At 39.2% G+C, this 72,089-nt stretch overlaps 2 protein-coding genes and 1 pseudogene across 4 annotated transcripts; all 3 read left to right on the top strand.

The window, feature by feature from the left end:
- Window positions 1-13,737: 13,737 nt before the first annotated feature.
- Window positions 13,738-17,800, top strand: LOC143533211 (serine/threonine-protein kinase PCRK1-like). 2 transcript variants are annotated; one of them, XM_077028064.1, is made up of 5 exons: window positions 13,738-13,818; window positions 15,280-15,630; window positions 15,862-16,116; window positions 16,202-16,324; window positions 17,190-17,800. In XM_077028064.1, the coding sequence occupies exons 2-5, from the start codon at window positions 15,289-15,291 to the stop codon at window positions 17,550-17,552; spliced, it is 1,083 nt and encodes a 360-aa protein (XP_076884179.1). In that variant the 5' UTR covers window positions 13,738-13,818; window positions 15,280-15,288; the 3' UTR covers window positions 17,553-17,800. The 2 variants fall into 2 exon arrangements, with proteins under 2 accessions (XP_076884179.1, XP_076884178.1); XM_077028063.1 differs by lacking the exon at window positions 13,738-13,818 and having other exon boundaries at window positions 14,918-15,630.
- Window positions 17,801-22,268: 4,468 nt separating this feature from the next.
- Window positions 22,269-49,266, top strand: LOC143533209 (serine/threonine-protein kinase PCRK1-like; annotated as a pseudogene). The gene is made up of 4 exons (XR_013135312.1): window positions 22,269-22,677; window positions 44,813-45,073; window positions 45,147-45,269; window positions 48,722-49,266. The product of XR_013135312.1 is annotated as a serine/threonine-protein kinase PCRK1-like (transcript).
- Window positions 49,267-65,799: 16,533 nt separating this feature from the next.
- On the top strand, window positions 65,800-67,851 carry LOC143533208 (29 kDa ribonucleoprotein A, chloroplastic-like). Its single transcript, XM_077028061.1, has 4 exons — window positions 65,800-66,225; window positions 67,121-67,222; window positions 67,308-67,613; window positions 67,697-67,851. The coding sequence occupies exons 1-4, from the start codon at window positions 65,872-65,874 to the stop codon at window positions 67,760-67,762; spliced, it is 828 nt and encodes a 275-aa protein (XP_076884176.1). The 5' UTR covers window positions 65,800-65,871; the 3' UTR covers window positions 67,763-67,851.
- Window positions 67,852-72,089: the final 4,238 nt, after the last annotated feature.

Raw genomic sequence — 72,089 nt, 5'->3', positions numbered from 1 at the left:
ATCTGTCACTAATAAAGTTCTGTAACATTACAAGGAAATTCACTATTAGCGGCAACAACTATAGTCGTAAAAGACTCTTAAATTTGCCGCTAATACATATCACAGCCAATAGGTCGTTGTTATTATCCCTAATCGTCGCTAATGTGTAATGTCTCACCACTAATGCCTCTGCCCTAGAGTTTGCCTGAGATGGAAACCCAGATTTCTTACGTAACAAAACACGATTAATTTGCAGGAGAGTTTATTATTAATCTAATTGAACTTGAAAGAAACAAAACATGATTAATTTCTCATTAGAATTGGTCTTATATTACATGATTTCTACAAATACGAGTGGATGTAGCTTAAACAAACACTACATATTTTTACATAAAATTAAATGAGAAAGAAACGAGCGGCCAGAGCTTTCACTGGAGTCCTTTAATCGTCACAACAGTGGTTATAGCTAGATGTAACATCCCGAAATTTCTAAGAATATTATAATTAAATTAATTAATATCAGTGGGAAAGTTTACTCGGGTTAGTCGGGAAATAATTAATAGAGTAGAAGCTAGTATGGGGCGGGCTAGTGTTGGGTAATGGATATGGGTTATGGACTTGGGAAGGAAGGAAGACACCATGGGCTTAAGCCCATGATCCATAATTATATAAACCTTAATCCCCATTTTTCATTCATTTCACACATATTCCATACACCACCAAAACACACACTTAGCTCTCTCTCATACTACTCTCTCTCTCTCTCTAGCCGAAATCAAGAGGAAGAAAAAGGATAATCGGTTTCCGACCCGAGGTAATGATAGTTTAATATTGTACGAGCCTAAAACGTTAGTTATAGTCGCGTAACGACGAGCCGACACCGTTAAACCGTTTAAATCACAAGATCCGGGTGGAATCGGGTATAAACCGGACCTAAGATGAGTTTAGGGATCACCCTAGCTCAAATCTGGATCAAACGGGATGAAAAATGATGAAAACGGTGGAAGAACGAGTGAGATCTCGTTTTTTCGGCGAAAACGCGGTTTTCCGGCGATGACGGCGCCAGAAAATATAACGGTGTCAGGGAATGTTCCCTAACCTAACCCTAGTTCGCTAAGGAAACTTAGAGAACTAGAGGGTGATTCGTTAGCTAGTTCGCTAAGGAAACTTAGAGAATCAGAGGGTGATTCTTTAGCTAGTTCGTTATGGGAGCTTAGCGAATCAGAGGGTGATTCGTTAGCTAGTTCGTTATGGGAGCTTAGCGACTCAGAGGGTGATTCGTTAGCTAGTTCGTTATGGGAGCTTAGCGAATCAGAGGGTGATTCGTTAGCTAGTTCGTTATGGGAGCTTAGCGAATCAGAGGGTGATTCGTTACCCAATTCGTTAAGGGCAAGGTAACGAACTAGGAGTTTAATATAAAGACAGAATGGTCCCTGGACTTAGAAAAGAATTATATAATTACATAACAGCCCTTGGAGTTTGGCAGTTTATGAAAGATACCTTTAAAGGTTAATGAGTAACGATTAACTAACCAGGTAATGATTTAATGAAGTAAAACAGCTTAGACGTGTAAGACTAATTAAGTAGCAATGAGATGATTAGAGCGGTACTTAATACTGTAATTATTAAACAGTTAGACGCGCACAGCTCAAGTAGGAGTAACCGTTAGCAGAAGAAGTAACCGAGTTCAGGTGAGTTTCTAGCCCCATTCCTTGTTATGTTTTCGGGGCTGTGTGCATACTCGATGTGTTGTTAATACATTTATCCTAAGTGATAAGTGTATACCATATGTGATATATGTGATAGATATGAATGATTGCTTGTGGGTACGCGAACGATCTTCGGATATTGCGCGTACTGTCAGATTAAAAATAAAGGTACGAATATTATATATCGAAGATGTATGAACATTACAAATGAACACTTGTCGGGGCGTGAACGATCTTCGGATATTGCACGTATCGACAAGGGGTATGGTTGCTAAATGAACAATGTAAAGAACGCCTAGAGTGTTCTTATGCTATAATGTAATTATCGTATGTGTGAAGTATGTGTATACAGGTACACTAATGGTATGTGAGTCCTATGTTCGACATAGTAAGTTAGGATGGCGAATCCCTCTAACTTCTGTTGGACATAGACTTGGCATGTGATGGCGTAGTTAAGGACTGCGGGCCTTATAAGTGATGTAGATGATAGATGTAAACGTAGATAGGGACGGTGGGCCTTATACGTGTTATAGGAGATAGACGCCAACGTAGATAAGGACTGCGGACCTTATACGTAATGTAGATAGGCGTCAGCACAGGAAAGGACTGTGGACCTTATACGTGCTATGTTTGTGTTGTGGTAGCATAGAGGAAGACTGCGGACTTCGTACGTGTTATGGTTATAGGTGATAGACGCCAACGTAGATAAGGACTGCAGACCTTATACGTATTGTAGATAGGCGTCAGCACAGGAAAGGACTGTGGACCTTATACGTGCTATATTTGTGTTAGCATAAGGAAGGACTGTGGACTTCGTACGTGCTATGGTTTAGGTTGCAACATAGGGAAGGACTGAGGACCTTGTACGTGTTGTCATTATAGGATGGTACAGGGAGGGACTACGGACCTTGCACGTACCATGATCGGTGAGCATAGGTAAGGACTGCGGACCTTTTACGTGTTCACGACCTTGAGTACAGGTATAGACGGTGGACTATGAACGTACTCTCGGTAGACTGAGGATTGTGATTGTAGATATGTATGGTAGTAAGTATGTATGTAGAACAGAAGGGTACCTAGTTAAGTATGAGTATGTATCTTCGGATACGTAAGTATGTATGATATGTGTATGTAATGTATGATTACCTGATTAACTAGAACTCACTCAGCGTAGCTGACTTTTAGTATGCACGCAGGTGATCAGACTGAAGAGTTAGCATGAGGATGGCACGTGGCATGGACTGAACGACTGGCATCTGAAGATGAAAGAAATGATGTTTTAAAAGTAATGTTTTAAGTTGGTTTTAAGGAAAAGATTAAATGTTTTGTAATAAACGGTTAAGTTTTATATTCCGCGAAAGTTTTAATTACTCTGATTTGTAAGAACTGTGTTTATGAGTAAATCCGACGCTAAAGTAGGGCTACCGGTAACGGGGCCTTACACTAGAGCTTTCACCGTTACGATGGTGGCAGATGATATGGTGGTAGGATGTTGGTCGGAGGAGCGATCCAAGAAGATGGGATATGTGTGTTTGAGAAGGATTAAGGAAGATGTAAAGTATTGCACGTTGTCACACTAATACCCCGATTTCTTGTAGTGTTGAAGGTTCTCATAAATACAAATTAAGATGATAAAGTTTTTTTTTTTTTTTTTTTTTTGAAAAACTGAATTTTAATAGTCCAAACAATTAACAAGCGACCAAAATAGCAATCCATGCTAACTAAGGTGGTCCTAGCTTTTAATTTTGTTATCAATAATAATTTCAGTCTAATAGATAGTTAAACTTCATTTATTTATGACGTGACCATATATTTTGAGCAATAATTCAGATTTTTATAATTTTGTTGGATCTAGTAAAAAATAAGTGGGTGCAAGTTTAGAACCCAAAACCTATAATACAAGTTAAGAGATGCTTGTTCAGCCAATAAGTCATGGCCCTAAACTTGATTATCATTTTCAGTTTAAAACTTTTTACCACAAGTTATGAGTGTTTATGTTATTTAGAGCATGTCTGATATTAAGTTTGAAAATGACTATTTAACCTTTTTTTTTTTTAAAAACCAATAAGTTAAAAAACCCGAAAACATCTAGATAGAAGAGAAATATGAGAAATTTCTTTTGATACGTTACGGTTTACAAAAATAAAAAAATATATATATTATTTTTATATTATTTTTTAATTAAACCCCTCATAAATTTAGTTAATAATAGAAATGTCTACAATAGTTTAAAAGATTGATCAATCATGATACCTGACTCAGGTTGAGTTTTTCTTTGTTTCTCGTAAATCATCTCATTATATAAATTAAAAGAAATAATAAACTCAAATTTTTTTGGTTGTGGGTGAAAACATAATAAAGTATTCGATATCATATAAGGAAAATGATTAAACCTTGCCATGTGGTGCATCCCCTCAAGCCAAGGGTATTGATCATATGATTCCCTACCCCAATTTGCTATCTGCCCACTATGCATTATTATTATTATTATTATTATTATTATTAATTTAATAAATAAAACTATAAAAGTAACTATTTCTTTATTCAAAAATCTCAAATTTGATGACGTTATCATTTTTCAAAGGGTTGTATGTTATTGATCTTGACTTGATTCACTTCAACTCGTTAACACCCTACCTAAAAGACATATAACCAACAATCATGAAATATTGAAATTCATCCCTTAAATAAAATAATAATAAAAAAGTGATGCAAGATACACACATTATAGAGACACGTCATTGACTGTGGGTCATATTACAAATAAAGAAAATTAAAAAGCAATGCTATATATTTGTTATATATTTTTAATAAAGTGTATAATAATATAAAATATGTTATTGATTATTGTATTTGCATATAATATGGCTTATGGTTTAAAAGAAAGAAACAATGATTTGTTTGTTAATTGAATGAAGGTGGTTGGGGCGCTCAAAACGCCACTCTTTCGAATGTCAATCTTCTGACACAACAGTACAATTATAGTTATGGTACCACGGTTAATGCAGGGTGTACAAGTGAAAAGAAATAAAGCTCAAAGTAATCTATGAGATGAGATTGGTTGGTTGATTAGGTTCAGTGTTTAAAGACGCAAACGAATACATTGCAACAGTAGTACGTCTATTTTATAATATCAGATTGTTTGTCTTTACTTTAATATTTTCTTCATTATTTTTTCAATTAAATTAAAATTTCATGCAACTTCAAATACAAACAAAAAGGGTTGTAATATCTATCTATTATAATATTATAATCCTACCAATTTTCACACTTGTCAATACCATAACTTTTCTTACATTTTTTCAATAAATTTTCATATATGATCTCTAGTTTTTAAGTCATTTCAATATATGACATTAAAATTATAAGTTTATTTCAACTAAATTTATTACTACATATAATAAGTATTCTTCATATAGATTGACAAACGACGATTAGTGAAATTTTGAAATTTTAATTAAAGTATTTATTATGGGTTATATTCAAAATAATAAACAATAAACATTCGATTCATAACGTGTGGAATGAGAACAATCAACTTAATAGCCTTTAATACCTAAAAATACATATGATTTTAAAACTAAAAGTGGCTACATCAAGAGTTATAAGCAAACATATATGTAATTTTATTAAGAGTTACAAGCAAACATGAACTAAATATTTTGATTTTTGATAAACAATGTATAGCTGCTAATACAATCACAAATGTAGTGTAAAATGAAGTTTTTACCTATTTGTAACATATTTGTGTAATCTTAGTTATGTAATTTTTGTAATTTTAATTTAGTTGTAATTGTATTAACAATATATGATCAATTTGCTAACTGTATTTCACTTAATTATCAAAGTTTACTATTTTTAACAATTACTCGTGTAATACACGGGCCTCAAACTAGTATATAATGAACTAGAAGGGTGTTCGCGCGATGCAGCGGGTGTTTGAACATAGACTCTGGAAATCACGTAACAATTATGAGAGTTTATGGTTCGGTTTGAAACCTTACGACCGTTTAAATCGGTCATCGGTTACGTTAACAATTGGTTTTTTCTTAACTTTCGGTTTCATTTATCTACAGTTTAGTTACTATTTTCGATGACAAATTATCGTTACTAATAGTTTGGCTCACATGTTTAACATAAACCATCATAACCGGCATTGAACACGTACTCATACGTAACATGTTGATTTTTTTTAATTGAAAAAAACTCCAGCAATATCATACTCAAATTAAAGAGAATAAAATGTTCGTATTTATAGTGCAACTTTTTTTTAAAATATTAACGTATGCAAAAGTTATGTCGATTTAAAAATCATGGGTGGAAGTTGGTTTAAAATTAAAATAATTAGAAATAAATGGGGGACAAAATTGTAAGCATTCATACATTTAATAAAAGTTAGGGGTAAAAAAATTATAAATATATTAGATGAATTGAAAGTTCACGTGTACAATTTATGCTTGGAAGTCTATTTTGGCCTTCTTTGTTATGTTTTGTAGTTGTACAATGTGTTGATTATATTGTAAATTACTTAAAACTAAAACGTCTTAATATGTCCATCCCTCATACATTATATATAGTATATAGATAAACACATACAAGAAATTTCATTAGGTTAGATGTTCGTTTGTTCGATAAAAATTTAATGGACAAACATTAACAAGGCTTTATTCGATTCGATTTGATTCATTTACAACCCTAGCCATGGCCCTTCATCAATCCCCCTCGCACATGGTTGTATTCGGGGGCACCAAGCACATGTCACCAGAACTACCTACACCAAGTCATCATGAAACGATTTATTCTTGCCATTCGTATTCTTTTAGGTTATACAAGTATGCCAACATCTAACATACTAGTTAGTGTCAGATCCACGATGTTTGTCCCCACTCTTCTCTATAAAATTGTATCCAACATTGTTACTAGATAAAACCTAATGGAATAAACACCTATGAATTAGAAAAGGAATACATTTTTTACACGTTTAGAAGTATCATCTTATCAAAAGCATCATTAAGAAATTTAGTAACGAGTATGAAGTAATTTATTAAATAAAATTGTATTAACTTTTATAATAGTAATACAGTAGCCCGTGAATGTCACACATGTAGTAAAGTTAAAATACAAAGGACAACAAAAGTAAAATGATGAAAAAGAATATAATCCATTAATCTTAGAGCATTCTTATTCTATTTCATGTCCTTAAATCCAAAATTACATTAAAATACACTACATTTTCTCTCTCATTTTTAATTAAATAATATTTTTTTATATCTTTATTATTACCATTTCTCTTTCATTTACTCACAACCACTTTAAAAATATATTAAAAAATTATAGGGGGTGAATAGTAGTTTTTCAAATATATAGAAAGCTCACTACATTTTCTAAAATATAAAAACTCTTCACTCGTAACACTCTAAGTCACTCTCTAAATTATAAAAACATCTCTCACACTATATAAGGGTTGGACGAGAATGCTCTTATATTTGAATGGTAGAGATTAACTTAAGAGGAAAAATTAATGGGGAAGACATAAAGGTAATAACCCACTTTTGTTGACTTTCTTTATCCACATGCAATGCGCATGTCCATCTCCCATCATTTAAACTTTTTCATACAACATTTAAAAAAAACCATAATAACAAACGTTTTTTATATTTAATATGAGTATCATATTGTTATATAAAAATAAAACAAAAATTAGTGGGTTTTTATATATTGTGTTTTTGGTTGTTCATTTATTTTTTAGTTAAGTTTTTCTATGCATTGTGTTATAAATTGGTCATTGTGTTTTTCAATTGGTACTCATATTAAATATAACAATTAAAACAAAGATTACATCATTGTGTATTTTTCGTATCATTGTGTAATATGTTCATTGTCTTTTGTTCGAGATTGACATGTAGCATTCACTTAATTTGAGAAAAAGAATATTACGTTAATTGTGTATTGCGTTCATGCCATTATGTAATATGTAGTTTCCATTGTGTTTTACGTTTTAGGTCATTGTGTTATAGGTATTCACCATTATGTTTTACGTTTCATGTCATTGTGTTATATGTATTCATCATTTTGTTTTACATTTTTGGTTATTATTTAATATGTATTCATTATTGTTTGTATGTATTAGATAATTTGTTGTTATTTTATCATTATATTTACATATTATTGGAACAGATTGTTGGGCCATCAAGAAGGCACAAGTGCGGAAGATGGAGGTGGCAGAAATGAGAATGCTACGTTGGATGTGTGGGTACACAAGGTTAAACCGAATAAGAAACGTCGTGTTTCAGAAGAGATTAGGGGTGGCGAACATAGCAGACAAGATAAGAGAGTGGAGATTGAGATGGTTTGGACATGTGAAGAGAAGACAAACGACGAATCTTGTTAGATCCATAGAAAACATTACTATAGAGGGGAGAAGGGGTAGAGGAAGACCTAAATTGACTTGGGATGAGAGGATTAAGCATGATTTGATAGACCTAAACCTCTCCGAGGACATGGTTGAGGATAGGAATACTTGGAGAAGTAGAATTAAAGTTAAGGACTTTTAGGGAGAAATGAATAACTTAGGGCTTCTTTTTACCTTATTTTAGTCACACACCATAATAATATTTTCTCTTCATAAATAGTATTAATATTATTATTACTGTTGAACTCTGATCTCCTTTGTATTGCTTCATACATATGTACTTTAGAGCTCAGGGTCTCTCTGGAAGCCACCTCTTTATCCATGTGGATAGAGGTACGGTGTGCCTACATCCCACCCTCCCCAGACCCTACTTATAGCTATGCTATTTGTGGAATTTTACTGGGTATGATTGATTGATTTACATATTATTATTACACAACGATGTTAGTAATTTAAAAAAATAACACAATGATGATTTGAAAGACACAATACCAAAAAAAACAACAATGACGAAAAAGACACAATGACAAACAAAATGACACAATGACGTAAATTTGTTTTAATTTTTATATAACATAGTCATACTCATTGTAAAGATAAAAAAACGTTTGTTATTATGGTATTTTTTTATAAAAATATCACATGAAAAAGTTATAGACGTTTAAAAATGATAGGGTAACTGACATGTGACTTGTATGTGGAAAAAGAAAACATATATTATTACTCTTATACATTTTTTTCATTAGTCACCACTTGATACGTGCCAATTATTTATGCCTTCTCATACCCACATTTTTGTTGGCCTTTGTAGAATAACTCAACCATGTCACTTAAATATGATACTTATAAACCCAATACTTTCTTTATTAGTATTAAGATGTCAATCTAAAGCTTAAAGTTAAGTGTCATTTTCATACATGACGTTTGGCCAACTACACAAATTTTGTAAATTTGAACATTTTTTGTAACTGAACACTTGATGTTTTAAAAATCATGTGATTTTCGTACTTTTCGCTAACCTAAACTTAAGTGTTATTTTCATACTTGAGGTTTGATCAACTACGTAACTTTAGAACATTTTTATGCAATTGAACAATTGACATCTCAAGAATCATGCAATTTTCGTACTTGTTGCTAACATTTTGTTTTTGTTGTTAAGAGAGGGTAAACCAGTCATTTTTTTCTCATTTCTTTTAAACTCATTAGACCTGTTTATCGACACTCAAATTAAAACAAACTCAAAATTTGGTTCTTCGATTGATTACATGTATGACCCTTCTCATATCTTTTACCTAGCCCATCGCTAAACTTTTCACCATGATAAACTTCTAATGTAAACATATTGGGGGGGGGGGGGGGGGCGGGTTGTCATTCGCTAAAATTTGAAACTAAAAAACATATGAGTTATGAGTTTGCAAAAGTAACATTTTATATGGAACAAATAGGTGATTAAAGTGCAAAACTGACTAACCATATTCCACCGTATGATCGAACTCGGACCATTTCTTTTTAAAAACTCAAATTCAAGCCTTACGCTTGAAGAATTAAATAACCTAAATTTTGAATTTGATGAGAGTCGACTGAGTTTGAGGAATTAATTTTGTGTTAGGATTTAGTTAACATGATAAACTGATATTAAGGGGTTAAAAGAAATGATAAATTACAAAAAAAAACAACAATAATAAAATAAAATGCAAAATGACCGTTTTACCCTTTACTTATCAACATAAATAGACAGAGTTAGCAGAAAAGTACGAACATGACATAATTTTTGAAAAGTCATGTGTTCAATTGCAAAAACTTTAAAAAAATATATTGAAGTTGTATGGTTGGTCAAAACTTTGGTATGAAAATGACACTTAGCTCTAAGTTTTTTTTCTAAACCTAGAATCATCTTTAATATAATATGAGATATTTGCATTGTGTCCCTCTAGTTTGGGGCGGGAGCGACTTGCGCCCCTTCCACAAAAAAAAATTGATTTGCTTGTGTCCTTGTGGTTTTTGGGCAGGGTCATTATGAGTCCCTCTGAAAAATCATTTCTCGCTAACCCTCATGCCATTCAAATAGTTTCCCATTTTCCCAATCTGGACATGTGAACGCTTTAACAATCGTGGCCCGTCTGGATAAATATCACATGCAAGATAATATCAATGTGCGTACTATGCATCATTCACTATAATGGTTTACTCGGGTGCAACTCTGTCTACAACATTATTAAAAATGGGCGAATGCTTAACAACGTTGACGTCATTGTTGGACCTGGCGACACCAAAGAAGGCATGCCAAAGCCAAAGATCATACAATGCCACGACTTCGAGCATAATGGATGGGCCCGGATAGTCACTTCGATAATGCTAGCCTCGCCAAAGGGTTGTACAACTTGACCATGGGTAATGTATGCAATCGATGCTACCAAGCATCATAAGAAAGCCATATACTTCTTCATGCACCTTATATAACTGTTGAATGTCGATTGTCAAACATATACTTGTTAATTGGTCGGACCGGATGGATTGGTTGGGCCGCATTCGAACGGATGACATCACAATTTAAGATTTACAACTATGTTTTCCCGGTATAGGCAAACAAAAATTGTTTCTAGTACTATACTATATGTTATCCCACCATAAATTGTTTTGTAAAAAAGCCTAAAAAATTAGAAGGAAAAGTGGATAACTCTGATGTTGACCTATTGTCACTTGCAGCCACAGAACACATAATATCAACCAATGCCCTTCTCAGGAAATGCCCAACATCCCTTGAAGATTCCTAATACTTGGACATCGTATTACTATTTTTCAGACCTCCCATTCGATATCAAATCTTAAAGATAACCGACCAGAAACTGTAACCTGACATAATGGTCATCCGGATACCAAGCAAGATAGGCCGTTTCAGCCAAAAATGAGATTATAACGAGACATGCCTGAAAATAATGACTTTTAGTCTCGGGACAACATATGGTTAACCATGTTGTGAGGCCCATTATCCTTTATTTCCTTGAATAGTCAAAGTCAGAAATACAAAGCAATGGGTGAGGACATCATGAGCATGATGTATAGTGATTGGTTATGATGTTTTTAGGGAGAAGACCTGGGATTGTGGTTCATTTTCAAATGTACGTAGTGGTTTTAACTTGAAAGTGAAAAACGTCTTGCCACGTAGGCAAGGGGGCTAGTAACTTAAAAACGCGTAATGTTTAACTAAAAACACAATTAATATTTAATATTTAGTATTTTCTTATACATATATAAAAATGTGTGTGCAAAAATGTGATCGGTTGGATTGAAGATGTGGCCCCAACTCTTGAGACCCTTGTCGGGTGAGTGTAGTGGGGCGACAAAATGGTGGTTTTGTGCTACAACACCGTTACATAGGGGCGGAATGTGTAAGGGCGAGAGGTTCTTGTCGCCCCTATGCATGTTTGTTATATTATTATTATTATATTTGTGTGTGTGTATGTGATATATATACATGTATATATATGGGGCTACAACACCATTACACCACTAAAACAAAAACCCACCATTTGCTGACTGAGCGTCACACGACTCAAATCGCCTCATTTTGTAGCCTCTACTACATATGTCCTTATCTAGTTAGTGTTCGAAGGGGGCTGGCGCCATTGTTTGTACTTTGTAGTGGTTTGGCGCCTTGGCGGGGGAATGGATGGCAAGAGATGGTGAGGTGGCTTGGGGGCATCACCACACTACAACCAATTAATGTTACAATTATGTTTATTTGTGTTATTAACTTAATGTTGATTTGTATGTTGTGTTAATTTATTGAAAGTTAAAGATTTAAAAGGAGTTATTAGAAACTTGGATGGTAGTGGCGACAAACAAACCCGAACCTAGCTGGTAAATATGCAATTTGAAATATTCGAGATAAGTCTTATATATGAAAATTAATTTTAAAAATTTATGTGGTATGGAAGAGTTTGGTACTATGTGATAGCAACCCGATTATCTAAACTATACATGCATATATACCCAAAACATAGTAGTAAACATTTTCTTTCCTTTTCTTTTAGTTGTCCCTCAGTAACAGAGCAATCTACTAATCTATTTTTATCCCTCAGTAACAGAGCAATCTACTAATCTATTTTTATAATTTTTATATATTTCTACTTACCTCGTATAATAAAGTTATATAAATACTGGAATACTAAGAAATGTAGTTGGGAATACCAAAGAATATACTTTAACTCCCCCTCAAGCTAAATTATCATATAGGGACATCAAAGAGTCGAATTTATTATCTAACACTCCTCAAGCTAAACTTCTTAGAACAAAACAATTAATACAACTATAATACAGGCTTCCACATTGACACATTGATCATTTTTAAACTTTTTTTTTTTGGAAAGGCTAAAATGTTACCATGAGTGACCAATAGTCCAATAGAGCTTAGCCCAAGAATGTTATGGTTATTTATCAACATTAAAATAGCCCAAATATTGTATACTTCGATTATAATTTTTCCCAAGCCCGTGAGAAACATATTGGCCCATCTGTAATTGAATATTTGAATTGGGATGAAATATAAAAAACTCTATAAATATGGTCGTTAAATGATTTGCGAGATGATATCATACCAGGACGAAACCGCCGGGGGGGGGGGGGGGTCTCAATATATAATGAACCAAACCAATACCAATCAAATTCTCACCGCGACAACTGGATTATTGAGCTAGTTTTGATGATTTTACATAGTCAACGTAAAGCCTAAGAAAGCTATTCATAGCCCGCACACAACATCCCATGTTTCCGATTCAGTCCACGACAATTTTTTGATTAACTAAGGTTTAGGAAAATGGTAAACTAAATCATTTAAAAACATACAGTTTAGTGTTTCAGTATAAGGAGTTAAGACATTTCCTAAATCATTAGTTTGCAACTTTGCATCGAGGTTCTAAAACTGATCAACATGATTAATTATTGGGAAAACACCGGCTCATGATGCAACTTAAAACCCAACTTAACATATCTCTTTGCATCTGAAAGAAAAATACTAGTACCGACACAAAATATTGTCCAGACAGTATCGAAACAACAAAAAAATCAATTACATTTGACTTATTCATTATTGATTTTTTTATTGAAATGTAGATATATACTTTGGAACGGTATATTCAAAATTATACATTACATTATTAGAATAGAGAAAAGAATAACTAGTGTCACTTAATTTAAAAAAAAAAACATTAGATTTGAAGTAGCTTTTACAACAATTATGTTTATGCTTCGATTACCTGTATATCACTATTTTACTCATAACTTGATTTCAAAAATAAATTATATCAAAACGCAGATAAAAACGTCATATTACAACAGTATATTCAGAACTTCGTAAAATGTAGCCCTTTGAAACTTTATTATAAAAATAAAATAATTAACAATTTCTTTTCAAAACACTAAATATAAAAAAATATATTAATTCTACAGTTTACACTATTAATTACACGCATTTTACTAGATCCCAAACCCGTGTTCCAAATTGGACACACCCACACACACCAAAGAAGGAGACAAGAACCTCCCTAAAAACACATGTTAAAACAACAAGAGTTGCACAATTCATAATAATAATAATAACAATAATTATAATATTTTACATTTTCGTTTACTTCTTCTTCTTCTGGCAAAGAACCTGTCTCTTCCCTTGTTGGTATTGTGGCAGGTGCTCTGAAGACCATCTTTATTCTGGGCTCAAAGGTGCGTTTTTTTTTCCATCTTTGAGCTTCAATTAATAAAATCTGATCTTACTTTTTGTAAATTTCACATGGGTTTTTGTGATCGTTTCTGATTATTGTCTGGGTACCAACTATTTTAGGGGTTTCTTGGTTGATTTCATATGTGTTGTGTCAGTTAGTTGTTTTCTGTTTGACTGATTGATTGGACTTGTAAACTCTTGTTGCTGCTTGCTATTTATGGATCTTTGATTGATGGCATTTTTATGGTGACTGTTTTGACTTTTGAGAGGTTTAAAGTGTTTCCAAATAGGGAAAGTGTGTTTGTTTGGTTAAAAGCTAGATTTGTAAAGTATACTTGAGAGATGAAAGCAAGTTCTTGGAAGTGATTTTATCAAAAGCTACTCATTTTTGTAACAATTTTGAGACACAAAAAGCGAGGTTTAGCTAGAGAGTTCTGCTGTTGTGGTGGCACAACGACTGTCAAGTGGCAGTCGGCGGTATGGTTTCCCGGGGGAACGCCCAAGACAAACTCTGAAGCTAGCGTGGGCCGGTTAAGACAGCATAGTCAGGCCAGAGTGGGGCATCGGGGCTCTCCAAATTTGGAGAGTGAGATAGCCTAATTACAAGAAAGTCGCGTTCTAACAAAAAAAAAAGTTAGTATTACTAGCTTTCCATTTTAAGCTTTAGCTAGTACTACAACTAATATTATTACTGATATGGGTCATATGACAAACGAAAAATGCCCATATGGGTCATTGGGTTGTATGAAGGCCTGCATGATGTGTTTTACTTACACAAAAATACTAATGTGGACCACTGACAAAGTCATATGGCATGTATGGCCATTTTTCGACCTATCATACGAACCATATCACAATTTTCCGTTCTACCATATGTCCCATGTGACATCATATAGTCTGTATGATGTAACAGAATGCTGATGTATAGATTTGGGGGCGGTGTCTCTTTAGTATCACCTTTATAGTTTATAGTTTTATAGACATGTCAAACAAACCACTTCTTTTCCGTTAGTAATGACTAAAACTAATGTGATGCGTGACACCACATCACACATTGATTCGTGTATGTATTGGTAGTATTGGTATTCACTTATAAAATGAAACTTTATAGGGTTTAGGCAAATAAACGTGAATACACGGCCAAGGATTTGCGTATCTCATAGCTATATGCGTGAACTTGTTCTAACATGACCTTATGGATATAACACACTAGGAAAAATGGCTACTTTCATGATTTTCCCTGACCAAAGAATGTTATATAAACCGATAAAAAAAACTTAAATCGTCCTTTCGACTGTCAATCCTGTATTTCCATACCAAATACATATGTAACCATATAATGCTTGCTAAAAGGTGAATTATGGCCCATGAAAGTTTTCACAAATTACTCATATGCTAACTTCTAACATTGTCTTGTATACATATAACTAATATCTTGATATCTTTCTCTCATGCTACTCAAGGGTTAAACCATGGTTTTCCATTTCCGATGTTTTTCTCTTGTAACCGCGCAAGATGAAGAACCCCCACTATCAATTGAAAACTTTTATACCGCAGATTCAACATTTGAACTTGGACAATCACGGTCCGCATCCGCTCCTCAAAGACAGGATATCCCAAATCGAAATGTGAGATCAAGCAATCTTAGGGTGTTCTCTCTTGCTGACCTTAAGGAAGCAACTAAAAACTTTGATAAGTCTTCTATGATTGGTGAGGGCGGATATGGGATTGTACATAAGGGCGTTATTAAGAGCTTAGAAAATCCGTCTGATGATATTTGTGTCGCGGTGAAGCGGGGTAAAAGAGGACAACGGGTTAGTGTTCCTTAAACTTTCCTTAAATTATCATGTTTCATACTTGTTCACCCTGGTTTCACATAAATAAAGATTCTTTTTTTTTATTTGTTCTTTTGGTATATATATTTTCTTTTCTTTTTGGAAAATGAGTTATCTTTATTTAAATAATACATTTAGATTTTATTTTATTTATTGAGTAATTTTTTTAAAATTAATAAGTTTCTTCTAAAGATTGTGGCCGGGTGACAGGGATTCAAGCAATGGGAGACGGAAGTGAATATTCTCGGTGACATTATGCATCATAACCTTGTGAAGCTAATCGGCTATTGCGACGATCAAAATGACTGGCTTTTGGTGTATGAATACATGCCTAATGGAAGTGTAGACGATCACTTATCGGCTGACTCAGAGACCCCTCTCTCTTGGGACCGGAGACTAAAGATAGCCCTAGACGCTGCTATTGGTTTGACATACCTACACGAGGGAATGGGAGGGCGGCGCAAGGTGTTTAGACATTACCGTTATTAACCTTTTTCTTTGTCTAAGTTTGATATGTTTTTGAATAAATTAATTTATATTAATGTTGCAGATAATCTTTAGGGATTTCAAACCCTCAAATGTTCTTTTGGACAAGGACTGGAATGCAAAGCTTTCGGATTTTGGATTTGCTAGGGAAGGTCCTCAAGAGGGACAGACTCATGTCTCAACATCAGTATGTTTTTTTTTTTTTTAATTTCATCAAACTTACAGCTTAGAGATGATATATTTACAAGTTAGAACAATAGAATGCTAATATACATGTTTTTCCACATAATATACGATTTTGTAATGAGTTTGATGGCGATGTGTTACCGATTTAAGATTTAATATAGGAGTATTGGGGGGATTTTGCCGTTCAAAAAAAATAAAAATGAATTTGTATCATTACTAGAGGGTGTGAATGAGCCAAGCTGCTCAAGCCCGAGCCGATCCAAGCCTGAGCTCGACTTGGCTCGAGCTTAGCTCATTTAACATACCAAAGCTCGAGCTTAAGCTCAACTGGTGAGCTCTATTTCCAAAGCTCAAGCTTGGATTTTGGATAGTTTTTTCAAGCTAGAGCTCGGTTTGGGCCTGGCTCGTTTATTGTTTATTAATTAATTTATTAATGTCTTTTATATATAATTTAATTTTTAATTTTTGTAATATAATATATATGTTATTAAGTTATTTTTATCATAGATTTTTATATTATTATTATTATTATTATTATTATTGTTATTATTATTATTAGATAAATATATATTTAAAATTCTAAAATTAAGTTATATTAATAATAGACTCGTTGTCTTGCAAGTTAGCTTGAGCTCGATAAGTGAAGCTCGGGCTTGGGCTAGTTTATTAAACAAGCTAATTTTAGGCTTGAGGTCAGGCTCGTGCTTGTTTAAGCTAGGCTTGATTCGAGCTTTTAGTGACTCGCTCTCGAGTGGCTAACAAGAGCTTGTCTCGTTCACACCCTGCTATTGACTCTACATTCTACAATATAAAACTGTTTTTAAATCTTTTTACAGTTCTAATATCATGAAGCATGTATTATTCAGGTAGTAGGAGGAACAAAGGGATATGCAGCTCCAGAATATGTTCAAACCGGGCGTCTAAGGTTCAGTATTGACGTGTGGAGTTATGGCGTCTTTCTTGAGGAACTGATCACGGGCCGACGCCCAATTGTCAAGAAAAACTCTGTGGAAAAAGATCCTGAATGCACAAGTTGGATATGCTGCTATGCATGTGCAGGAAAGTCAAATTTAACCGTTGACCCGAGGCTTGAGGGTACTTATTCCGAGAGATCAAAGCAAAGGATGTGTTTTGTTGCGGAAAAGTGTTTGGTCAAAGACCCGAGGAACAGGCCGACGATGAGTCAGGTGCTGCAAATGGTGAGAGAGGCTATAGCATTGGAAAGTTAACAACCAGTCAACGGTGGCCGTATATAATGGTTGTGGATATTTTGTATATTTGTAAAGATTATATTTTTTTGGATTGGACACTCCATACTTTGTGGCTGCATTGTGTCATACTATTTATAGAAATTGAATGTTTGTAAAAGACATGTTTTTTTTGCCGTTTATGTTGTTTATAGAAATTGTTGTTTATGTTTTTTGCCATTTATGGAACAAAGAGTGGTATTGATATTAAAGTTTTTTTTGGTAGTGAACTGTAGTTCTTTTATATATTTGATTGTATTTTGAGATGGAAATGTTATTAGCAAAAAATACCAGTTTTGGCTCGTACATGTTTTGACCGGAACAAAAGTGACTATTTTTTTAAAACTACCCGTTCCTTTTGTAGGTATAGTATTATGATACATTTTCAATAATTATTATTTCCGCCACCTTATTGGCGGCGGTTAGATACTTAGATGTATGGTTGGAGCCAAGTGGTGAAGGATGATTAGGGAACGGTCGCTAAAAGTAGCATTTTTAAAACATCTTTCGGTGTACTTTCAAAGTTGATGTCATGTCAATACATTATACATAAAATCCACATGGACACTACTTGTAAGTCATATTTATAATAATATTACATTTTTAAGTTTGTAGATTATAAGTTAAAATAACAATATATATCATTGAGATAACTTTTCTTATTCTGTATATTTTTATATATTCTCACCCTATTTTAGTACAAGAACCATATTTATTATCTTAGTTTCACTAGAATTAGAACAAATATGAACAAGAAACTAATCAATCAATAATATCTGCTCAAAAGTTCTTTCACAGTTATTCACATTATGTGGAAATTGGGATCATTGGTCATCACATAAAGTTAGGTTGACAATAATTAATATTTGGGATAATAAAAAAAAATATGTTGTACTACACGTATCTTTTCTAACAATTTAACTTAACTAAAATACCTAGAAACTCATCAATGTTATAAACTCGTTCATTTATACTATCTACTATTTCAAAACCATTTAAACAACATACATTACTCATCTCAAATACATGGCTCTCTCTCTCTCTCTCTCTCTCTCTCTCCTCTTTTCATCGGGTTATAGTACTCGAACTCTTTCTCACTCTAACTAGTCCCAGAAGGAGGCGGCGGTGACCCGACTACCCAATAAAATACCATACTCAATTAAAGATTTAAGGGTACTCGCAGGCACCCCCTCTCTCCAGGAGCCAAACATGGTATTTTTAACTCAAAAACAGTTCATAAATTCTAGACGCTAACTGTAAACATAATTAGTCATCAAATATTGAATTTAGTTAAAAGACTTGTTATATAATAATTCAAATCAAAACACAAATTTAAAAATTTAGACAAATGATTTTGGATATCTATATTTTCCCTCTCGTTGACTTGACCCCCAACTACCCCTAGATTTCGTCTCCATTGTAAACTATCTTTTCAGACGACAAAATTGAAGATCAGGCTAAATTATTAATTATTATCTAAAATTAATATCCAAGAAAGATGTTGTTTGATTGGATGTAACATTTTCTTTGAAATAGGCATTGATGGGTGAGTTCACACACAAAACTTGATAAAGTCATAAAGATATCATTTTCTCTCATATAAAACTATTCTATTTGCAGATTTTTAAAATATAAAATCAAATTAAACAGAAACATGAAAAAAAAAAATAATAAACCAATTAAAAAGAGAGAAAAGATTTAAATTTATAGTTCAAACTTAAAGATTATTGGAGGCTTCGGTTTTACACATCTACTATTATAATAAATAAAAATAATGGTTGAACCACATCACCACTAATTGGCCTAATATTTGTCAAGTGGCATCCTATTTTTGAAGATATAGGTTATAAATATTTATAATTAAATTAAAATAAAGAAATTAAAAACCTTACATATATACAACTAAATGTATTCCTTGATTTTTGAATTCTTTCTTCTATGGAAACAAACTTCATTATCACTTAGGTTATGTTTGGTTGGAAGTAATGGAATGAAGAGGAAATGGAATGAGAGAGTGGATGGAGAATGAACAATGGAATGAAATGGATCATTACCATTCATTTGTCTTATTTGGTTAACCTATAGTAATAGCATTAATAATTACTTTATGTTGTTTGATATACAAAAAATTGTAGGAATGAAATATAAATAATAAAAATATTCCTATCCCAAAATATTTTTTACTAAAAAAAAGAAAAAAAAACTGAAATGGCGGTTGTGGTGGTAGCTCCGGCGACGAAAATGGTGGTGGTGGCGGTGGTGGCATTGGTAGTGATGACGATGGTAGGGTGACGGCGACGGATGTTGTGGTCAGGCAGCGACAGTGGTGGTGGCGGTGGCAGCGTTGGTGGTGGCGGCGGTGGTGGCGGTCAGGTGGTGGTGGTTTTAGGTGGCGGTGGTGTTGAGAAAGTAGGGTGTGAGAGGAATAAAATGAAAAAAGGAGTGGTGGGAATGAATGGTTTTGATTGAACGAGATTCCATGTATAATGGATGATTTTATTCCATTGAGCAACCAAACACCACTTTCTTCATTCCCACGTAATGAATCATTCCATTTATCATGTCATTCCTGCATACCAAACGCTACCTTAATAATTAGTTATTTCATTTAAGTTGCGTATCACTAATTACGTAGACAACGAATAATCTAATATACAGTAGCTATTAGTTACCGTAAAATTTGTTTATTTCCATTAGTGATTTCCGTAGATCAGCAACAACAACGAAAACTAAATTTCTTTGGTTTCCTTCATTCCTTAGCACCAAACACCTTTATTGATAGTGTTCGTACTCACAAACACACCTGAGGAAACTTTCATAGCTCTGCTCCTCTTCAATCAATTTACCTTATATACAACAAGTCCTACAACCAAGTATGTATTTTATACTGCGCATCATATATTAATATTTTATTCTTCGCACTTTTAAGCATATGTGAATTACATGTATATCAACTAGGTGTCTTCTTGGTTGCCTTTTTAAACCATTAAACCGACTTTTATTTATTTGTTTGTTGGTTGGACAACCAATATGGTTCAGTTTCTTAACACTGCTTTTATCTCAAATGGGTTAAAATATTAAATAAGTTGAATTTTATTTGTAACAAAAATAAAAAAGAAAATATTTGGATATTTATGAATTTTGACATGTATATATATATATATATATATTTTCATATTGTTTAATATGTAATTTAATATACCGTATAATACATATTTATATAAACAATTTAACACATTTTTTTGTATTTCTTATAATGTCGTCGTTTAGATAAATTTATTTATTCCAACCCGTGTTGCACACGGGTAGTAACCTAGTTTGTTATATTTATATAAGAAAAACATATATAACAGTGTAAAAGTAGATACCTAGATTGTGTTCGGTGTACTCGGGGCGAAGTTGATTTGATTGGGTGGGTCAGTAGCACCATTGGAGGCGGCGGTTCAGGTATGCAGTTCAGTCTGGAATTTTGGGTACAAAAACTGAATGGAAAAAATGATTGTCAGGCTTGACTCATGGGCCAGCCAAATAAGGCAATGACTTTGTGCCTCCAGTATTTCCAGGCCTTTAATTTTATACGGGTTATATGCTACATATTTTAAAACTTTATTAAGAACCTGTTGATGGATTACAAGAGTGAAGCTCATGTCATTAATGATTCGTCCTTGTATTATGGTACCCATAGAAGAAAAAATAAAATAAAAATAAGGACATAAGCTAATGGCGGCCGGAAGTTTAAATCTTAGATTATTTAGAGTTAGATTTTTTTATAATGTCAAATATAATTCGAAAGTTTTAATCGGGTCAATATAAAAGGTTAAAGAAACAAAGAAAATTTTAAATCCGCCAACTATAAACTTACTAGTTTATTATTACCGGTCACAGGCCCGGGAAAAGGAAGGTTTACATCAAATGGCTTTTTCAAAAGTCCTTAACATGTTAGTTCGTATTAGGCCTCCACGAACGTTGAGACGGCCATGATGATTGTGTGTGTTATGGAACGCCATTTGGTTTGGGTATAGATGAAACACCACCTCTAGTTTTGAGCCGTCTTCATATGATTGGTTAGAAGATTTAATTTCATTTGGTTTTTCAGGTTGTGTCCCTATTAGTCTTAAGAGTGTTCTAAACACCTAAAACACAATGGTTTAAAATAAACATTTTTGGATTTAGTATAAGTAATAAAAGTTATCTTATAAAAATATTGTTGTCATCATAATGTAATATTGTGTCATCAAGAATAATCTAACCGACATATTTCCTACATTATTAAAGTTTTAAACAACTCTTTTAGTCAACTTTTTAACCTATTAATTTGGTATACTGATTAGATTTCTTTTCCAGCCACCCCATTGCTTTCTCTCTCTCTCCCCAAGGTCTTTGGATCAGATAGATGTGTTTCCTGTACAATTTCTAACCTTGATCACATAATTTGTAGTTAATCAATCAGGGTTTTTCAATTTGCTAGTAAATTATTAGCCTTGTGATAAATCTCATGTTAGTTTCTTGATTATATGGTGTTCTCTTGCACAATCTTGGTATTAATTATTCTTTTTCCTTTCAAGATTCCATTTCTTGATCACAAATTAAATACATACCACCTTAAAAGGTTAGTTATGTTATATGTTTTAAATCTACAATATTCTTTTCTTCTTGTGCTCGCGCGCGTGCATAATTATGCTTGCACGCGCGCAACATTTGTGTTAAATCTAAACGTTGCTGATTATAATCTCATATTTTTCTAGCTGAGACTTTAAACCTTTAGAGGAAATGAAGTGTTTTTCATTCTCTTACCATGAAGAAAAGAATGGAACCACGAAAAATCGGACCAGGAAGATCATGGACAGGGTTCAAGTCTCATACTGTGTCTGATGTTAGCGCCGAGACAAAACGAAGGGCTAATGTTCCAACTTTTTCACAAAGGCCAAGTGGCCTTAAAGTGTTCACTTTGGCTGAACTCAAGTCGGCTACCAATGGCTTTAGACGTTCTTCAAAGATTGGCGAGGGTGGGTTCGGGTGTGTCTACTTGGGCTCGATCAAGTCCCCTCAAGATCCGATTAAAACGATTAATGTGGCTGTTAAACAGCTCGGTAGACAGGGTTTACAGGCAAGCTTTTGTTGTTATATTCAATAACACATTTCAACAAAATAATATGCAACTAGCAAATAACATATTTGTGTATCGAATGACATATACAACACTGACTCAACTTTTTTGGGTCTAAAGCGGATTACAAATCCGTATATTTTTCCACAAAAAAAAATATCTTCTTTTGCTTAGGATTCTAACATGAGGGAATATGATAACACGCTTTTCTTGTATGCGATTTGGTAAAAGGCATGTAATCACACATTATCTAAATCCTAAAAATTAGAGGCCTTTATTTTTATATTATGTATACAAAATACATGATTGAAGAGGTAGGTCCCAGCAGAACCCAGTTGGTCCCGCAAGACTCACCTTAAACAGGGACGTCTGCGCAAAGACCATCTGCTCCCGCAGGACCCACCATGCTCATAGAACCTTACGCGCAGTACGCAAGCTGTACACGCAGGGAAAGCCTCCCAATGGTAAAGTACCCCGCCTGTTCCCGCAGTTGCGGATACAAGCCATCAGGGAAGGCTACCCGCGGACAGCAGGGCTACACGCACAAGACAATAGATACTTCAGTAGTCACATGAAGGAATGAGCAAGGCGGGAACAATCCCGCCTAAATGAGCCAGTCTGTACGATTCTGAAAGATCTTCTGTACTATACCTACCAAGGTATGGATAGGACAGACGATCTGACCAGAACAACCCATGAGCCAATCACAGGGTGACAGCTCACCGACAACAGTGCGAGGAGGAGCACCCTCTAGTACTGTTTGTCACTATTAGCCGCTGCCTACTCACCAACCCTTACTGTAGGGCGTGCGCAGCCTACAATTGGTGAAATAGTGTTACTGTTGGCCGTAACCTATTCACCAACCAACATGGCCTGCGTATAATCCACAGTAGGTAGGACGTGCATAATCTACAGTTGGAGGAATAGTGCAGCCGACATAGTTACTGTTGGCCGTAATCTATCCACCAACCAGTATGGCCTGTGTATAGTCCACTGTTGGTAGAACAGGAATACTATTCAGCCGGCTGTACCTTCTAGGAAACCTACCTTCGGCTATAAATACTCCAACATCTTGGAATGGTAAGATCATCTGCTATCCAGTTATCTAGCAATCTCTTAATATACACTTATATTCAGAGCAACCTAGTCTGATTCTCACGCCGGAGGGTGGTCACAAGGAGGAACCCCCCCCCCTTCTCAGTGACGAGCTTACGGTGTTTGTTTTGCAGGTCTCCTGAAGAACAGCCTTCTCAGCTAGACCTCATCCGTGGGAAACATTACTTAACCCCCAGATTATCTATAATCTGTTCAGGGTCACTTAGTGTTTCTTCATTGGCGCCATCCGTGTATAAAAGCTAGAACTATTTTAGTTTTTTCACAATTTCTGAAGAAATGGTTAACGTTACTCCGGTTCAAAGGCCAGTAACCGACCAAGAAACCCCGGTAACAACCCCAGCAACTGGGGGGAACACCGGCGGTTATACAATCCTTACGAACACTACCCCGACTACCCAAGCCGGGGCAAGTGGAGTAAATATTCCATTGGGGTTCTCCGATACCCAACTGGAAAAACGAACGAAGGTTCCTCGCCAAACACTAGATCAAGTGAAGGCGTGGGCCGAAGCACGGCAAAGAGAATTCCAAGCCGAATTGGACGAACGCTTGCGTTCAGTTCAACAGGCTGACGAATTCGCCAGTACTCGCCAACACCTCAATATGAGCAGTGACTGCGAGTACTCAGACGACGAGTTGGAGTCCGACACCGACGCGAACCCTCGCCATAAGGCGAAAGGGAAGCGTAAGGAAACGGACGTCCAACCAAAAAGGAATTTTGGGGAAGCCTTTAAACCAATCGTGGAGAGAAACCCGCGTGACTTTTCCAAAACCTTTAGACCAACTGCTACAAATGCAGGGAAGTCAAAGTTCGCAAGGGACATTGCGGAAGCAATCGCCCCGAGAAGTGCCAAACAAATGTCCAACATTGGCACTTACGATGGTCTATCCGACCCAGACGACCATTTGAACAGGTTCATTGCGGGGGCTACCGTCAGCAACTGGACGGAACCCACGTGGTGCTACATGTTCCAGATGACTCTGGTCGGAGCGGCCAGGGCATGGTTCGATCGTTTACCGATCCACCACATATATGACTGGGCGGACTTTCAGAACAAGTTCAGCCAGCATTTCAGCCAACAGAGGAAGTACACTGAAGAGCAGTGGACGATCCTTAACTGCGTGAGAGAGGAGGATGAATCTCTACTAGACTTCATCACTCGCTTCAACTCCAAAAAGCTTAGTCTCGGCAACATAAGTGAAGATTTGGTTCGCGCCGCCTTCATCCAAGGCGCCGAATACCCAGAACTTATCCGCACATTGACGGGTAAGGATGGCATGCCATCAACTTGGGATGCCATCATGACGGCGGCAAAGCGCTTTGCCGAGACGGAAAAGCAACTGGGAAGAGATCTTCCCCAGAGTACACACCTCTACACGCAGAGGACCAGAGAGAACAATGTCCGGATCGCCCGGCAGAACAAAAAGAGGAGGCTAGGTATTTGGCAGTCAAGGGTAAACTTTGACACCTCATCCAGCTCTCGCCCTCTTGTTGGCGGAAGGGACAACACACACCCTTCAAACCGAAAACACCGGTGGACGCCACTCACGAAGAGCGTCACGGAGATATTTGCCACGGAAAAATTGCCATGGCCTAAAGCCCCATTGATCCGGCAGAAACCTAATGCGGATCAAAGCAAATCCTGTGATTTCCACGGGACAAAGGGTCATGGTACTGAAGAGTGCACATCCTTGAAGGATATTATTGAGACATTTGTCAAGGACGGAAGGCTTGCACATCTTGTGGCATCGATCAGGAAGGGAGGAAGGAATGACAACCGGTACAGAGGTAACGGACGAAAGCCCGTCGATATCAGCATCAACATGGTTCATGGCAAGGTCAGAGGAAGAAAAAGACGGGTGGCAGAACCATGCGCGTGGAAGGAAGATGAGGTGCGCTTCCCGCGAGTGCCAGGAGGCCCCAGCAAAGAAGGCCCCATCGTCATCAGAAGCCAGCTGGGGCACTACATCACTTCACGCACTCTTGCTGACAACGGCGCTTCGTCGACAGTGATGTACAGACAGTTCTTTGATAAGCTGGATGATGAAGACAAAGAACGCTTGGAAACGGTCTACGCTTCAATGGAAGGGTTTGACGGAAGTACAGAAACACCCCTGGGTATCCTATCTTTCCCCGTTACTCTTACTGATGGGAATCATTCACGCACAGAAGACGTGGATTTTGTCGTAATGAAAAAGCCACATCATACGTACGACATCCTATTCGGAAGAGACGGGATGGCAAGATTCAACGCCGTGGTATCTTCAGTCCATGGCATGATGGGATGGCCAACAGCTGAGGGTGTAGCAATGATCTCTGGCATTCCCCAGGTATGCATTGCATCTGTTTCATCTAAACCCAAACCGAAAAAGGCTAAACCAACCATCACTGAACCAGAAAAATGGGCCTTCAATGGCAAATACCCCGACCAGGCCGTTACCATTGGACCAACAATCGTTGATCCCACCCGCACCTTACTCAAACGCTTACTGCAGAAAAACGCTGACATCTTTGCGTGGGCACCAGCTGACATGACTGGTGTACCCCGAAGTAAGGCGGAGCATAAGCTCAAATGCGATCCGGCTGTTACGCCAATCGTACAAAAGCGCAGAGTAATGGGGCCTGAACAAACTAACGCGTGTAGAACCCAAGTCAAGGAACTCCTTGACGCAGGCATCGTACGCGTTAGTAGATATCAAACATGGGTTGCAAATCCCGTAATGGTACCGAAGAATGACAAACAATGGCGCATGTGCATAGATTTCAAAGATTTGAACAAAGCATGCCCCAAAGATTGTTATCCGTTACCAGAAATTGATCTCAAAGTGGATTCGTTGGCACCATTCCGCCTTAAATGCTTCTTGGATGCGTATAAGGGATACCACCAAATCCACATGGCCATTGATGACCAGGACAAAACCGCATTTCGGACGCCCGATGGTACATTTTGTTATAAAATGATGCCATTCGGACTTAAGAATGCAGGGTCCACGTACCAACGACTAATGGACAAAGAGTTTCATGCCCAAATCGGGAGAAACTTGGAAGTCTATATGGATTATTTGGTCATCAAAAGCCTCGAGCCTGAGGCGATGTTGAAAGACATTGAAGAAACTTTCAACACGCTCCGAAAGATAAACATGAAGCTCAACCCGAGCAAGTGTTCATTTGGGATGGAAGAAGGGAAGTTCTTGGGAGTCATTGTTACTAAAGATGGCTTTAGAGCGAACCCTGAAAAGGTCGAAGCCATTGTTAAAATGGAATCACCTACCACCATCAAACAGGCTCAGACACTGAATGGACGACTAGTCGCACTTAATCGCTTCTTGGCAAACCATGCAGATAAGTCGTTTCCTTTCGTGTCAACATTGAGAAACTGCTTGAAGAAAACGCACTTCCGCTGGACACCAGAAGCGGAAGCAGCTTTTCAGGAGATTCGGTCACGCCTGATCGAACTCCCAACACTTACAGCACCACAAGCGGGAGAGGAGTTAATCCTATACCTTTCCGCAACAGATAGAGCAACCGGGGCAGTCCTGCTAGTAGAACGAAAGGGCATCCAGATGCCAATCTATTATGTTAGCCGTGTACTAACAGACGTAGAAACCCGGTACTCTACCCTCGAAAAATTAGTCTTAGCACTTATACATGCTTCACGCAGGTTAAGACGATATTTCCAGGGCCACCCAATCACCATTCTCACCAACTTCAAACTCTCAAACGTTCTAGGCAAACCCGAATTATCGGGACGTCTAGCCAAATGGGCAATTGAATTGGGAGAATATGCAATTAAGTACAAGCCAAGACCAGCCATAAAAGGCCAGGTCCTGGCCGATTTTATTGCAGAAGTCAATGATGTCTGGCGACTCTATACTGATGGAGCAGCCAGTAATGAGGGTTCAGGCGCAGGGTTAAAATTAACCAACCCAGCGGGCCAAGAATATACTTACGCTATTCGGCTGGACTTTCCAAGTACGAATAACGAAGCCGAATATGAAGCATTCTTGGCCGGTTTGAGAATTGCGCGTAAGATGGGAGTGAAAAACTTGGAAGCCCACGTGGATTCCATGCTGGTGGCCAACCAAATAAATGGAACATACACGGCTGTGAACGACACCATGGCCCTGTACCTCGCCCAGGCAAAAACCCTTATGCGTGATTTTAGTGATTGTAAAGTCATACATGTCAAGCGAAGCGAAAACAAATCTGCGGATGCGTTAAGCAAGCTTGCATCACTAGCCTTCACCCACCTGGGAAAGGACATCCGCATTGAACTCCTCGAAGCGCCATCAGTCCCGCACAAGGAAATTTGTGTCATCCAAACCAGTACAGAAACGTGGATGACACCAATAATAAATTACCTTGCAGCAGGAATACTACCAGAGTCAAAAACACAGGCAAGAAAACTACGCTGTAAAGCACTGAATTATCAACTCGTCAATGACATCCTTTACAGACGTAACTTTCTTGGCCCACTCTTGAGATGCGTGGACAACCAAGATGCCAACTACCTCCTAAGGGAAGTACACGAAGGCATCTGTGGGGTACACGCAGGTCCCCGCGCTGTTGTAGCCAAGCTAAACAACGCGGGATACTTTTGGCCGGGGATGCATACGGATGCACTGGCATACATCAGAAAATGCAGGTCTTGCCAGCTTTACGCACCTAACACGCATCGCCCGAAAAACGAACTGGTTCCAGTCACTTCTTCGTGGCCATTTCAGAAGTGGGCCATCGATGTGACAGGCCCATTTCCTACAGCAGCAGGAAATGTTCAGTTCCTAGTGGTAGCCATCGACTACTTCACCAAGTGGATAGAAGCAAAACCTTTAGCCCAAACAACCGCAAAGCATATCAAAAAATTTATTTGGGAATTTATAATTTGTCGTTTTGGACTTCCACAGAATTTGGTGAGCGATAACGGCACCAACTTTGCTGACAAAAAGCTACAACAGTGGCTAAAAGAACTTCAAATCACCCACACCTTTACCTCAGTGGCACACCCGCAAGGAAATGGTGAGGTAGAAAGAGCAAATAAAAGCATCGTCGAAGGCATAAAGAAAAGACTCTTGAAACACAGATCCGGCTGGGTGGACGAGCTTCCGCACGTCCTTTGGGCAAACAGAACGTTGAAGAAGGCCAGTACGGGAGAAACCCCGTTCAGCCTCACTTATGGCACTGAAGCCATGGTCCCGGTCGAAATTGGTCTACCCTCACCAAGGGTCTTGAGTCAGCCAGAAGACAATGATGCGGAAAGACGGTTGGATCTTATGCTAACCGAGGAACGCAGAGACTTAGCCGCAGTACGTGAAGAGAACTACAAACGACAAATGCAAAAGTACTACAACACGAGGGTAAAACTCTGCAACTTCAAGGAAGGAGACTACATACTGCGTAACAACGAGGCTTCGAACCAAGAACGCCCAGGAAAGTTGGCCCCGATCTGGGAAGGGCCATACGTTATCAAACAGGTTCTGGGAAAGGGCGCATACCGGCTCGAAAGGCTCGATGGCACTCCCATCCCAAGAACATGGAATGGAGCTCAATTACGCAAATGTTATATGTAGATCAATTCCAAAACTTGTAAAGAAAAGGCCAAGAGCCACTTCTAATGGAAATGATTCTCCTTTCATAATGTGTTTACCTTTATCCTTATGAACTCCCCACTGGTGCCGGTATTTACCGCATAAATGAGGAGAAGTAAGTCGCTGCGTGTGGAAGGCGGCAAAACCCGCATAAACACAACGTTAAAAATAAGGGAAACCTACACGCAGGTATGATGTAAGTAAAGTTTAGCCATCTTTGTAAGTGCAAGTGACGGTCTTATCCGCACAATCACAAATAAGGAAGCAAAACTTCAAACTATCATCTACCACGTTCAAAGGTTATCCTAAAAAAAAAAAAAAAAAAAAAAAAAAAAAAAAAAAAAAAAATACTTAGAAATAAGGATAAGGAAAACCTACACGCAGGTCAGGTATGGGTAAAGTTTAGCCATCCTACCAAGTGCAAGTGACGGTTCAACCCGCACAATCACGAAAGAGGAAGCAAAACTTTAACCCACTATCAACCACGTTCAAAGGTTAACTTATCCTAAATACTTAGAAATTTCGAGGAAAAATGAGGAAAACCTACACGCAGGTCAGATGAAGGTTAAAGTTTAGCCATCCTACCAAGTGCAAATGACGGTTCTACCCGCACAATCACGAAGGAGGAAGCGAAACTTTAACCCATCATCAACCACGTTCAACAGGTTAACTTATTCTAAAAAACTTGGAAAATTGCTAACTTAAACTAAGTCATGAGCTTATAAAGCAAGGAATCCAAAGAAGGAAATAACAATCTTATCCGCAAAAAGATTTATATTTCAATGATATATTACAAGAATGGCCGGGTTACTACCCGCCTGAAAAAGTAAATCTATACAAGTCTATCTTAGCAATGGAAAGGGATCTTCAGGGTCAAGCTTCAGGGCCGCTTCCACTTGGACCCGCTCCGTCAGAAGAACGGGGTGGTTCGAGGAAAGCTTTGAGGACAGCTAACCCATCATCAGCAACAGCTACTTCGTCCACCTTTTCCACCACTGGATGCGGGAAGGCGGCGTATTGGTTCAATGCTTGGTCGTAAATGGCTTCGGTATCCACATTGAACAAAGGGAAGTTGGAAGGCGGGACGCCTTTCTCAACAAACCCGAGACCAAGCAAGAAGCCGGCCTTTTCCCCATCCTCATGAGAAGCGTTGAGGGCTGCGCTCATAGCATCATCGTAAGAGGTCTCTGAAAAGACCCGACGCACAACCTACAAAGAAAAAATACAAAGTATTAGAACCTTTTCTCTTACAGAGAAAAGCGTGAGGACAAAGCTAAACATACCTGAGGCAACGCTTCTCGAAGAAGCCATTGGAGGGCAGCTTGAGCTTCGTTATGGGCGCGTTCGGCTTCGCTCTTGTTAAGGTTGGCAAGTAAAACTTCCTTTGCGGCAGCCTCTTCGACGCCCTTAAGCTTCCGCTCGGTGTGGTCAAGGACCCCCCTCTGGTCCAGGATTTCCTGGAGTTTCTTGGCATCTTCCATTGCCAAGGCATCATGAGCGCGTTGGAGAGCCTCTAATTTGGCCTTGAGCTCCTCATTCTCCACACGCAAAGGCTCAGCAACGGCTTCAGCCTTGCCAGCCCTCTCGGTTGCGTTTCGCGCAGTCTCCCTGGCCAGCCGAAGCTGTTCATTCACAGCTTGGGCAGCCTTGGAGCGAGCCTCGAGTCGCGCCTGAACTTCAACCTCGAGGGCCTTAAAGGCCTTCTCCTTGTCGGCGGCAGCTGCCGCCAGCTGTTGGTTCTCCTCCCGAAGAGCACGCGCCTCAGATACGTCCTTGGCGCGAGCTGCTTTCAACTTGTCGTTTTCACGACAAAGCAGCTCGACGCGCGGCTGCATCCGGGCCTGGAGAACCCGAAGCTCATTGGTTAGCCTACCCTCCTGGTAGCTAACCATGGCTTCCCCCAACGCACCCGGTGGAGCAGCGTGGCGAGCCCAGTCCACGCACTCCACAGGTGTGCGAAGGGTTGTTCCTCGGCGAATGTTCCATCGTGGAACATACACTTCATTGGAATCCGACACTGCAAAAGAAACAAAAGTAGTAAGGAAAAGATGATAAAAAACATAAGGGAAAAAGAAAGGAACCCTACGCACCTGTAGGGTCAATGACAGGCCGATAGCCGCCAAACCCATCACCTGAACCTAAAGGAAATCCATCCAACAGGTCAGGCAGACGGGAAGGTGGCAAAGATCGGCGGGAAGCCCTGCGCGTACCTGATGGTCCGGCCGTCGGTGCCGGTGGCGCGAGCATGGTGGCAGCCGCCGTGGTCGCCGTTGTGGTCGCCGCCGCGGTCGCCGCCTCATCAGCAGCAGTAACCGCCGGCTCCGTGAAGGATGCTGTAAAAATCGCACTCACGGCCGGCGGTGACGTCATCTCGGCCGGAACAGTTGGCTCAAAGGAATGAGCAACTGGACCAGCGGATGAAGGCGCAGGCGCCTGGGTCGATGCCTCAGGAAGGCTGACCGAGCCTACCGTCATTGGCGGGGAGGTACTCCCCTGCGTTCCACCCCGGAGTGCGTCAACATCCACGCCTGCATAAAGAAGAAAGTGTTAGATAAATTTATGAAGTAATAAATCTACAAAGACAACTATGATTGTACTTACGGGTTTTCTTGACCCTGAACGTACGGACGGGCGGGGAGGAACCCGATGGAGCCGGCCTCTTGGTACCGGTCACCGTCGTCTTCGTCGGTTCTCCGGAGGTAACGGTCGTAGTCTCCGGAGCAGTGGTCCTCTCACCACCGGGCTTCCCCGCCACCTCTTCACTATCTGACTCCGAGTCAGATAGAACCACCGGACCAGCCGTGGAGGCCTTCTCCTTCCCTTTCCCGCCGGCAGCAGCTTTCTTCTTCCGCACCAGTGGAGGAGCATCTGAAGATTCCTCAGAAGAAGACAGGTCAAGAATTCCAACAGCGGGTTCAGCATTGAGGGATTGAGGAAAGAATATCGCCTTACCTGGCCGCCGGTGGCTCAGGATCTCGTGGCCCAGCGGATAGACCTCCACAAAACGATCCGCCGTTTGCTCCAGGATGGGCAACTCGCCCTCGTCCAGAGCACGAGTACCCATCCGCGCGGGACCGTCGGTTTCCCGCGGGAACAGAAGCGACTCCAAATTATTTCCCTCTGAAAGAAAAGAAACAGTTAGAAGACAAACTTGTATCAAAAAGAAAGACAAGACATACCATAGGGAATAGAGTTCAAACCGTATTCGAGAAGGATGGGAACCTGAGACGCATCTTTCCACACCCGGCTCATCCCTAACATAACCATCCCGGATTCCGCAAACCGGTAAACCGGAGATTGGATCCGGGATATCTTCGAAAACCATTCCGCCTCTTGGTAGTTGGGGGCGTGAAGGCTCGGTATCGCTTGGCCATTTTTAAACTTCATGGCAAGGGGGATGGCGCGGGCAGAAATGTAGAAGAATTCCTGCTTCCACGCGCGAAGACTGCGCTCGGTGTCGCAAATCTTCAGACCCTTAATGCGGGTCGTCAGGGTGTACCACCCCTGGATGCACCTCCAGGTATAGAAGGTCATCAGGCGGTCCACATGGGGCTCGATGCCCAAAATCCGGCACACCCACTCAAAATGGCGAATCTTGGCGATCGCCATGGGGTGCAGCTCGGTCAAATGAACACCGTGCCTCTCAAGGACACGGTAAACAAATTTTGTCAATGGGAATCTAAGATTCCCATAGACAAAAAACGCAACATAAACCCCGATCTTGCCTCTGGGGGCATCGTACACGGTCTGGTGGGATTCAGGAAACTCAGGCTCGAGGGGATCGAGCATGAACTTCCTGACAACATACCGGTACTGATCGCCGGGCAGAGCACACTGGTGTAACACCCCGACCAAAGGCGGATTATACATCGGGGCGCCACATATTGTTTCATTACTCGTGACACTATTGGGTGTCAATATTTAATAAATACATTCATTCGCGCGCGCGCAGGGTAAAAGTAGATAACATAAATCATCATAAATCAATATATTATAAATCATAATATTCGAACAGCAATAACTTGTCTTGATACATTTTAATCTAGGTCCAAAATAAAGAAAACTTCCTATGTGTCCACAAGCTCCAAAACAGCTACTGCAAACCTGAACATGTGTTAAAATAAACGTCAAACACTTGCGTGTTGGTGAGAAATCAAGTTTAATACAATACATAGATAACAATAATTCTGCGCGCAACATGTGTATGTCTGGTTTTCAACAAGGGTGTAATCTGATCGGGACCAACTCTAAGATTCATAAGACTGCCAGTGCTCACAATTGAGCTCACAAACAAGACAAACTGTGCATGTGTAAACAAAAGAGAAAATCATAAACGATAGTTCTCCCGTGTTCATCTAATGGTACCATGAAAACTGCGGAATAGACCGACAAGACGGTTAATGATCCACACATACAAATAAACAGCCAAGTCTACGTCCTCAACACATGGGATACTGCGCGACTAAAGTTCATAAACAAGTTTAAGACTCTAAGTTTGTATGAACACATGAACATCCCAAAACATTAAAAGCAAAAAGGGATTAGGTACGAGATTACTCACATGATAAACGATGCGGTGTAAGATAAAGCAAGAACCAACTTTAAACAAGCACAAGTTAACCTATAAATAAGATTATTGTTTTAATGATTGGTTTTAAGTCTTGATTATGAGTTAGCATAATTAATAAGTAAATTATTATATATAATATATATTACCGGAAGAGCAGGACAGAACAGGGAGGAAGACGGAGGCAGAGAGGGAGGCGGCAGAGAGAGCAAGGAGAACAGGAGTGATTAAGTGTTTGTGTGTGTAGTGTTAAGAAAATAACATTATTATTTATAGAGAAACCCTAGGGAACACAATCCCTAGAAAAAGGGGAAAAGATCTCAAAAAGTAAAAGATTCCAAAAGCAAAGGATATGGAAAGATATGGCAGCTGCAGGGGGCAAAGGAAAAGCTGTCAGGGAACAGTAAAAAGCATGGGCGGGTCAGATAAAGGTACAGGTCAAGCATGGCAAAAGCAGATCTCAAAAGATTATGTCAGTCACTTTATCTGTCAACCAATGGGGTTGGTGCGCATGCTGCGCCGAAAGTAACTTTTCAGACATAAAGCAGATTAGGTCAACAGCTCAAAAGATAAGATAACTCAAAAGCAACGGCTAGATTAAACAGAAGAAAACTCAAAGGGTTTAGCGCGAGAAGGCAAAGGCGCGAAGGCAGACACAGAAGGTCAAGAGAGCGCGAGCGCGAAGGCAGACAGAACTAACCTTAACGCGTCGCGGAAAGAACTACATTTCTAAGCGCGCCGCGGGAAGAGTCACATTTCTTAGCGCGCCGCGGGAGGAACTAAAATTCCTAGCGCGCCGCGGGAAGAACTATAATTCTTCGCGCGTCGAGGGATGAACTACGATCCTTAGCGCGCTGCGAGAAGGAACTACAAATCCTTAGCGCGTCGCGGGAAGAACTACCGTCCTTCGCGCGCTGCGAGAAGATTTACAATTCTTAGCGCGCTGCGAGAAGAGTTCGTCTCGCGTAACGCTGAAACAGATGGTCTTCACGCAGGATTCCTTGTAAGGGGTCTGGCGCGTGGAGCTGCGCAGACAACCTTAGGCGGGAAGGAACAAAGGACAAGCAAAGAGTTAGAAGAAAAAGAGGGAAACAAGGCTTAAGGGCGGGACGGCGACAAGAGGGAAAAGAAGGCGGAAAGAGAGAAGGAGAGGGACGGGACGGCGGAAAGAAAGAGAGAGAAAGAGGCGGGAAGGAAAAGTATATTATTATTATTAAAAGTAAAATATAAGTATAAATAAATATTAAATCATAAAAGAAAGAGATCGGATAAGGGAAACGGGTACCTGGGTCGGGTCGGATCGGGTCAGATGTTACAGTCTCCCCTACTTTAAGAAATTTCGTCCCGAAATTTATCTCGAAGTAGGTTGCGCAGAGAACAGGTGCGGGTACTTGATCTTCATTTGATCTTCCCTTTCCCATGTAAACTCGGCTCCGCGCTTGGACTCCCAGCGAACTTTCACGATAGGGATACGACTGCGCTTGGTTTGCTTTACCTCGCGATCCATAATCTCAACAGGCTTCTCAACGAAATGCATAGTTTCATCAACTTGAACTTCATCAAGTGGAACGTGAAGGTTCTCGTCGGCTAAACACTTCTTGAGATTGGATACATGGAACGTTGGATGCACATTACTGAGCGCGGGCGGCAGGTCAAGTCTGTAGGCAACTTTTCCCACACGCGCGAGAATCTTGAATGGTCCAACATATCGAGGAGCAAGCTTACCTTTCTTCCCAAAGCGGACAACACCCTTCCAGGGCGACACTTTGAGGAGAACAAGATCACCAACTTGAAATTCGAGAGGTTTTCGTCTGCGATCTGCGTAACTCTTCTGTCGGCTTCTGGCAGTCAGCAGATGATCACGGATCTTGGCGATTTTATCGGTTGTCTCTTGAACAAGTTCGGGTCCTGTGATTTGAGTTTCTCCCACTTCGCTCCAACAAATCGGGGAGCGGCACTTACGACCGTAAAGTGCTTCAAATGGGGCCATACCAATACTGGAATGATAGCTGTTATTATAAGAGAACTCGATCAAAGGCAGGTGCGAATCCCAATTACCTCCAAAATCAAGAACACAAGATCGGAGCATATCCTCAAGAGTTTGAATAGTTCGCTCAGACTGACCGTCAGTCTGAGGATGATATGCCGTACTCATGTCCAAGCGAGTTCCTAGCGCAGATTGGAGAGATTTCCAAAAGCGAGATATAAAACGGCCATCGCGATCGGATATGATGCTCAAAGGAGTACCATGGCGGCAGACAATTTCCTTGACATAAAGCTGCGCGAGTTGCTCAACACGGTAGTTTTCACGAATGGGCAGAAAGTGAGCAGACTTAGTCAAACGATCCACTATTACCCAAATGCTATCATGTTTGCTTGCTGTCAAAGGTAACTTGGTAATAAAGTCCATCGCTACACATTCCCATTTCCACGTAGGAATTTCAGGTTGTTCGAGCAAACCAGATGGGCGTTGGTGTTCGACTTTTACTTTAGAACAAGTCAGACATCTAGCTACGAACACAGCAATATCCTTCTTCATACCGGGCCACCAATAAGTAATGCGCAAATCCTTGTACATTTTATCGGTGCCAGGATGAATAGAATACCGAGATTTGTGCGCTTCACTCAGGATATCAGCGCGAAGATTCTCATCAAAGGGAATCCAGATGCGATTAAGATAACAGAGAATTCCACTTAGATTGGGCACAAAATGCGCTTCCGCGCCACACGCTAACTCGGCGCGAAGGTTACCATTACTGATGGATGCGCGCTGCGCGTCACGAATACGCGATTCAAGGTTGCTTTGGATCGGCGCGAAGTGAAGCTGGGTGCGCGGCAAGATACAGTTAAGCTGGCAGGGTTTTCGGCTGAGCGCATCGGCTACCACATTAGCCTTACCAGGATGATACCGGATCTCACAATCGTAATCGCTGATGAGTTCGTTCCATCGGCGTTGCCTCATGTTGAGTTCCTTTTGATCAAAGATATGCTGAAGGCTTTTATGGTCAGTGTAGAGGATACACTTAGTACCATAAAGGTAGTGTCTCCAGATCTTCAAGGCAAAAACAACTGCACCAAGTTCGAGATCGTGAGTTGTATAATTCTTTTCATGAACCTTAAGTTGCCTTGATGCGTAAGCGATAACCTTGCCTCGTTGCATAAGAACACAACCGAGACCTTGGTTGGATGCATCGCAATACACGACAAAATCATCATTACCCTCAGGTAGCGCAAGAACAGGAGCTTCACACAACAAACGCTTGAGCGTCAGAAAGGCTTCTTCTTGCTTCGAGCCCCAAATATACGGTTTACCTTTGTGCGTTAGAGCTGTTAAAGGCAATGCGATCTTCGAGAAGTTCGAAATGAAGCGCCGGTAATAACCAGCTAAGCCCAGAAAGGAACGGATCTCAGAAGGAGAGGATGGCGTAATCCAGTTCTTGATTGCTTCAATCTTGGATGGGTCGACATGAATACCCATCTTGTTTACAACATGACCAAGAAACTGTACTTCATCAGACCAGAATTCACACTTGGAAAGCTTAGCATAGAGCTGCTCGGTTCGAAGCTTTTGCAACACCAACCGAAGATGTTGCTCATGCTCGGCCTTGGTCTTAGAATACACCCGAACATCATCGATAAACACAATCACGAATTTATCCAAGAAAGGCCTACACACCCGATTCATTAGATCCATGAAAACGGCGGGTGCGTTGGTTAGACCGAAGGACATGACCAAGAATTCAAAATGGCCATAACGAGTTCGAAAAGCAGTCTTCGGAACATCTTCATCGCGGATACGCAACTGATGATAACCAGAACGGAGATCGATCTTCGAGAAACAAGAGGCACCTTGGAGTTGATCAAAGAGGTCGTCAATACGCGGTAAGGGATACCGGTTTTTAATGGTGAGTTTGTTCAACTCGCGGTAATCAATACACATGCGAAACGATCCATCTTTCTTTTTAACGAATAACACCGGAGCACCCCAGGGCGAAGAGCTAGGGCGAATGAATCCATTGGCAGTCAACTCTTGAAGTTGGCTTGCCAATTCTTGCATCTCAGCGGGTGCAAGACGGTAAGGAGATTTAGCTACGGGGGAAGCACCAGGGACAAGATCAATACGGAACTCGACTTCACGAGCGGGAGGGATACCAGGAAGATCATCAGGAAAAACTTCAGGGAAATCACGCACAACAGGGATATCGCGAAGCTTCTCTTCTTCAGCAGGTTTAACCACATGAGCTAAGAATGCAATACACTTCTTCCTCATGAGTCTTTGGGTTTCGGCGCAAGACATAAGTTTAAGACCGCGGGAGGGTTTCTCGCCGTAAATATGAAGATCACCATTTTCTCGAGGTATGCGAATCATCTTCTTGGCGCAAATAACTTCGGCGCGATTATGCGAGAGCCAGTCCATACCAATGATAACATCAAAGCTTCCAAGAGGCATAGGGATGAGGTCGATTAGAAAATCGTTTTCGTTAAGGTTAAGCGTGCAATCTTTAATCACAGAGTTAATTAAAACAGTTTCGCCATTAGCCAATTCAACTGAAAAATCTTCTTTTAAATCGTTGCGCGGTCGCGCAAGCTTCTGCTCGAAGGCGCGAGAGATAAAACTTCGATCGGCGCCAGTATCAAAAAGTATAGAAGCATAAAATCCGTTAAGCAAAAATGTACCATTAACTACGTCATTATTCGCTTGCGCTTGGTGCGCGGTTATGTTAAAAGCTCGTCCACGCGTTACTTGGTTCGAAATCTGGTTCACCGGATTCGCTTGTGTGATTTGCACTTGTAGCCTTGGGCACGCGTTCCGGAAATGACTGGGATCGCCGCAGTTAAAGCACGATCTGGGTCGTGGGTTTTGGTAGGTTAGTTGTGGGTTCTGCGGGTAGACTGGTGGTGTTGGCGCAATTGGATTGGCGGGAAGGACTCTACAGTTTTCAGCAGTGTGACCAGTACGGCCACATCGGTTACAAAGTCGACACGGGGTTTGGGTTGGGTGGTGAAATCTACAGGTTGGGCAAAAGGGATGGTTTCCTGTGTAAGGTTTCTTAGTTGGCGGGGGAGGGAGTGCTGGATTGGTTAAGGCATAGTTGTGGACTACAGGAGGTGTTGGGTAGGCTGACAGAGGGTTAGGCGCGTATACTAGAGGTTGGTAGGCGGGTTGCTGGACTATGGGCGGGTTGGTAAGCGCGTAAGCTTGTCTGCGCCTACGTTTCTGGTTATGGTTTGAGGGTTCTGGTTTGGTTTCTGTTGGTTCAGGGACAGTCTTGGTGGGTTTGGTCTTCTCAGTTCCCCGCAGGAACAGGGTTCCTGCTCTGACATGGTTGTCGCTGAGCACAGCGGCCAACTCAATGGCGTCAGAGAGGGTAACTGGGTTTCTGGCCCATACAGAATCTTGAATTTCCATGGGGAGACCCCCAAGGAATTTCTCGATTGCTCGGCGTGAAGGGGTAACAAGGTGAGGGACCAGTAAGCTTAGCTCGTGGAAGCGCGTCGCGTACTCGCGCGCTTCGCCACTGTATTGCTTCAAGTTCCAGAATTCTTCCTCCAGGCGCTTAACTTCGTTGGGAGGGCAGAATTCTTGCATCAGAATTTCCTTGAATTCCTCCCATGTCATGCTAGAAGCAGCTTCTGCGCCACGCGCATGAGCTACTCCATTCCACCATGTAAGCGCTCTAGATTCCAGGACACTGGAAGCATACAGGGTTCGTCTGTCTGAGGGGCATTGTGTGTGGAGGAAAGTGTTTTCTATTTTCTCAAGCCACTGGAGCATCACGGTGGCTCCTTCAAGACCTGTGAACTTTGGAGGGTTACCCGCGTTAAAGGACTTAATGTTGTAACCAGAGGTGTTGGTATTGTTTTGGCTCAAAGCTTGGGCTATTGCGGCGGCCATTTCCTGGGAACGTTGCTGTCTACGCATGCGCGAGGCTTCTCTTCTCTGAAATCGGCGAGATAGCGGAGGCATTCTATAAAAATTTTAATTTTAGTTAATATCTTAGTTTTATCGCAAAGTATAACTTTATAGAGCTTGGTTTCGCAGAGTTAGATACTATCAAAAGTTAAAGTAGATTAAATGACCCTAAATGCAGACTTAATAAAGGTAACAAATTCGAATCAAGAATCGACAATTCATGTATCACCATGACTTTCCGAATTCCCAATTTAAAATATACGAGCAAACGAGTATTGGAGATTGACGATTCATGTATCACCATGACTTTTCAATCTTCAATATAAAACATACAAGAAAATGAGTATTGGAGGTTGACAATTCATGTATCACCATGACTTTTCAAGTCTCCAACCTCAGAACATAATCGTAAATGGAAATTAAAAATCAACTATTCATGTATCACCATGACTTTTCGGATTTTCAAACCCAACAAACGAATATGTAAGAAAAATCAATAAAAATCGAAATTCAACAAAAATCGAAATATCGCGAAATAAAACATAAAATCATATACTGCGCAAGCGCGAGCATATTCATAAATAACGAGTAATTAACAATAAGCGCGCAAACATGAGATTTCTCTCATGCGCGAGAAGGGACTCTTAGGTATTCTAGGCCGTTACGTCTAACCACCTATCCTAAAGTCAACGAGCTCTGATACCAATCTGTAACACCCCGACCAAAGGCGGATTATACATCGGGGCGCCACATATTGTTTCATTACTCGTGACACTATTGGGTGTCAATATTTAATAAATACATTCATTCGCGCGCGCGCAGGGTAAAAGTAGATAACATAAATCATCATAAATCAATATATTATAAATCATAATATTCGAACAGCAATAACTTGTCTTGATACATTTTAATCTAGGTCCAAAATAAAGAAAACTTCCTATGTGTCCACAAGCTCCAAAACAGCTACTGCAAACCTGAACATGTGTTAAAATAAACGTCAAACACTTGCGTGTTGGTGAGAAATCAAGTTTAATACAATACATAGATAACAATAATTCTGCGCGCAACATGTGTATGTCTGGTTTTCAACAAGGGTGTAATCTGATCGGGACCAACTCTAAGATTCATAAGACTGCCAGTGCTCACAATTGAGCTCACAAACAAGACAAACTGTGCATGTGTAAACAAAAGAGAAAATCATAAACGATAGTTCTCCCGTGTTCATCTAATGGTACCATGAAAACTGCGGAATAGACCGACAAGACGGTTAATGATCCACACATACAAATAAACAGCCAAGTCTACGTCCTCAACACATGGGATACTGCGTGACTAAAGTTCATAAACAAGTTTAAGACTCTAAGTTTGTATGAACACATGAACATCCCAAAACATTAAAAGCAAAAAGGGATTAGGTACGAGATTACTCACATGATAAACGATGCGGTGTAAGATAAAGCAAGAACCAACTTTAAACAAGCACAAGTTAACCTATAAATAAGATTATTGTTTTAATGATTGGTTTTAAGTCTTGATTATGAGTTAGCATAATTAATAAGTAAATTATTATATATAATATATATTACCGGAAGAGCAGGACAGAACAGGGAGGAAGACGGAGGCAGAGAGGGAGGCGGCAGAGAGAGCAAGGAGAACAGGAGTGATTAAGTGTTTGTGTGTGTAGTGTTAAGAAAATAACATTATTATTTATAGAGAAACCCTAGGGAACACAATCCCTAGAAAAAGGGGAAAAGATCTCAAAAAGTAAAAGATTCCAAAAGCAAAGGATATGGAAAGATATGGCAGCTGCAGGGGGCAAAGGAAAAGCTGTCAGGGAACAGTAAAAAGCATGGGCGGGTCAGATAAAGGTACAGGTCAAGCATGGCAAAAGCAGATCTCAAAAGATTATGTCAGTCACTTTATCTGTCAACCAATGGGGTTGGTGCGCATGCTGCGCCGAAAGTAACTTTTCAGACATAAAGCAGATTAGGTCAACAGCTCAAAAGATAAGATAACTCAAAAGCAACGGCTAGATTAAACAGAAGAAAACTCAAAGGGTTTAGCGCGAGAAGGCAAAGGCGCGAAGGCAGACACAGAAGGTCAAGAGAGCGCGAGCGCGAAGGCAGACAGAACTAACCTTAACGCGTCGCGGAAAGAACTACATTTCTAAGCGCGCCGCGGGAAGAGTCACATTTCTTAGCGCGCCGCGGGAGGAACTAAAATTCCTAGCGCGCCGCGGGAAGAACTATAATTCTTCGCGCGTCGAGGGATGAACTATGATCCTTAGCGCGCTGCGAGAAGGAACTACAAATCCTTAGCGCGTCGCGGGAAGAACTACCGTCCTTCGCGCGCTGCGAGAAGATTTACAATTCTTAGCGCGCTGCGAGAAGAGTTCGTCTCGCGTAACGCTGAAACAGATGGTCTTCACGCAGGATTCCTTGTAAGGGGTCTGGCGCGTGGAGCTGCGCAGACAACCTTAGGCGGGAAGGAACAAAGGACAAGCAAAGAGTTAGAAGAAAAAGAGGGAAACAAGGCTTAAGGGCGGGACGGCGACAAGAGGGAAAAGAAGGCGGAAAGAGAGAAGGAGAGGGACGGGACGGCGGAAAGAAAGAGAGAGAAAGAGGCGGGAAGGAAAAGTATATTATTATTATTAAAAGTAAAATATAAGTATAAATAAATATTAAATCATAAAAGAAAGAGATCGGATAAGGGAAACGGGTACCTGGGTCGGGTCGGATCGGGTCAGATGTTACAACTGGCACTCGCCAGCAGTACTCCTGTCGTCGGCCACAGCTTCAGCATCACGTGAAGACATCTTGCAGAGGAAGAAGAAAACGATTTCGAGAGAATGCTCGATTAAATAAAGGAGTATTCGCCGGAAATCGCCTTAAAGATGAAGAGAAGAGTGGAAAGTGTGAATTGCAAATAACCCTCTCCCCCTTTATATAGTAATCGCAATTAATGCGGTGAATTTAATGCGGAGGAGAGAGAAATCGAAGGTGCAATGAAACTATGACACGTGGCAAAAAGCAAGCTGGCAACAGCTGTTGACAGGACGCGTGCCAGTAATTTCGCGGCCACGTGCCCGAAAAATCGTGCCCACGCGCCTGAAAAAGCGACTGGAATGACCATGTTCTGTCACGTCACCATAACTTCCTGCACGTCCTGACACAGTCAGAAGAAACCGTCGCACGACGTTTCAGATGTCTGGACTGTTCTTATCCTTACCAACCTTTCAAAATTCAAAATTCAAAAAGATTCAAAAGTAAGCGGGAAAATACCCCTTACCTTGGCAACCAAGTAACCATAAGACGGATGCGGGTACAGTGTTAAGGCAAAACCCTTCACATACCTAGCACCCGCAGGGAATTGACGCCAGAGGTACCTTGAAAGTAAAGTAACTGTAAGACGAGCGCGGGTACAGTGTCAAGGCAAAACCCTTCACATACCTAGCGCTCCGCAGGGAATTGAAACCAAGAAGGATCTTTTGGGCAATGCTTGTGGAAACGGAAATAACATCCCCGCATAGCGGGAACGTCGAGAAATACATTGTTTTGAGGCTCCAGGATGGAATTGGTGGTTTAAACATAATTGATCACTATGTTCAAAACCACTAAAACCTCAAGGAGAATCCACACAAGTGAGACTCAACGCTCCTGACTTGCGAGAAGGTTACATACCTACCCGCATCATACCCAAAGATCAAGCAAAAAAATCGGGAATTTTTGCAAGTGACATTAGGAAATCCGCGGGAAGAATCCCCACGGAGAACCTTAAAACTAAAAACCTTTTCAAAACCCCTTGCTTAAAGTCCAAAAGTTCACCTCACTTTATTGAACATTCATGAGAAGAACATTGGACTGGGGGGACTTGAAGAGGTAGGTCCCAGCAGAACCCAGTTGGTCCCGCAAGACTCACCTTAAACAGGGACGTCTGCGCAAAGACCATCTGCTCCCGCAGGACCCACCATGCTCATAGAACCTTACGCGCAGTACGCAAGCTGTACACGCAGGGAAAGCCTCCCAATGGTAAAGTACCCCGCCTGTTCCCGCAGTTGCGGATACAAGCCATCAGGGAAGGCTACCCGCGGACAGCAGGGCTACACGCACAAGACAATAGATACTTCAGTAGTCACATGAAGGAATGAGCAAGGCGGGAACAATCCCGCCTAAATGAGCCAGTCTGTACGATTCTGAAAGATCTTCTGTACTATACCTACCAAGGTATGGATAGGACAGACGATCTGACCAGAACAACCCATGAGCCAATCACAGGGTGACAGCTCACCGACAACAGTGCGAGGAGGAGCACCCTCTAGTACTGTTTGTCACTATTAGCCGCTGCCTACTCACCAACCCTTACTGTAGGGCGTGCGCAGCCTACAATTGGTGAAATAGTGTTACTGTTGGCCGTAACCTATTCACCAACCAACATGGCCTGCGTATAATCCACAGTAGGTAGGACGTGCATAATCTACAGTTGGAGGAATAGTGCAGCCGACATAGTTACTGTTGGCCGTAATCTATCCACCAACCAGTATGGCCTGTGTATAGTCCACTGTTGGTAGAACAGGAATACTATTCAGCCGGCTGTACCTTCTAGGAAACCTACCTTCGGCTATAAATACTCCAACATCTTGGAATGGTAAGATCATCTGCTATCCAGTTATCTAGCAATCTCTTAATATACACTTATATTCAGAGCAACCTAGTCTGATTCTCTCGCCGGAGGGTGGTCACAAGGAGGAACCCCCCCCCCTTCTCAGTGACGAGCTTACGGTGTTTGTTTTGCAGGTCTCCTGAAGAACAGCCTTCTCAGCTAGACCTCATCCGTGGGAAACATTACTTAACCCCCAGATTATCTATAATCTGTTCAGGGTCACTTAGTGTTTCTTCAATGATGTATGTATATATAACTAAAGAATGTTGTTCTAACTTTTTATTTGTGATGGATAGGGGCACAAGGAGTGGGTGACGGAAGTGAATGTTCTTGGGGTGGTTGAGCACCCAAACCTTGTGAAGCTCATTGGCTATTGCGCAGAAGACGATGAACGAGGGATCCAACGGCTTTTGGTTTATGAATATTTGCCCAATAGAAGTGTTGAAGATCATTTGCTGGCTAGGACAGTGGAACCTCTATCATGGACCATGAGACTTAAAGTAGCTCAAGAAGCGGCTCGTGGCTTAACATACCTCCATGAAGAAATGGACTTTCAGGTAGGCTGTTACAACTTTAACAATACAGGCTTCTCCAAATACATCTTGGGTAAAAGTTGTTACATTTTTGTAGATTATCTTTAGAGATTTTAAATCTTCCAACATCCTTCTTGACGATCAATGGAACTCCAAACTTTCAGATTTCGGTCTAGCTAGGTTAGGTCCTCAAGAAGGACTAACCCATGTCTCCACAGCGGTACGTTCATCCATGATAAACTTTAAATATATACAGAGGAGAAATCTACGCAAAACACCATATATTATGATAACAGGCAGACAAAAAAATGCATTCTCGTTCTTTTGGTAATTGTGTAGGAAAAAATGTGTAAAATTTCTCAGATTAAGTAGTTGAAAACCCTCCTCTAGTCATGTAATTTCTCTGTTTTTCTCCTGGCTAGTAGCTTGTATGGTAATCAGGGGTGCGTAATGAACGAGAACAAAGAACAATATTTGGCTAACACCCAAACTTTATTGATGATCAAGAAATCTGACCCAAAAACTTGATACAATATCCCATACCCTAAACACGGTATTTATAGACTAACCTAAACGCGTTAGAATATATTTATGACAGAATAAAATCAACACGATAATTATTTCCATCTAAACCTAAAATAGATTATTCCATAAAATAACTATCCATAGATAACCCGATTACTTGCACGCCAAGTTAACCGGTTTCTTGTATCTCAAGTCGCTCCACGCATAGCCATAAGTCGACTCGGTAATTCCCAACAATCACCCCCTGAATTTCTGAGTCGTACAAGGGAGATCTTCCAACTTTAACAAGGCTTGCATCTCCTTGAATTTAATCCGCGCGAGACCAACCAAAAACCGTATCTTCTCGATTCGTGCTTCCGGGGCGAACACTTTGTCATAATCAATCCCGGGTTGTTGCACGCATCCTTTCACCACAAGCATCGCCTTGTGTTTGTTTATTGACTCGTCGGGATTCCGTTTTACCTTGAATACCCGTTTACCGATTGGTTTAACTTCTCTTGGTAACCTCGTTAAACTCCGCGTTTTCTTTTTCTTGATTGAATTGATCTCGGCCCGCATCGCTTTCATCCACTCGGGTTTCGATTTTGCTTCATCAAAGCTACTCATTTCATCATTCAATAACACTAGTAATTCTTCGAGTTCTTCATTGGAATTATTAACCTTACTGCAGTTTGCGACAAAGCTGCTGCTGTTAGCAACACCTTCGTTGCCGCTGCTGTTGTTGTTTGCGACAGCTTCACTACTGTTTGCGACAGTTTCACTGCTGTTAGTAACTTGGCTGTCGCTGTTGCTGCTTTTAGCGACAGTTTCATCGTCGCTATTGCTGCAGTTTGTTATAAATGGGTTCGGTGTCATTGTTCGAGACCTGGAATTTATCGGCCTGCAAATACCGGAGAACATACCAGGTACTTTTGCTTCTAAACAAGTTGGATTCCCAATATTTAGTCGGATTTTATAAAGCATCTTAGAGTTCCTCGTGACCTTCATTAGTAACCTTCCACTACTATCATGCATCGTTAAGTAGTTACTCCTCATCCGAATATCACAACCCGACTCGGTTGCTTGACCCAAACTAATCACATTACATTGCAAGCCCGGAATATAATAAATATCGGTCATCAATTTATGTTCTCCACTTTTACCTTTAAAAACAATCGAACCCTTCCCTTTGATCGGCACACACGAACCATCTCCGAACCTTACTCGTCCGACTATTTGTTCGTTTAATTCCGCAAAATATTCCCGGTTTCCCGTCATATTGTTACTTGCACCATTATCTAAGTGCCACATGTCGGTCTCGCCCGAATCAGTATTGTACTTCGCCGGAATTACTTTATCTTCGTTAAGGTATACGGTTTCCCGAACACCTTCCATCATGAAAAACGAAGCATCTAAACCATTTGTTTCATTTCTTCTGTTCGGTTTAGATTTACTTCATCTTTCCGAAATCGGTCGGGGCACCTTGAGACAAAGTGACCAAATTCATCGCGCCTGTAGCATTTAATATTTGATAAATCTCGTTCCATACCTTTTCCTTTCTTATCATCTCGACCGCGTCCCCGTCCTCTTGAAGCATAGGATCCTCGACCTCGACCCCTTCTAACTGGTTCAGATTTGGTGAACATTAACCGACTTTGACTGCTCTCGGTTTGAAGATTTTCTTCTTTTATCCTCTCTTCATAGGCTTTTAATCGACCCACCACATCATCGAACCCAACCGTCTTTAAATCTAAAACTTGCTCAAGTGATGCCACAATATGAATAAAACGTCTTGAAATACTCATAAGAAACTTTTTTACCATTTTTTCTTCCGAGAATATCTCTCCGAGCGTGGCGGCTTTTGACGAGTAACTCGATAACGTGGCTGCATATTCATCAATCGTCCCTATTTCATTCATCTTCAACCCGTCGAACTCTGACGTTAGGGTTTGGAGCTTCGCCTCCTTCACCCGCTCTGCAACTAGATGTCGGGTCTTTAACGCTTCCCACATCTCTTTCGCCGTGCGCAGATTATCCACGTGTAAAATCTGTGCTTCAGGGATCGACTGAAAAATCAAAGCGATTGCAATATTGTTTAGTTTTGCATCGCCGCTACCTGGATCGATCGTGTCCCACACGCCATGCACATTCATCAACACGCGCATATGCATAGCCCAAACCGTGTAATTCGTTGTTGATAGTTTCGGACATTGAAACGAGTTCGGGTTCGGGTTCGTTTCTTTTGCCGATTGATCACCCATCGTTGTTCGTTAAACCTTAACACTTGTTTTATTCTTTACCCTCCTTGTCTATACTAACAAAAATCACACTTCGGTGTTTTTTTTTTTTTTGATAATTCGTTATTTCAACTCAATAATAATTGATCACCAACCTTCACACGTGCATGAATCAAATCACTAAAGACAAAGTGACATGTTGACTTTTCAAGATTTATGATATGCAAAATTGATTTGTTTGCTTGGCAGTCCCTTGGCCACGGACGAACGAATTTCTGATCATGGGATCGTTGTTCGATTTGCTTGTTCCAATCGGAGTAACCCCAGGTCACACAGGCTTCTCCTTCCTTCTGATTATACAGGCCCGACTGATTTAGTACCGATTGATACCAATTATGGTAATCAGGGGTGCGTAATGAACAAGAACAAAGAACAATATTTGGCTAACACCCAAACTTTATTGATGATCAAGAAATCTGACTCAAAAACTTGATACAATATCCCATACCCTAAACACGGTATTTATAGACTAACCTAAACGCGTTAGAATATATTTAGGACAAAATAAAATCAACACGATAATTATTTCCATCTAAACCTAAAATAGATTATTCCATAAAATAACTATCCATAGATAACCCGATTACTTGCACGCCAAGTTAACCGGTTTCTTGTATCTCAAGTCGCTCCACGCATAGCCATAAGTCGACTCGGTAATTCCCAACAGCTTGCTAGTCGATGCTTTTTAATGCAATACCGTTGTTATAAAAAGTTGCATTCTTATTTCAATCTCAAAAAGTGAAAAATAAAAGCAATAATATTTTGTTGTTTCTCATTCACTTCCCATGAAGCTTAAAAATACAATTGTACACAAATTGGTTTGAGTGTCATATAACCTTTAACCAATGACATTGAGATACTATGTGATCAGGTTGTAGGAACAATGGGATATGCGGCTCCAGAATATATCCTAACGGGACGACTCAGATCCCAGAGTGATGTGTGGAGTTACAGTGTTTTTCTGTATGAGCTTATCACGGGTAGGCGTCCATTGGATCGTAACCTGCCCAAGAATGAGCAGAAGCTTTTAGAATGGGTGAAACCGCATCTCGACTCTAAAAGGTTTAGACTAATAGTTGATTCTAGGCTAGAAGGTAAGTACTCGCTTAAAACAGCACAAGAGCTTTCCATTATAGCCAACAAGTGTTTGTCTACGAACCCAAAAGCAAGACCAAAAATGAGTGAGGTTCTTGAAATGGTTAACCGAGCTGTTGGGCATGCATCAGAAGGAACCAGTCCTAGATCACCAGTAGGCGGTCCGACTCATGTTGTTCCTTCTATTGAACCCATAAATCCAGATAAAGTTTTTGTATAAATATGTAGTCTCTTTGTCTAGTTTGTTATAGAGAAAAGGACACATTAGCAATTTTATGTAATCATATGACATGTTTTGTATATATTTTTGTTGTGAAGTGATATTAACACAACCAAAGCATCAATGAACCAGACAATTAGAAGCTAGCTAGATTTAGATGGATAAACTGAAGGTTTACGGTGAAAACCGAAGCGTACACAATCATGAACAAACAAGAATTACAAAGAGAGATTAGAAATTAGAATAGAATTTGTCAATTTGAGATGAGAGAAGAACCACATTTTTCTTTGAATCTCTTCAGCATATATCAAGCGAGTCATGTCACATTTTTCCACGGACCACTTCTCTTATTGGGCTACCTAAACTGGGCCGGTTGGGCTTGTCTGGACTCACAAGTCACATCCGGGTTCATAACAGTTTTTATGTTACGAGTTATGACTACTTCAGTTCATGCATGATTCATGAATATATATATTTTTATAAGATTAAGTTATAAGCAATGTTGTTAAAACTGATCTAATGGAACACTTGGACTGGGAACTGGACCTTTAACCGGTTCGGTTGGCATGGTTGAACCAATACTTGTTGGGTTGACCGGTTTTGAAAATCAGTGGCGGGTTGGTTTAGCTGTTGGACCAGTTTTGAATTCTTTTTGTGAAAAATGTATATATATTTCTCTTTATAAAATTTGAACTTTGGATATCTCATGGACGTGTGAAAGTGTTTGTCGAATAATTTATATTTAGCCGGTGTTGTATCCTTGGGTAGCTACATAGCCTACATTAAACTTTGTCCCCTATATAAAAAATGGTAACTCTTATCTTATTAATTTTTTTTATTAATAATTAATGATTTTTCATTATATAGAAACATAGATATTACATCAACATAGCAGGTAGGCGGGCAACAAGCTGCGCTACTACCCCTTTCTGAATTGCAAACCATAACCTGCTAAAGACATACCCCTGCCCCTTTGGAGTCGACACATTGCTATGCACAACCCGTTGAACCCTGGTTAGGAACCGGATAGCTTTTGGTGCCAAGGAGCCAAAGGTATCAAAAGCAAGAGGGACAAAAACATGTTGGTTATCTTCGCGGGCTTTAGCATGTTTCTCCACCTTCTTCGTTTCAGCCCTTTTCATTGCTTGCCCAGCTACAAACCCATTATCCCTCAAACCAGCTAAAGGAGATACCCCTGTGAGGTCAACACAAGCGTGTTTTCACCCGGCCCAACCAAAGACGAGCAAATCTGCCGGTCGTAGAGTGGATCTCCCTTCCGTGGGGTCTGTAAGGAAGTTTACGGGGGCTTCCTTTTTAGCTGATATCCCAGCTCGCCTAAGATGTCCCAAAGATGGTCCCGCACCCAATCATGTCGGTATTTAAACCCATGCATCTCCTTGCAATGAACCGCATGCTCTCCGAATTTATCCAGGCAAGCCTTACGGCAGATCGGACATGTTTCGTCTTCTGGGTACATTGGGATCATCAAATGGTACTTAAGAATGGCCCTATACTCGACCGCATACATGTTTTGGCCCAAGCCATCAATCGGGATAACGGTCAGAAAATCTTGGGCATGAGGACCTTGTAAGCATTCAATAACCGCCTTCTGTCGGGGGGACAATCCAAAATCTTTTCCCAGACTCTGAGCGATTTTGCCAAAAAGGGCATTCGCCAAAGTTTTTTGAGGCTTTGGTGGGGCGGTGTCCTTATTAGAAAAACCGCCAATGTCAAAGTCTGGGAGAGCGCCATTTAGGCGTTCCAGGGCCTGCACGTAGTCTGAGTCCAGGTCGACAACCCCGCTATTCCTTAAGATGTGATTCTGTAGCTTCCAAGACTGAGCCCTCGACGCTACAAAAGCATAAACCCTAACATCATGAGCCGAAAGAAGGCCTAAACCCCCCAAGCGCATCGGTAAAAATGCAAGTCGCCACTGAAGATCACCAAAGAACGGGCCTCCACATACAACTATGTCTTCGTTGGCTTCTCGAAGCCCCTTATCAAAACAGGATACCGCATCATCCATCATATGGGGGTGGCATGTTCGTAACTCCAAAAGCAACTTAGCAACCCCCATGCAAGACCTAAGCAGGAGGAGTTCGATCTGTGGGTCCCTAAGGCAAGGTAAGAGTTTCATAAGATCAACCGCACGAGATGCTCTCTGCCTCGCCAACTCCTTAATAAAGTAGGGATCTCGACTAACAGCCCCTCCAAGGAGCTTGACCCCTCTCTCTGGTCTACCAATCCCACTAGGGAAAAGCCCATCTTTGACTTTCACCCCATTACACGCTGGCCAAAAAACCTCGGTTTTCTTAATATTAAGTTGCAGCCCCAATGATGGCCCTTCCGAGCTGATAATGTCTAGGGCTTTAGCGACTTCGTTGGCACCACCAATAATATTCCCATCATCCAAGTACCAAGCATGAAATGGAAGGTTACAGTCATTTTGTACCCGGAGAACAAGAAGGTGTAATGCTAAGGCAAAGAGGAAGGGCCCAAGGGGGTCACCTTGCTGAACCCCAGTAGTAGCCCCTATACAGTCATCACCAACGTACAACCTAGCCGGGTGGGCATAAAGGAACTGGACCCATAGATAGATAGGCGGGCAATAATGATGAACCTCCCGGAGAAGGGCTGTGCGGTCGACCATATTGAAGGCGTTGGAGAAGTCCACGGTAAGCATAACTAAAGAACCGTCCGCGTGAAAGGAGGTAAGAAACCGGTTCGCGCTGTGAAGCACCGCCTCTGCCCCATTAGGGGTCCCTACCCCAAACTTAAAGTCCCCTAAATACTGAGTCATTTCCTTCCCAACCATCTTTATAGCCACTTTAGAAACCAACCTACGCCAGATAGCCCCATAGCAATGGGCCGAATTCCATTATCCGACTTTAATAAAGGGGTAAGGGGGGCCGAAGCAATAAACTCAACGAGCACCTTGGGGCACAGACCCCCTAGCCATAAGTTGACGACTTCAGTGATGGCTGAGAGCAGACCCATGGAAGTCACTGATCCCTCACCACTAAGAGCGTCCAACAAGTGTTGCGCCCGCATCCCGTCTCTCCCGCATGAGGTCCCTTTAGGAAATGATCGGATACATCTAAGCACACAGTCCCTATCCACCGAGAGAGTAGGCAGGGTGACAGAGCTAGAAGGCAAGGACGGAGGCGGCACCACTGGGTGTTTATCAATGAGGGCTTTCATGGTTGAATCTCCGAGAGGGGCAACCCCACTTGAGCATAATACCTTGACTGCAGCTGTGAAATGACCATCCCTGACTTTCCTGAGACATTGTTTAATATTGAGGCTGTTTTCAGAACCCTCCTCCCCTCCCACCTCTCTTTTAGAAAAAGTGCTTCCCCCCACGTTATCAAAGAGAGAAAGAACCAAGTCAGCAAAACCAGATCTATCTTTCCACACCGCAAGTGCCTGCTGAATGCTACTACATTGCAAAGACTTTCGATTCCCTGACCTGCGTTCCTGCCTAGTGGAAGGTTTCACCACCCTTATTAATCACAAACCAAAATGTTTAACCCAGAAATCAAGAACCAAATACAAGACAAAACAATGTTCAGAACATCAACACGTACATCAATTGATGCAAAAGATACAAACAAAGCTCTCTAAGAATCAGAATTGGCTCATCAAGACAATGAAACCGTGAATGCAACAATGAAGACGACTGTAGCTCCAAAGAAAATATATTTGATAGTGAGAAGTGAGAATGAGAGATTGAGAGTAATGGAACTTGTTCTAATACATTTTTTATCGGCAGATTATAAAAGAAAGAGAGAGTAACTGACAACTGAGAGAGGGTGTGTATCTCAGCTCCGTCTTCTTATTAGTCATTTTGTTTTTGTCTCGTTCATCTCTTTCATATTTTGTCTGGTAAAGTTAGGATTTGTTCGTTCTTTATATGGATCTAGTCTTAAGATCAACTTGTAATTCTAATCTTAAATGTTCTTCGTAGGTTTGTGTTTAGTGGCGTAGGATAGGATAATGTAAAGCATCAAGGTTACATACACAAATAAATAAAAGAACCGTTAAAAGTGGCAAATATAAGAAAACCTTGAGAATGATTTTAACAGTTACTCATTTAAAATTAAAGATTTTTTTAGTTAAATTGTACAGATAACGAAACTAACACACGAGAATAAGAGAATTCATACCTAACACACATTTCCTTCCAAAATAGTATCAAGAGAACTATTATGACATTATCATTAATACAAATGGACCTAATATTTAATTGCACATGAGAATTCATTCATACCTAACAGTCTAACACACATTTCCAACCTTGTATTTTCACACCATCATTCACCCCCACCCCACAAGCCTAGTTTGATGTCTATGTATCTTGTATACCTTGTGTTCTCTTTTAATAGTGATGATTAAGACTTTGCATCCTCTTGTTTAGAGAGAACAAATTAAGTTCGGTATATCTAATTTATTAGATCTAATGTGATTTAGACGTCGATTTTTCAAAGCGATTCACTTGAAATGGAAATTGAAAAGACAGAAGTGGGTTTGGATTGCCCTAGCTAAAAAGGAGGAACACCAAACTTTGGAGAAGTATATATAGCGGTGAACGCCTAAAACCACTCAAGTCATGTGTCGGCAACACGCCGAACACGAATGCCACTATCAAATTGTAGGTTTGCACATGTTGTGTTTCCTACTGTCAACAAGTATTCCGGATATATTTATTCATGTTTTTAAGTTAATATCAGTACTTTTGAGATTGCCAAATTACGAGTATGGTTCTCAAATCGTATCATCTAGTTAACTTTTATAAATTACGAATGTTATTGATTTAAAAGTCTTTGATCCATTTGATACATATAAAGAGTAAAAACACACATAAAAATCGCAAACGTTGTATGTCTCATTCTTAAATAAACTTCTTCAATGTAACGAGCTGACACAGTACCAAAATTTATTCCTTGAGCTATGTACGTTATGCAACATTTAATCTATGTGCACTTGTTAGAATAGGACCGACACGACATCTCAAAGCCATCAAGGGACACCACCCAAGGATTGACAAGAAGGATGCGCAAACAGCAAGTACTATTATTTACTCCTTGAGCTGCATTGTGCAACATTAAATCTACTTTACATACAAGTCACTAAATTACAAATCACCAAAATATCATTATGTTTTACTTATATAACATACATATTTGTATCATCTTTTTTAAAATTAAAATTCAGGAGTTATTTGGTTAATTTTCCTTGGTTAAATGATTATTTGTGTTCCCTTTCTTTTCCTTTTAGTCTGTACATCATTGTCTTGCTTCACGTTATTGGAATATACATAAAGGCAATTGTAGTATGTTTTACATTTAATAAACCTTATAGTTTATCTTAGTTTTTAGTTTTTAAATAGTTACCTGTCTACTGAAAAACTAAAAATAAGATAAATAATTAACATTTTATTTGGGTATGGGATGTGTGCTCACTCACTCAAGGGTCCAAATCCAACAATAGACAACTTAGACATAATGACTAAACTAACCATTCGCAACATCATTGAGTGAGATGGAAAAAGTTATGTATAATTATGTATAAGAGAATAAGGTTTCGGTAGGTGGTAGACGAACCAATTGTTCAGCGAACAGTTCGTGAATCGTTTGACGGGAAGTTCGTTTATGTTTGTCTGTTTAATAAATTAACGAACATGAACAAGAAATTTCGTTTGATTAGTTGAACATGAACAGAGCCCTCATTCGTTTAATTGTATTCGTGAACGTTCGGTAATATGTTCATGAACGTTTGCTCATGTTTGTTTGTATAAACACAATATCCTTTTTTTACTTTTATTGGCAAACAATAGCAACAATCATATTAAATAAAATCTCACGCATAGAAAACTATTTGTAAGATCGAAAGAGGACGAAATGTAAGCAAGCGATATATCTATCCCAAATGTTAGAAAAGCTGCTTCCAACGAGACACCTTAACTACACCTTATAGGATCTAGCTTACTACTAAATACTTACAAGCCACTTATATATTGTAATGTACAAGATTTAAATCCTTCACATCTAACATCTAGAATAGATGAGAGACAACTTATCACCACAACATGTCCCATTGAGACCAAATACAGGTTATTAAAAGAAAGAACACAAAACAAAGAAAAAGATGTCAATTTTTTTTTTCAGAATAGGAGAATTCGAGTTGGTTAAATGCAGCGGTGAAGCTTGGACAAAAAAGACGGTGGGGATGGACTCAAATTGTATTTAAATAGTCATAAACTAGGGGGCTTAAATTTTCGGTCAAAAATAGATAAATTTACAATATGTATAAAAAGTATGATCGAAAAACGGGTAAATTTATACTAATACGCAAAAAAAAGGGGGGGGGGGGTCTCGCCCTCCCTATCCTTCGCCATTGGTTAAATGGTTTCTATGAGACAAAAATCATATTTTGTGTTTCTAGGTGATATGTATATTGGCAGATCAAAAGAGTTAACTAAGCATGTCAGATTTTGTCTGGTGAGTCGAAAGATACGAAGGTGTTCCGTTTTATGTTCCACCAGTTTTACCATCGTATGCCACAATAAATTATAGCATACCCCTATAGTATGTTAGGGTTACCCCATTAGAAATGGTGGATCTACACGTATGATTTGCCATTTCATATGGCATATGTTGAATAATGTTGTCGTAGAACAAGTACTATAGATGTAGGTTAGTGAAAAGACCCAAATACCTATAACAGATCATCCGCGGGTCAATCAGGACTTTCTCATAAGTCATCCGCGGAACGTACTCATCACCCGCATAACTCAAGTAAGAGAAAGATTAAGAATAAAACTCCAGAGACCGCCTGCGGGTCAATCAGGACTTCCTCAGAAGTCATTCGCAAAATACTCTTTCCAACCGCGGAGATGACTAGAAGGTGACGTTAGCAAATCAGCTGTAACTAACTTCCTTCTAGAAGATTTACACGAAGATCTTTTCTTAGAAAGCACGTGAAGTAACAACCAATCAGAGAAGGACAACTGACAAGGTTGTTATAACCGTGCACATGGTCAGATACCCCGTCCTATCACATGCAGACGCGTGTCCAGGTTGTTACAAACAACATCTTTTAGAAGGAGACTGTTGTACCAATAATATTCCCTTACCTTTCGGCTACAAATACCTCCTTCGTCATCACAAGGTGTTCATACACACTTCACTTATCACTGTAAGGCCCCGTTCCCGGTAGCCCTACTTTAGCGTCGGAATTACTCATAAACACAGTTCTACAAATCAGAGTTTATTAAAACTTTCGCGGAAACGTTAACTAAAATCATTTGTTACAAAACATAAAATCTTTTCTTTAAAACCAACTTAAAACATCACATTTTAAACACCATTTCTTCCGTCTTCAGATGCTAGCCGTTCAACCCATGCCATGTGTCATCCTCATGCCATCTCGATAAACATGTATACCTGCGTGCATACTAAAAGTCAGCTACGCTGAGTGAGTTCTAGTTAATCAGGCGACATACAATACATACACATATCATACATACATACATACATACATACATATCCGAAGATACATATCCATACTTAACCAATTACCCTACTACCATACATACATACATATCTACAATCACTAACCCTGGTCTACCGAGAGTATGATCATAGTCCGCTGTCTATACCTATACTCAAGGTTGTGAACACGTAAAAGGTCCGCAGTCCTTACCTATGTTCACCAGTTATGGTATGTGCAAGGTCCACAGTCCTTCCCTATACCATCCTATATTGACAACATGTACAAGGTCCTCAGTCCTTCCCTATGTTGCAACCTAAACCATAGCACGTACGAAGTCCGTAGTCCTCCCCTATGATACCACAACACAAATATAGCACGTATAAGGTCCGCAGTCCTTTCCTGTGCTGACGCCTATCTACATTACGTATAAGGTCCGCAGTCCTTATCTACGTTGGCGTCTATCTCCTATAACACGTATAAGGCCCACCGTCCCTATCTACGTTTACATCTATCATCTACATCACGTATAAGGCCCGCAGTCCTTAACTACGCCATCACCTGCCAAGTCTACGTCCAACAGAAGTTAGAGGGATTCACCATCCTAACTTACTATGTCGAACGTAGGACTCACATACACATACTTCACATATACAATAATTACATTATAGCATAAGAACACTCTAGGCGTTCTTTACATCATTCATTTAACAACCATACCCCTTGTCGATACGTGCAATATCCGAAGATCATTCACGCCCCGACAAGTGTTCATTTGTAATGTTCATACATCTTCCATATATAATATTCGTACCTTTATTTATAACCTGACAGTACGCGCAATATCCGAAGATCGTTCGTGTACCGACAAGCAATCATTCATATCTGTCACATATATCACATATGGCACACACTTATCACTTAGGATAAATGTATTAACAACACATCGAGTATGCACACAGCCCCGAAAACATCACAAGGAATGGGGCTAGAAACTCACCTGAACTCGGTTACTTCTTCTGCTAACGGTTACTCCTTCTTGAGCTGTGCGCGTCTAACTGTTTAATAATTACAGTATTAAGTACCGCTCTAGTCATCTCATTGCTACTTAATTAGTCTTACACGTCTAAGCTGTTTTACTTCATTAAATCATTACCTGGTTAGTTAATCGTTACTCATTAACCTTTAAAGGTATCTTTCATAAATTGCCAAACTCCAAGGGCTGTTATGTAATTATATAATTCTTTTCTAAGTCCAGGGACCATTCTGTCTTTATATTAAACTCCTAGTTCGTTACTTTGCCCTTAACGAATTGGGTAAAGAATCATCCTCTGATTCGCTAAGCTCCCATAACGAACTAGCTAACGAATCACCCTCTGATTCGCTAAGCTCCCATAACGAACTAGCTAACGAATCACCCTCTGATTCGCTAAGCTCCCATAACGAACTAGCTAACGAATCACCCTCTGATTCGCTAAGCTCCCATAACGAACTAACGAATCACCCTCTGATTCGCTAAGCTCCCATAACGAACTAGCTAACGAATCATCCTCTGATTCGCTAAGCTCCCATAACGAACTAGCTAAAGAATCACCCATAACGAATCACCCATAGTTCTTATCCAGACTTTGACTCAAGGGTCAAAGTCAAAATCGTCAAGAACAGCAAATAGTCAACAGATCTTAGATCTGCAATTAAACCTTCGTTTCTTAACCAAATATCACGATTTTGGTATCAACGGAATCGTCTGACCAGCGCCTACAAACCCCAACCATCAAATCGGCCTAACATCGATGTTTAAGGGGTGCGATTTAGGCATCCTAATCGTTTTTAGGACTTGAATTCAAAACCTCTCAAATATGTTTTAATGACTTTTCCTTTTTTATCCACGTCCATTTGATCTTCACATAAATTGGCAGTGTACGAATTATAATGATGTTTTGTACATAAATAAATATATGGCTGTGTTTGAGCTTATTAACATTTGTTTTTCCTCTCATTTTTTGTGGGCTTGTCTGCTACACGTTTTTGTCTCTTCCATGGAGTCATTAAAAAAGATGAGATGTGGCTTTTAGACAGCTCAATATTTGGTTCCAAGATTTCTGTTTGGCTGAACTATCTTCAATTAGTTTATTATTATCGTCTGAAAATATCAATTATGATATATCTAAAATGATTTATTTTGAGAGATACTTTTTTTCTAATTTTTCTTTTTGACTCACATAATATAAATTAATTATATTTCAAATTATAAAAGATAATGATGAATGTTTTTTTATCTGTATAGTTTTGACACAAAATACTATCATTTTATGCAACATAAGCACGTTCTTTTTAAATACACGGGTTAAACGAGTGAACAAGCTAACAAGGCTAATCTGAACATACTTTGTTTACCGAAACATGATTGGGGGTATCCGAAACCAAGGCTAACCTGCTTAGACAAAACTATAACCTGCAAAAAAATTGTCAGGGACTAAAAACGCAATGGTTGGGATGAGCAAATAGTATCACCGGTTAGAAAACCGGGATTGGAAAAATTAGAATCGTTAACCAATACCGATATCTACCGAATTATTGCATATTGTATCGGTATCGAACCGAACATTTTCAGTAGCGGTACTGATATGATACCAAACTCATCCCTAAACTATGAGATGTTTTTGGATGAAGCATTTGTGAGTACACTCCCACAAACGAGTATGTTATGTCATTTTAGTTTTATCTTCTTTTTCTTATTCTCTTTTTATATATTTCATTTTTAACATATTAAAGTTTATTTTATTCAACTTCTAAATATTTGTAACAAATGTATATATTCCTAAGAATTTGTAATTTTTTCAAGAAAGTGCGTTTTCCTGGGATGTGTAAATTTTGTAAACCTAAAAGTTTTGGGATGGGTTCCTTAAGAAAATAAACTAGTGATGAGCAGTTTCGGTACAGATATCAAACTGGTACCATCGGTACAAAAGGTATTAAATGGGTTTCATGTTTTGAGTTTTTCGGTACGATACGGGTTTTTCCTGATTTTGCTTTCAATACCGGTAAAGTCCTGACGTACTGGTATAAAAAATTTACAATTTTCGGTACCGTACCGATCTCTTCTCTACAATAAACTTGGTCTAATAAGGACAATAAATGTATAAAGCTCTTTAAAAGTGTAGAATGTAGATGCATGAAAGCAATCCATGGTATGACGACTTCACGACCACGATGATGGTAAATGTGCTAAACATCATAAAAACCGTAAATGATATGCTGGAAGAAAGCATTTGTATTAGTGATATCATCTGTTAACGTGGGATTAGACTATTCAGTTGAGATTCTTGCCTTTTTTTATAGGGCAAGGCCGGCTATAAGGTGTGGCAGGGTGGTCGACGGTCACAAGCCTAACAGCTAGGCCCGATTATCTATAATATATATAAACGAAGATCCAAAAATCCTAAGTGTTGCGATGTGGTCGCTCCCCATTTTTTTTGGAGTCAACAGATTTACTTGATTTTTTAATGAAGACTTCTCATGCATTTGACCCGAATTCATGGGTATGGATCTTACCAAACCCAGATATTCCTTAAACGGGTTATAACATCTCATTAAAAAAAATTTTCTCACCAAATTATTGATGTAAAAATCCTATAAAATAGGATATACTAAAAAATAATATCTTATTTATTTAAAAAAGATATATATATATATAGGGGTGAGTTAAAGTACAATAATCGCTTATCGTACATTACATACGCGACTTCCAGCACCACTGATTCTAATTGAAATTAAAACTGCTTAGTGGCATAATTGTAAGTAACCTAAAAATACTTAACGCATACCCATCAAAGTCCACCATCCCGACCGTCGTCTACTATCATGAGCACCACCATCGTCCGTCACCACCATCGATCATTGGTCACATGTCAGTTAAGCAATTTCCAATTGAAATTGAAATTGTTGATGAGCCTAATTGATCAATTAACCTTGAAATTGATCCAATTAACCATCAATTTGAAGCTTTCGTCGATCAATTTTGAGTTTTGAGTTACGGGTTTTGACATTAAACGTTTAACATTAAGTTTATATGATTTGTTTATACGTTCTATTTAAAATATATTATACGTTCTGTTTAAACGTTCAGAACATAATCAATTAAACTTTAAAAGTTCAGTACAAAAAGTTTATACGTTCTGTTTATACGTTTTTAAATAATGTTGTTTATAAGTTTAGTACAAATATTATGTTTAAACGTCCTGAAACAAAACGGAATACCTTTAAACGTTCTGACCAAAAAAGAACATCTTTAAACGTTCTAATACATTCAAAGAAGATGATCTGGGTGTTCAAAAAAGTATTGAAGTTCTGATAAAGTTTAGAAGTTCTAAGAAGTTCTGGGTGTTCAAACTGGTAAAGTTTAGAAGTTCTAAGAAGTTCTGGGTGTTCAAAACTGATAAAGTTTAGAAGTTCTAAGAAATTCTGGGTGTTTAAACTGGTAAAGTTTAGAAGTTCTAAGAAGTTCTGGGTGTTCAAAACTGATAAAGTTTAGAAGTTTTAAGAAGTTCTGGGTGTTCAGAACTTCTAAAACTAACACAAAAAAAATTAAAACACTTGTAAACATGAAATTGAACATTGAAATCACTTCATATAATCTCATAATCATCAAACAATCGTCAGTCAACTGTTAATTTGATCATTGATTCGATCATATGAACAAAAAATGGAACGTCTGCAACTGGGTTTACTCAAAACTCAAAATTGATTAATTGAAACTTCAAATTGATGATTAATTGGACCAATTTCAAGGTTTAATTGATCAATTAGTTCAACAATTTCAATTTTAATTGGTTAATTTTATCAACTGACATGTGAAAAAGGCGTGACGAGGAAGATGGTGTTCACGACGGTACCGTCGACGGTCGCGACGGTAGATGCAATCATTGGACGGTGATGGTGAAGGCGTACTGAATCGATGGAGCAGTGGAGCAGAGGATCAGAACGGTCGCGTGTTTTTTGAAAATCGATGATGAAGAAACTCGCGTAGCTATTGTATGATAAGGGATTATTGCATTTGATCCTTTATATATATATATATATATATAATTAAAATTAAAAAACCAATTTTATAGTAAAAAAAAATAAACGGGTCTTGGGTCTCGTCAAACCATAAGTATATTATTAACTTTCATAAATATTATTTATAATTAAAAAAACCAATTTTATTGTAAAAAAAATAAACGAGTCTTGGGTCTCATCAAAACATATAGCTTTTAAACCGGGTTATAACATCTCATTTATTTGTGAAACAATTTATCATCAAACCATAAGTATATTATTAACTTTGATACAATAAGAAAAATATAAATTCAAAAAATAAATAAATATTAGAACAATTACGGGGGATAAAAACTAGTTTTTTATAAATTAAATGTATAATATGTATATTTAGTATTTAAACTAAATTACATAACCACTAGCTTGGTCTTATGGCAAAAAGGTATTAACAACTCAAGAAAGGAAAAAATAAATATATAAAATGGACTTTATTTCGACTATCAATATAAAAAAGGCTGCCCATGGATAAACAAAAACCGTTTCAACATCAAAAACTTACTTCCAACTAAAAGCTTATATATGGGTTCTAGTCTCATTTGATTCATGTTTAATCCTATTTTTATACGAAAGTTTTTTAAACAACCCAAATTATAACAAAGTAATTTCATATAAAAATTAAACTGATTAACCCCAACAAAATACTTCTTTTACTTAAGGTCCAAATTTTTTTTCGCATTCGGCCCAATTTTTTTTTTTTACGTTCACAGAGCCGAGCATGAGATTGGCGGTCTTGGGTATAAATCCACTTTAAGACTATCCACAATGCTATGAACGTTCTTAAGAGCCCTTAGGTGTCACATAATTTACCACGTCATATTCTTATAAATCCTTAAAAACCCATATTTCATCTCCAATCCTAAAAGAAGCCCTTATGTGCCCTTAGTTACACAGTCAGTTGCCACATCATATCCTTACAAATTCTTATAAGACTCCAACTTTATCTCCAAACTCTACAAGTATCCTTACATTTTCACATTGTTACCAACTTTTTCTTTTAATTTAAATAGTTAAGTTATAAAAATATATTTAATATAACTAATTAATCATTCAAAAATATGAAAGATGATTTTACGCTGCAAGTTGATTTACATTAAAAAAAAATAAAAGGAAAAAAAAACTTTGTTATCACTTTTTACAATTAAACATGTCGTAACTAAACGGAATTATTAATATATTCAATTTTTATTTTTTTAAACGTTCAAGCTTTCCTCCTACTATTTACATTATACCGCCAATGCCAGGAATCGAACCCTGGACCTCTCACCAAAAGGCCAAAGCCTTTACCATCCCACCAAAGTGATGATGGCAATATATTCAATTTTTATTATGAAATCAACTAAGTAATACAGCTGGACTTTATTAGAATGATAAATATTGAAATTAACAGCCATAATAATTATTATTGGGAATTACATAGAAATAAATTAACTTATCTCCTATCTATGTTCTCCTTATTTATATTTTCTCCAAATCTCTCCTCTTTACTAAAACAAATACATAATATAGTTCGTCGGAAGGTCCAGATACGATGGAATAACTCGCTGGAATGTCCAGATACGATGGAATAACTCGCCGGAATGTCCAGATAGGCCCGCAACAGTTCGTTGGTGCATGGAATGTTCTGATAGGCCCGTGATAGTTCGCCGGAAAAATTATTCTCCTTCGATATCCGCCTTCGGGCCATCAATCGATCGGAAGAAGTGATGTGAGGATGATCAACAGAGGATATACAAACCTTGAGTGATCTATTGGGCCCACCCATCTTATGGGCAGAGGCAAACCAACACCCTTCTGCAAGGGCTCCTCGTATTCGGAAATCGTCAGGCGCTTAACTCCAACGCTAAAAGCATCCACATAACAGGCACCATTTATCGAGGTTTGGATGATGTGGCAGTGCAGCAAACAACAACATTACAAACTTCACCGTTGTGGAGCCAAGTTTGTCTTAAGAAGTTTGTTGTTGCAAACTTGCAACAAACGGATGATGTGGCAACTTCCCTCACGTACGCACATACATATATATTATATATATACACGTTTAATATTGTTTATTAGGTTTGTGGAGGTTTGTTGTTATGGAAGAAAGTTAGGTTTTTAAGAAAAGTTTGAAATGTGACGTGGCAATGATGTGTCAGTTTGTGTTAGTTTGTTGTTGTAGATGCTCAAAGAGCGGCTCCAGCGTGGCACGGGCGGGAAAATTTCAGACGCTTTGGAGATGGTCTAAGATATATTAGTTTGGAGTATTGTAGGAGTAGGAGTATGATAGATTTACCATACAACAAAAATGGTGACCACAAAAACAAGTGAAGTGGAGTTAAAGAAATTAACCCATTTCCTTTAAAAGAGATAGTGTGCGAAAAAAAGAAAAAAAAAATGTGATATGGCATGTACGTGAAGTTAACTGAAGAAAAAGTATAACTTATGGCCTTATGAGATTATTTAAGCTTGAGTCTTCAAAAATCTGTCTCCTCACGCATTCTCTAAAGATGAAAATTAGATGTTCTGGATCTCATCAATATATTGGAAAGCTACAACTTTCAACCTAACCTAAGGATAGTAGATGTGTGTGGATGCGGGACAAATCGAGTTAATTCACGATGAATTCACTAAGGTCTCAATGATTAAAGTTATCTCCGGGAACAAGATCACGAAAGGCTGCACATGGTATCGTCAAGAGTTGGGTGTTTCGCTTGGAGAATAAAACAAAACAAGATTATGGTTGCAAGAGCGTTAACTCTTCTTCCCACGTCATGCCGCAAACATTAAAAAATTTATAATTAAACTCCCAAACCTTTTTAAACCCACTATCTTTTAAAGCCCAACAAATAATTACTCATTACCTAATTATCCAACCCAAAAATAACAAACATAGTCCAATGCACATTTAACTCATTACATTATTTACACAAAATAACTTATTATTTATTTATATAATATAATTAAAGTGGTTACGTTGCGACACCTTATTGGTAGTAACTTTTTTATTTCATTTTTGTTTGTTTGAATTTCGACCGTAATGAACGTAATGAAAGCCTTCTGAATGTGAATATTGGTTTTGTTCTTTTTTGATATTTTGTTTAGTTACGATACCGTATCGAACACGATGGAAACCGACCGAATTCATGTATAATCGCCGCGTTTTGTTTTAGTTCCAGTACTGCAACGAACATGACGAAAACCATCTGAATTCGCTTAGACTCAACAGCATCAACGTCCCGGATCGATAATGATCGGGTTTTACAAATGATCCAGTTTTACCGACCGATGCCACGCCATTGGTCCACCCCTATTTTTCTAATTTATTTTGTTTTAGTTCCAATACAATAACGCACGTAACTAAAACCAACCGAATTCGCGTCGACTTACCGTATCAACGCTTGTGTTTTACCAACTGTTGCGCCGGGAAAAAAACACTAGTTAAACATAAACATACTCCAATTACTTCGTAGCCCATTAAGGCATTAAGGGCATCATGATATCAGGTACATTTATCGTCGATCTGTTAATATTTTTTCTATATAAAGGTCCACGTTTTAGTACTAGCTCGGGGCACCAAAAGCTCGAAGAAGACCCTGTAGCATGCAAACTTGGGTATACCAAGATGTAGTCCTTGAACCATGTATTCATATAGCGTCTGTTGACTAAGAAAGTTTGGTCTAAAATAACATCATCGTATGATTTATTCAGATTTAGAAAGAAAACAAACTTCAACATTTTTTTTGTTTAACCACCGATCGAATTTATCAATTTAACCAGCTAATTTAAATAAAGTACCATTGTATTAACAATTCCCAATCAAGATATTTACAAAACCCTAGCAATCAGAACGTTCCCAACACCCAAATACCATCCAACGATCCGGTCCTCGGTCCTTTTATATCTATCTATAGTTTCAACCTGACCCGATCTCACTCACCCATAAATAAAAACCCCCTAAAAAGAAACCCAAATCCATACAAATGGGTCGGGTCGGGTCGGGTCGGGTCAACCCATATCTCCACACAATGACCACCATCCTCACCCTATATAACACCCTCCCATAATCCAAACCCACTCCTCTCACCCTTAGCTAAAACCTTATCCTCCTCCTCCTCTTGCTAAGGTTTATCAAACCCATGGCTTCCTCTACAGCTTCTCTTCAACTTCTAACCCTAGCCTCTTCCAAAACCCTAACCATCACCAAAACCCCATCACCACCCACTTCACTCCACTTCTTCCCTTCATCCCTCAAACCATTCCCCAAGCTCTTATTATTATTATCTTCCACCACCAAACACTTCCAACCCACCCGCAATGTAGCAGTCTCCTCTGGTTTAGAGCTCGAAGAAGAAGACCTCTCCAGCGACGACCAACAGCAGCAGACTTTCTCACCTGACCTCAAAATATTCGTGGGTAATTTGCCCTTTAGCGTAGATAGTGCTGCGCTTGCTGGGTTGTTTGAGACTGCTGGTAATGTTGAGATGGTTGAGGTATATAAAACTGCTTCTTTTTATCTTCAATTCGGTGTCATTTTGTTAAGAATTTTGAGGAGTTTTTAATCTTTTTAGGGGTAATTTGAATTTAAGCTTTCCAATTTTTCATTTTGGTTAATTGGGTCTCTGTTTCTGGTTAATGGTATGTGAAACAGGGGTTTCTTTATATTTCTTTGCAAATTCTGTGTTTATTTGAGGAATTTTAACTGTTTAAGGCCTAATTTGAGTTTCAGTTTTTTAATTTTTCATTTTGGTAAAGTGGGTCTCAGTTTCTGTTTAATAGCATGTGAAACAGAGGATTTTTATCTTTTTTTTTTTTTGCAAATTATGTGTTAAATTGAGGAATTTTAACTGTCGTAGATCTAATTGTAACTCAATCCTGTTCAAATTATGTGTTAATTTGAGTAATTTCAACTATTTAAACCTAATTTGAACTTATATCCTCAAAAATTTTCATTTTGATAGTCTGATTGTGTATGTGAAACAAACAGAGGTTTATTTATCTTTCATTGCAAATTTTGTGTCAATTTGAGGAATTTGCAGCTAATTTAATTTGAGTTCATGTTTTATTTTGATAATTAGTGAAATTGGACCCCTGTTTCTGTTAGTAGTATGTGAAACAGAGCCTTTTTTTATCTTTCGTTGCTTTAATTTAAGTAATTTAAACTATCTTTAACCTAATTTGAACTCATACTGTTCAAAGTTTTTATTCTGATATTCGGTGAAACTGGGCCCCTGTTTCTGTTTAATAGTATGTGAAACAGAGGTTTTTTTTAGTGTTAATTTGAGGAATTTAACTTCGTTATTCAGCGAAATTTGGTCAATGTTTTTGCTTAATAGTATGTGAAACAGAGGTTTCTTTATCTTTACATGTCATGTGTGTTAATTTCAGGTTATATATGACAAAGTTAGTGGAAGAAGCAGAGGATTTGGATTTGTAACTATGTCATCGGTTGAAGAAGTTGAGGAAGCTGTCAGGAAGTTCAACGGATATGTAAGTAGTCGTTTAATATACATAAAGTCGGAAGCTTTGTTAGTTTTAACTTTCAAGACTGTTTTAAACTTTTAAAGATTTACAGGAGCTCGATGGACGGGCCATCAGGGTGAACTCGGGCCCACCACCACCACGGAGGGAGGAATCATCGTTTGGTGGGTCCCGCGGTGGCGGTGGTAGAAGCTTTGACAACACTAACAGAGTTTATGTCGGGAATCTTGCTTGGAGTGTTGATAATGATGCTCTTGAAACTTTGTTTAGAGAGCAAGGGAATGTTGTGGAAGCTAAAGTGGTTTATGATCGGGAGAGTGGTCGGTCAAGGGGGTTCGGGTTTGTGACCTATAGTTCTGCTGATGAGGTCAACAGCGCGATCGACTCGTTGAATGGCGTTGTAAGTAAATAATTTCATTTTCAAGGGTCTTTTTATTGAATTGTTTATAAGATTTATAACTTTGATTGAAACTTGTTTTGCAGGATCTTGATGGAAGGAATATTCGAGTGAGTGCTGCTGAAGCTCCTCCGCAAAGGCGTCAGTTTTAAATAATCAAAAGGTGTGATTTTGGTATTTTATGTTTTCTAACTTGTAAATAATCTTTTGATGTGGTGTTAATTGGTTCAGTGAATTGGTAAACAGGTGGAGTAGGTGTTAAAGAAGGAAGTGATGCTTATTGTTAAGCTGTGAGTAGGTACGCACGCGTAAGGGCTAATGGGTGTTTTAAGTGTCAAGTTTTGTAACCGTATGCTTTTAAACTAAGTATTGATTCGTAATCGATCATTTTGGTGTATGCAAATTGCGTTTTGGTTTGATCTAAATGTGAATGTTTACCCCTTCAATCCATTCTCTCAAGTTTATTAACTTTAGTTTGAATGGCCTCATGTCCAACCATAGTGATACATTTTATTCACTTAATTCATCATGTAAGTCACCAAATTTGACCAGTTTTATTCAAATGCATTTCTAACATTCCAAACACCTTTAGATAAGTAAATGTTACAGCTTAACCAAATTTACCAATTTGACTTATTAAGTTCATTTTCACATGGAACGCTCACTCCACCAAATGCCCACTATTTTCAATACTTCAATCAAATCTTTTGAGTCTATGATATATTTAAATTGTTAGTTTTGTTCGGTCATTCGATGTGGTTCACTAAGCATCACGTGTGATGCCTGCGTGTATAGGTGATCAAATCGGGTTGGTCAAAGGAACCGGAACCGGTTCAGAACCGGTTCCATTAGTCAACATCACTGTTTAAACCGGTTCCATGGTCGAACCGGTTAGGGAACCGAACCGGTTCCCCAACCCTCGGACCCGGAACCGGTGGAACCGGTTCTGACCGGTTCCTAAACCGGTTCTTACACTGTAACCGGTTCCAACCGGTTACAGTGTAAAATATTATTTTTTTTTTCGTTTTTCGTTTCCGCTGCTTGTGTAGGTGATGATTTGTGTTCTTCTGATTTCTGAAGAGGCTCATGCTACTTTTGTTGTTCACCCACAGAGCAATGGTAAACAACATATTGAACTTAATGCTATGAGTGTCAGCGTGTTTGAATTGATTAGTCTGTATCGTGTATCGTGTAATGGTGAACTTAAATCTGTATCGTGTTACATTTGTTGAGTTTGCTATGTATTATAGTCTTTTGGCTTACGCAAGTCAAATGCTGAATTATAATCAAGAGCGGTGTTATACGATTCGTATTTGTATAACATGTTAAATAAAAAAAACAATTAACATAAAATTCATTTTATTTACTTTAAGAAGTTCAAAAAAAAAGGTTACATGTTTTAAAATATTCAAAAACAAACTAACAAAACATTAAACTTATAAATATAAAGTTGTGACATATTATTTCTAGAAAAGCCTTCTTGTTCGTCGTAATTATTGAGTGGCGACTTATTCATCAGAATTACTTGTAGAAACGCCTTCTTGTTCGTCGTGCACTCGAACATCAAGTGGTGTTTCGTCTTCCAGAGTGGTTACGTGTTGAACACGATCGATTGAGTCCAAGTGATCCTTCAAGCAAATGCACATCTCCACCGACTCCGAATTCAGTCTTGTTCTTCTCACCGATATTACCCTGCCACTAAGAGAAAAAGCAGATTCCGAAGCTACCGTAGAAGCTTGGGCGGTTAGTAAATCACGGGCCATGGTTGCAAGAATCGGAAACTCGGTTTCCTTTACCTTCCACCAAGCCAAAACATCAAAAGTGCCATATTCCTCTTCGGATAAACCGGTAGAGAAATCATATGCACTATACCTTCCTAGTTCGCTTGAAGGGGTGTTACCCCTTTGTTTTTTAGCCGTTACGTTGCGAACGGTGTTCATAAGGCTAATCATGGGGTCTCGTACTCTAGTAGCACTTGAACTTGATGAAGACCCCCCCGGCGTAGGCATGTGTATGTTTGACCCATATTTATTTATATAAAAGTCATACATAAATTTAAAATTCAAGTTAAAATCATTTTGTGCCTCTGTTGAAAAGTTTGGGTCAACTTCATGCATATCTAAGGCTGAAAAAATTTCGTCTATCACACATTCAACCCCCGTAACATTTAACATTGGGTTTAAAGCGGCGGCGCAAGTAAAAATCGGTGGCAATTCAAGAAAGTATTTTTTTAATTTAAACTTCATTGGTAATATGATGTTTGAAAACATTGGACTTTTATTTTCAAATTCTTTAAGATTGTTAACGATTAAAAATAACTCCGAAAGAACCAAGGGACTTGTCGGATAATACGTTCCCGATAGTTTCGTAGTTGATGTTTTAAAAACTTCAAGAAAAGTCGATAAGTCATTGATAATTTCCCATTTCTCATTTGAAAAGGGGATTGCCAAATCATTCTCGCCAAGACTAGAATGAAACATTTGTAAAGTTTCTCTTTGTTTCAAAGCACTTTGAAACATTATGCAAGTGGAATTCCATCGATGAGGTACATCCCAATTAGCTCCCAAAGCTTTTCTTCCCGTATCTTTACAAAATTTTCTATAATCCATTTGTCTTTTTTTACTTTTCTTAAAAACTTCATGTAGCATTACTCTAAAATCGTTTATAACCGATGTAACCTCATCCGAAGCAAGTCCGTCTTGCACGATTAAATTAATGATATGTGCAACACACCTTGAGTGAAAAAATACACCATTGCAAATCGGCGTATATTTTAATTTTAATTTATCAACCGCCGATGTATTATTCGACGCGTTATCAAATGCAATTGAAAATATTTTATTTTCTAGTTTATAAGTTTTTATAACATAATCTAAAATTTCAAACAAATTATCTCCCGTATGTGGATACTCAAAGAGTTCGAAAGCAATGGTGCGTTTCATCATTTCCCACGATGACGGGTCTACCCAATGAGCGGAGACACAAAGATAAGATTCGGGTAGACCATGTGGGCTCGACCAAACATCACTAGTTAAGTTTATTCCCGTATTTATATTTTCAAAATATGCAATTAGTACCTCTTTGGCCTTCTTCCACAATTTTAAACAATAACGTTTAAGAGTATGACGACTTACGTGAGTGTATTGTGGTTGAAGCGTATCTCGAATCATGGCGGTTAAGCGAGGGTTGTCGAAGTGGCTAAACGGCAAAGCTTCTTGAATCACAAACTTCGCCATACGATCTTGAACTCGATCAATTTGGTATGTAAATATTCCGCCTTCACTATCCATTTGCGTTTGTTGCGACTCGACGTTCTGTTTCAACGCCCTGCAATACGGTCTTTCGATGTGTTTCTTCAAATTTGAATTCGAAAGTGGGTTTAAATAAATCCCACAAAACTTGCACCGAGCCTTCAATGAATGGTCACTCAATTCAACCAAATCCCAATTGCAACAAATCTCTTGATTACGATTATGAGGTACAATACGAACGAAACTTGGTCTGGCGGTGGAACCTTGACCAACCGATGATTGTGAGGCAGCCATAACAACAAATATGAATATAGAAGAAGAGAAAACAAGATATTAGAGAACTCAGAACGTTGTAATAGCGTTTTTTTGTATTTTTTTGCGTTCGGGTTTGCGTTTTGAGTGTTGTGATGAACCCATTACACCAAACACCTATTTATACTAGTAGTGGGGTGTTTGGGGAGCCAAAAAACGGCCATTTTTGACCCCAACGGTCAAAAAACGGCCATAAAACCGTTTCCCAACGGCTAGAACTACTCCAACGGCTAGAACCGGTTCCGAACCGGTTCCGGTCGAACCGGTTCCAGAACCGGTTCCGGTTCCTACCCGGTCCACCTCCAAAAATGTCAAACCGGTCCCGGATCGTCGGGTTGAAACGGAACCGAACCGATTCCTACGAAAAACGGGTAGGAACCGGTTCGGTTCCGGTTCGGTTCCACCGAACCGGTTCCAGGAACCGGTTTTGTTGTCCACCTCTACCTGCGTGGTTCACGTGAGATAGTTTGAACACGCGCTCCCCTCCCCTTGGTCACTAATAAGAGGGTGCAAATGAGAGGCTCATTTGCCCTATCCACCAATTAGAAATTTTTTCTTTTTCTTTTTCATTTATTTTGCTTAATAAATAATATAATGTTGGAAAACGGTGTGTAATATGGGTTGAGTGATGAGGTTGAATGATAGAGCAAAACCCATAACGGGTGGCCTAATCAATTAGTGATGAATAAAACATTACCTTAATCAATATCATCAACTCATCATTTAACTGTAACGTACATGTAGCTCGTAGTGGATGATTCGACGATCAATAAACACCCAATGAGTTGGTTTGAAACAGATCAGAAAACAATCTGTTGTGGTGGACAGATAAATAGATAACGGCTAATGAGAGTTGCATTCTCTGATTGGATTGGTGCAAATGGCTTAAACTAGATACAACCTGCTGTATTTTGGG

The sequence above is a fragment of the Bidens hawaiensis genome, unplaced genomic scaffold, assembly GCF_021521415.1.
Source record: "Bidens hawaiensis isolate Kalapana, Puna unplaced genomic scaffold, B.hawaiensis_p1.1 tig00009623_1, whole genome shotgun sequence".
Classification (NCBI taxonomy): domain Eukaryota; kingdom Viridiplantae; phylum Streptophyta; class Magnoliopsida; order Asterales; family Asteraceae; genus Bidens; species Bidens hawaiensis.
This window is presented reverse-complemented; position numbering and strand designations above follow the sequence as displayed.

Excerpts from the sequence above, each read along its gene's own strand:
- LOC143533211 (XM_077028064.1), top strand. The coding sequence starts at position 15,289 with ATGGTTTTCCATTTCCGATGTTTTTCTCTTGTAACCGCGCAAGATGAA. Across the intron at positions 16,117-16,201 it reads GAATGGGAGGGCGGCGCAAG|ATAATCTTTAGGGATTTCAA; the intron begins GTGTTTAGACAT and ends TTAATGTTGCAG. Across the intron at positions 16,325-17,189 it reads AGACTCATGTCTCAACATCA|GTAGTAGGAGGAACAAAGGG; the intron begins GTATGTTTTTTT and ends TGTATTATTCAG.
- LOC143533208 (XM_077028061.1), top strand. The coding sequence starts at position 65,872 with ATGGCTTCCTCTACAGCTTCTCTTCAACTTCTAACCCTAGCCTCTTCC. Across the intron at positions 66,226-67,120 it reads GTAATGTTGAGATGGTTGAG|GTTATATATGACAAAGTTAG; the intron begins GTATATAAAACT and ends TGTTAATTTCAG. Across the intron at positions 67,223-67,307 it reads TCAGGAAGTTCAACGGATAT|GAGCTCGATGGACGGGCCAT; the intron begins GTAAGTAGTCGT and ends AAAGATTTACAG.